The sequence below is a fragment of the Eptesicus fuscus genome, chromosome 1 (assembly GCF_027574615.1).
Source record: "Eptesicus fuscus isolate TK198812 chromosome 1, DD_ASM_mEF_20220401, whole genome shotgun sequence".
Lineage (NCBI taxonomy): Eukaryota > Metazoa > Chordata > Mammalia > Chiroptera > Vespertilionidae > Eptesicus > Eptesicus fuscus.
The window spans coordinates 113,073,953-113,136,120 of record NC_072473.1 but is presented as its reverse complement, the minus strand read 5'-3'; the positions used below and the strand labels follow the sequence as shown (position 1 = coordinate 113,136,120).

General features: G+C 39.9%; 2 protein-coding genes and 1 pseudogene across 4 annotated transcripts; 1 reads left to right on the top strand and 2 right to left on the bottom strand.

Annotated features, from left to right (window-relative positions):
• Positions 1-9,688: 9,688 nt before the first annotated feature.
• SLC25A14 (solute carrier family 25 member 14) lies at positions 9,689-40,003 on the top strand. 3 transcript variants are annotated; one of them, XM_008153892.3, is made up of 10 exons: positions 9,689-9,778; positions 15,052-15,145; positions 18,378-18,525; positions 19,899-19,993; positions 22,315-22,400; positions 26,138-26,233; positions 30,530-30,654; positions 31,372-31,507; positions 38,549-38,629; positions 39,570-40,003. In XM_008153892.3, exons 2-10 carry the CDS (start codon positions 15,082-15,084, stop codon positions 39,609-39,611), a joined length of 873 nt encoding a protein of 290 aa, XP_008152114.3. In that variant the 5' UTR covers positions 9,689-9,778; positions 15,052-15,081; the 3' UTR covers positions 39,612-40,003. The 3 variants fall into 3 exon arrangements, with proteins under 3 accessions (XP_008152114.3, XP_054564279.1, XP_027984655.1); XM_028128854.2 differs by lacking the exon at positions 9,689-9,778 and adding an exon at positions 10,182-10,331; XM_054708304.1 differs by lacking the exons at positions 9,689-9,778; positions 38,549-38,629; positions 39,570-40,003 and adding exons at positions 10,135-10,155; positions 35,478-35,537.
• Positions 15,814-16,218, bottom strand: LOC114227182 (ubiquinol-cytochrome-c reductase complex assembly factor 4-like; annotated as a pseudogene).
• A 20,846-nt stretch (positions 40,004-60,849) lies between the features above and the next one.
• Positions 60,850-61,857, bottom strand: GPR119 (G protein-coupled receptor 119). Its single transcript, XM_008153889.3, has one exon. It carries the CDS (start codon positions 61,855-61,857, stop codon positions 60,850-60,852), a length of 1,008 nt encoding a protein of 335 aa, XP_008152111.1.
• Positions 61,858-62,168: the final 311 nt, after the last annotated feature.

Below are 62,168 nucleotides of genomic sequence, written 5' to 3'. Positions count from 1 at the left end.
CTGCAGGCCGACACTCTATCCACTGAGCCAAACTGGCTAGGGCTGGCTTCTTTTTCTTAACATAATGTTTTCAAGGTTCATCCATGTGATAGCACTTGCAGTACTTTATTCTCTTTTTTGGCTTTATGTGTGGGCATACTGCATTTTGTTTAGCTATTTATCAGTTGTTGGATATTTGGGTGTTTCCATTTTGGGTTATTGTGAATAATATTGTTATGAATATTAGTGTATGAACATATCCTATCTAATAAAGAGGGAATGTGCTAATTGACCATCACACCCTCACAAAGATGGTGGTGCCCACAGCCAATAAGGAGGGAATATGCTAATTGACTGACACACCCTCAAAGATGGTGGCACCCATAGCCACAAGATGGCGGTGCTCAGTCCCCTCAGCTCCACTGGGGTGGCAGGTATGCAGCACGGCCTGGCCCATCGCCAGGTGGGTCTGGCAGCTTTGCCTGCCTGTCTCTGGAGTCCCCTAGTCCCCTCAGTCCCCCAGCCACCCAGGGCTGGCCCAAGGCACAGGCAAGCCTTGGATGGTGGCTGCCCAACCGCCCAGGGCCGCCTGAGGCTCAGGTAACCAGGGCTGGCTGAGGCTTGCACTGCTGGCAGTGGCAGCAGCAGAGGTGTGATGAGGGCGTCGCCTTTCCCTGATCGCCGGGTCACCTCCCGGCCTTGAGGGCTCCCGGAATGTGAGAGGGGGCAGGCCAGGCTGAGGAACTCCCCCTCCAGTGCATGAATTTTCATGACCAGGCCTCTAGTATATATATATTATTTTTCTGGGTGAATTTATTTATTTATTTAATTTATATTTATTGTTGGAAATATTACAGGTGTCCCCCACTTTTTCCTCCATTGAACCTATCCACCCCACTCATCCTCCCCCTCCCCCGCAAGCCTTCACTGCACTATTGTCTGTGTCCATGGGCTATGCATATATGCACGCAAGTTCTTTGGTTACTTCCCCTTCACCCCAGCCCTCTGAGATTTGTCATTATGTTCTATGCTTCCATGTCGCTGGATCTATTTTGTTCTTCAGTTTATTTTGTCCATTAGATTCCACATATAAGTGAGATCATGTGATATTTGCCTTTTTCTGACTGGCTTATTTCGCTTAGCACAATACTCTCCAGGTATATATATGAAATATATTTTTTTAATTTAAATTCTTTTTGTTTAAAGTATTACATGAGTCTCATTTTCCCCCATTGACCTCTCCCCACCCACTCCCAGCACATGCCCTTACCTCCCTACTGTCTGTGTTCATTGGTTATGCTCATATGCATGCATACAAGTCCTTTGGTTGGTCTCTTACCCCCTCATAGCCTGAAATGAGTTTTTATTGATTTCAGAGAGAGGAAGGGAGGAGAGAGAGATAGAAACATCAATGATGAGAGAGAATCATGGATCGATGCCCCCTGCACGCCTCCTACTGGGGATGGAGCCCACAACCCGAGCATGTGCCTTGAACAGGAATTGAACTGTGACCTCCTGGTTCATGGATCAATGGTAAACTATTGAACCACATCAGCCAGACATATCTCTCTCTCTCTCCTCTCTCTCTCTCTCTCTCTCTCTCTATATATATATATATATATATATATTTTTATTTTTTTTTTTTTTCTTTCTTAATTTTCACCTGAGGATATGTTTTCCATTGATTTGTCTTTTTTAGAGAATGGAAGGGAGCGGGAGAGACACACAGAGAGAAACATTGATGTGAGAGAGACACATAAATTGGTTGCCTCACACACATGCCCTGACCAGGCTGGGGACTGAGCCTGCAACTGAGGTATGTGTCCTTGACCAGAATTGAGCCTGCAACCCTTCAGTCCACAGGTCGACACTCTAACCACTAAGCAAAACCAGCTAGGGATGGATATATATATATATATGCATAATATGCTATTTAGACCAGATGTCCTTCTGGACAAAGCTGGGGCTGCAAGGGAAACCCAGGCCCCAGATGCCAGAGGGAAGCCAGTGCTGGCAGCCGGGGGATGGAAGGCCTACTCTTGCATGAATTTCATGCATTGGGCCTCTAGTATATATATATATCCCGAGGATATTTTTCCATTGATTTTTAGAGAGAGTGAAAGAGAGAAGGAATGACAGAGAGAAATATTGATGTGAGAGGAACACATTGATTGGTTGCCTCCTGCACCAGCCCTGACCAGGACCCAGGCCAAGGAGGAGCCTGCAACCACAGTACGTGCTCTTGACCAGAATCAAACCCAGGACCCTTCAGTCCACAGGCCGATGCTCTGTCCACTGAGCCAAACTGGCTAGGACTGATCTTAGATTTCAATTCAATGATGATTGGCATGCCATGAACGAAAAGGTTTGATTATTATTAAACTAAATTTTCTGTATTATATTGTTCCCTTTAGTTTCAAGTAGACAGAGCTATTACAGAAAATCCACTGGTATGAATAATAAAATGTTTAAAATCATTAAAAGTGACACATGCAAAGACTGCATTATAGCATACAATTTTTTTCTGTTGTAATGTCAAGTGGTTGATAGATTTTATTCCTGTCCCCATTGTTTGAATGCCTACTTTGTTAGTTGTATGTTGTAGAAAGATGCCTGGGAGCCTCAATCTTCTGATGAGGAGAAGAAAGTATAAAATAAAACATTACAGGCTGTAATCAATAAGAGTAATTCCACCAGTCAGTTCCCCATAGGAGTCACCATGACTCAGGATTTGGGCAGATGGCTATTTCTTCCACTGATTGTTATAAGAAAGGTGAAAAGTTGGCTCTCCATTACTCTTGAAAACAGACATGAATCCCTCAGATCAGATTACATACTTCCTCTTTTCCTAGGATTTTCCTCTAGCTCTACCACTGAGGTGAGGTAGAATATTTGTGTGTGTGTGTGTGTGTGTGTGTGTGTGTGTGTGTGTGTGTGTTAGGTAGAATCTTAGCACTGGTATGAGGCCTTAAAATTTTCTAATTACTTAAAAATAATCTGCCCTGATACCTGGGTCTTTGCTACTGAAAATGACCATTGGGCAATATCAGTCAGAAACACTAGATTACAAGTAACAGAAAACTCAAATCTCATGGGCCTAATCGATTAAATTAGACCAGGACTCAGAAACTGTTTCATTTGATTCAAAGGCTCAAAAATGGTACCAAAGTCAGATTTTTGTCTATGCTTTCTTTTTAAAAAAATATATTTTTCTTGATTTCAGAGAGGAAGGGAGAGGAAGAGAGAGATGGAAACATCAATGATGAGAGAGAATTATTGACTGGCTGCTCCTTGCATGTCCCCCACTGGGTATCGAGCCCACAACACGGGCATGTGCCCTGACCAGGAATTGAACCATGCCTCCTGGTTCATAGGTCGACGCTCAACCACTGAGTCACTCAGGCCTGGCTTTGCCTATTATTTCTTGATATGTGCTTTATTTTAACAGTAGAGGCCTGGTGCATGAAATTTGTGCACTCGGGGGGTTGGAGAGGGAGGGTCCTCAGCTTGGTCTATGCCCTCTGGCAGTCTGGGAGCCCTCAAGGGATATCCGACTGCCACGGAGGCAGGAGAGGCTCCCACCACCACTGCTGTGTTTGCCAGCCATGATCCTGGCTTCTGGCTGAGCAGCGCTCCCCCTATGGGAGTGCACTGACCACTAGGGGGCAGCTCCTGCATTGAGTGTCTGCCCCCTGGTGATCAGTGCATGTCATAGCAACTGGTCGTTCCACTGTTCAGTTGATTTGCATATTAGCCTTTTATTTTATAGGATGGCTCTTCTTTATGGCTGATGTATGGCTGCCCACAGTATCAGGGGACCCTTGGTTCTTTGAACACATGCAGAAGAAGGGCTGCCTCTGAAACTCCTCCAGAATATTAAAGAAAAACTTTTTCCCAGAAAACTGCTATTCTTGTTGGCACCAATTGGGTCATGACTATAGCCAACCAATGGCAAGCAATGGAACTATGCATGGTCTGTAGCTTTCCACTGGGTGCACTGGCTCTGGGGCCTCCTGGGAGGTGTAAAGTCAGCCACTGCCTGTGCCCTGCCTGGGGCCACCTGGCACCAGCTACAGTGCTACCTACAGATGGCTGCTACTTGTGTTGGGCTAGGAGGTGCCCAGAAGAGGCCAAGCTGTGAACTATGGCAAGCTGCTGCTAGTACTGAACCTGTGGCCACTTTTCAGGATGTATGGGGCACACTGAGTCCAGCTGCTGCTTGTTTGAGAGATTTTAGGAAAGTCTGAAGCCTGAGCCAGAACAGGCCATTCATATGGAAAAGACACTGCAAACAGCTTGGGTGGGGTGGGATCTCAGGGAATCACCAGGGCAGAGCATACATTGGCTAACTTGTCATATGTAGCTATGGAGCACTTGAAATGTGGCTAGTCTGAATTGAGATGGGCTGTGAGTGTAAAATACACAAAAATTTAGTATAAAAATAAAATGTAAAGCATGTTATATTGATCACCTTCTGAAATGATATTATTTTGGATCTATAGGGCTAAGTAAAATATTGTTAAACATTTTTAAAGGCTACGAATGGAAGGTAATTGGGCAGTAAATAGAGGGTGACAAGGGGTTAGAAAAGGATTTTCTTGTTTTGGTAACCTTGGAAGAACATGAAGCTAATAGGAAAGATAAATGGAGGAAGAGGTTGGCTCTCCAGGATCATTGAGAGGAAGTAAGGGAGTGTGGTCTGCAAGGAGGCAGGAGGTCCGGCAAAGTTTAATCAGCATGCATGTAGCTATATAAAAGACAGAAAGACTGGAAGAACAGACATAGAAATATTAACAGTGGTACTGGCTAATGGGGATGATGTTTACATTTTTTACTTCTTTTGTATTTTTATGTTCTTGTGAATGTTTTGTTTGTATTTTTCTTTTCCCTCCAAAAAGATGCATAACTTTTAAAACTGGGGAAATTCAGAGGACCATAAGTTAGAGGTATGGAGAACACTGACTTCAGCATACAAGGCCACCCTGTAGGAGCATGTGATAGGAACAGGTATATCAGGCATATCACAAAATTCCTATCTAATAAAAGAGAAACATGCAAATTGACTGTACCTCCACTATGCCCACAAGCCACGCCCATGAGCCAATCAAGAGCGAATATGCAAATTAACCTAACAAATATGGCGGTGACCACAGAGCTGGAATAAGCAGGAGGCTTGGGTTGCCCCCAGCAATGGAGGAAGCCAAGCTTCCTGCCCGCCCTGGCCAGCCCTGGCCTCCACTCAAGGCTACAAAGTTTTAATTATAGAAGATAAATAAATCCCAACAAAAATGGTGGCAGCCATGGAGCTGGAACAAGCAGGAGGCTTGACTTGCCCCCAGCAATGGAGGAAGCCAAGGTTCCTGGCCAGCCCTGGCCTGCCCTGGCCTCCGCTCAAGACTACAAAGTTTCAATTATAGAAGATAAATAAATCCCAGATATCAGGGCCTCCGCTTGGGTCGCCTGGAGGGGGTGTGGCCAGCCTGCAAACCACCACAGGCCCCTCACCTAGGCCGCCCCACACCCCAAGGGAACCCCCACCCTGATCCAGGACACCCTTCAGGGCAAACCAGCTGGCCTCCACCAGTGCACCAGGCCTTTATCCTATCTAATAAAAGAGTAATATGCAAATTGACCATGACACCAACACACAAGATGGCTGCCCCCATGTGGTAAAAGATGGCTGCCCCCATGTGGACACAAGATGGCCACCACAAGATGGCCAAAAGGGAGGGCAATTGGGAGGGACCAGGCCTGCAAGGGAAGGCAGTTGCGGGTGATCAAGCCTTCAGTGGAGGGCAGTTAGGGATGACCCGGCCGGCAGAGGAGGGAAGTTGGGGGCGACCGGGCCTGCAGGGAAGGGCAGTTGCGGGGGACCCAGGCCTGAAGGGGAGAGCAGTTGAGGGGGGGGGACCAGGCTTTCAGGGGAGGGCAGTTGGTGGTGTCCAGGCCTGCAGGGGAGGGCAGTTAGGGGCAATCAGGCTGGCAGGGGAGAAGTTAGGCATCAATCAGGCTGGCAGGGAGTGGTTAGGAGGTGATCAGGCTGACAGGCAGAAGCTGTTAGGGGCAATCAGGAAGGCAGGCAGGAGAGCAGTTGGGAGCCAGCAGTCCTGGATTGTGAGGGGGATGTCTAACTGCCCGTTTAGGCCTGATCCTACCGGAATTGGGACTAAATGGGCAGTCGGACATCCCTAGAGGGGTCCCAGATTGGAGAGGGTGCAGGCTGGGCTGAGGGACACCGCCCTCCCCCCCCACCCGTGCACAAATTTCATGCACCGGGCCTTTAGTGATAATATAACTATGTATGTGTGCATTGAGAGAGGACTAGAAGGAGGCTCTCAACACTGTTAAGAGTAGTACTCTGAATGTTTGAATTTTGGGTAATTTTTACTTCTTTACACTTTTGTGTATAGTTTAAATGGTTTATAATGACTATATACTTTTTAAAATAAGAAAAATAAGCTATTTGTAATTTTGAAAAATATGTATAGTCTTTATCACAGAAACAAAGTCCCAAATATTCTGTGCTGATAAAACTATATCTGAGGCATTCTTTCTCTCCTGCTAGGCTGGAAGAAACAAGGGAACTGCCTATGGAGAGGACCATGTTGCAGGAAACTGCGAACAGCCTCAGGAGCTGAGAGTGGCCTCTGGCCAACAGCCAGCAAGAAACTGAAGCTCTCCATGCTGCAGCTGCAAGGAAGTGAATTCTGCAAAAACAGAGTGAATTTGGAAGTGAATTATTTCCCAGTCCAGTTCCAAGAAAAAACAGTCTGGCTGACACTTTGAATGCATCCTTCTGAGACCTACTTAAGTCATGCTTGGATTCCTGACCTGCAGAAACTGGAGGCAGTAAATGCCTGGTGTTTTAAGCTGCTAAATTTGTAGCAATGATTTTTACACAGCAATAGAAAACTAATATACCCACCCAGTGTATGAGATGCTACCAAACCCTTTGTATTGTCAGTGCTTTTAACTTTGGCCATGCTGGTGGGTGTGTATTACTGTTTTAAGTTGAATTTTCTAGATGATTCATAATGCTTTGCACTTTTTCATATGCTTATTGATCATTTAGATATACTCTTTTAAATGAAATACTTTTCAGGTATTTTTCCCATTAAAAAATTGAATTGCCTGTCTTTTTATTGTTGTTAGGAGTTCAGTTCTTTATTTATACTGGATATGTGGTTCTGTAGGATGCATGGACTAAAAATCTCTTCTCCCTATCTGGATCTTGCCTTTTTATTCTCTTAATAGTGTTTTCTTTTTAAAATATGTATTGATTTTAGAGAGGAAAGGAGAGGGAGAGATTATAGAAACATCAATGATGAGAGAGAATCATTAGTCAACTGCCTCCTGCACACCCCACACTGGGGATCAAGTCTGTAACCTGAACATGTGCCCTGACTGGGAAATGAACTGTGACCTCCTGGTTCGTAGGTCAATGCTCAACCACTGAGCCATGCCAGCCGGCAATACTGTCTTTCAGTAAAAATAAAAATGTTCTAAATTTTATATTATTTTTGTTTGTTGTTCCCTCCCAGTTTTATTGATATACACTGAGTGGCCAGATTATTATGATCTCTGAACGCAAAAGGTTTTCTGGCTCCAAATATAATGCTCTTTTCATATTTTAAGACCAGGTGTTTCTTTTGGAAGAGTAGAAGAGGAAGGCACATTTTGGCTTTTTAACAGAGTTATCCAATAGTGAAATGCGCTGACTTGTGATACATACTTACACTGGAAGTATTCTAGCAGAGACTGGACAACTGTCTATAATAAATATTATAGAAGGGACCTCTAAATATCTTTCCCATTTGAAGATTCCAGGATTCTATAGAGATCAGAATTCAAGCATAACAGTATAATCAAATACTGGCCTATGTGGTAAAGACTACAAATAGAGGTGATTAAAAAGGAAAATGGCCAACATTGATAATGAAGACTAGATTTTTTAATGTTGTAGTTTTAGAAAAATGTTTAGAACAAACTAAGCAATCAAACTGTAAATGTTTTCAATATATGTGTTTATTATGTTGTTTCTACAAATGTTACTTAAAATTTTATCTATTCTTGTGCTTTTAAAATAAGTAATTGAAACAAATCTCCCTTAAACAAAGTTTATTTCTGTGGTCAGTTGGATCAACTTGTGGTGGCAGGGGCTGAAGAAGCAAAAGTACAATTTTGTAGAAAAGCTGGTAGTGTTTTGCTCAGAGAGCACTATAATTCTAAAAGGTTCAGAGACCTGGATATGAGAGATAGCCCAGGCCAGAGGTGGACATACAATTCATGTCACTGGTGAGAGTATAGTCCCTCCAAGTAAGGATTCGAAGCTGCAATCTCCTTTGGCTCACTGAAATGTAGTGCTTTACTGAGATGTAAATTGAAGGGAATTCACATTTTGGAATGCATGCACATGTTTCTTATATTATCTCTATTTTTAATAAATTTCTGAAAGTAACAAGGGTATTAAAATTGAGAAGTGTATAGTATAGTGGTTATGATCTTGGTCTCTGAATTCAGACCAGAATTTGAATCCTCAGCTCTGCCACTTACTAAGTTACTTTCTTAACTTCTTACTACATCAGTTTTATCATCTGCCAAAACGGGAATGTAATAGTACCTATCTCATAGGTTAGTTGTGTGCACATGAAGCTCTTGGCGTCATCTTCAGTATAGCATTCCCTAATGTCAGCTAACATGTATGCTGCCTTAAGACATTTTTAAATGGGGAGAACAAAGGTATTCTGAACATGTATTCATTCAACAAACAATCACTTTAGGGTCGTGTGCCTTGCACCAACTAAACTGTTATATGGAGAAACCCTATTATTGTGTAATCTCGAGAGATTACGGGGGCGGGTAGGGGGAGTCTTCACGCGAGAGGCTTAGAAGTCAGACGAAGCCTATTGGGTAACGGAATAACCCAGAATGCTTTGCACATATTCCTTCCATCTTGGAGGTGCTAGAGGCAGTCAGCAGGCCCTCACTTAGTTTTCTAGCTGATTGTGAGTTGCAGATGAATTTGTACTCCCCTGTTTGTATTTCTACTTTTCAGATTCTTTAACTTTTTCTGATAATTCTCTTCTGTTTCCAACTTGCTCTTTCTCAACCGTATCGTTTAAGTACAGGGCCTGAGTCTAATTCTTCAGTCCTGAATGCCTGGGCCCTAGTGGGTGTTGAGGTTTATTTACTTGATCTTTTTTTCCGAGTTTAGGCATTTTGCGAAATACCACTAATCCCCTTTGCCTCATTTTCCCACTGGTTTTAAGCCCTTTGTCCCGCTCCCTCACTTTCCCTCCTTTTTTGTGATCTTTGCGCAGGCGCCCCGCCCTTTCACTCCGCTTGCCCCGCCTTCCCGTTTGCCCTGCCCTTCTAGGGCTGGGGTTTTTTTTCCAACCCCCTCCTTCCCTGGGCCTAGTTTGCTGGAAGTGGGTAGTAACGTGATGAAGAGGAAATACCTCCTGCTGTCATGGAAAAGCGTGCTGACTGCAGAAGCTGCTGATTTCTCAGGCCTTACTACCCTTTCCCGACCCCTCCCGAAAGTCAGGTTGCCCTTTTGGGCCTTTACACTAGTAGCCTGCCGACTCGCCTCCCCCATTAAGACCCCTGTTGTTTTCGCCTCTTATTTTGCACCTTCTTTTTAAGGATTGAAGGAGGCGGAGTTGGGATGCCAGCGCCACCGTTACCAGGGCAACAACTTGGTTACTTCCGTTGGTTTCAATGCTTCCGGGTTGGCGCTGCAGTGGCGTTTCCGACTGTGGGAGCCTCGGCTTCCCAGTCGTCAGATGAACCCGAGCAGGTGAGGGGGAGCTCCTGGGTTTCCAGGCTGGGGAGCGGGGCTGGGCCGCGCCAGACCGCGCGGGGCCGGGCTGGCCTGGTTCCCGGCCTGGGAGGGGCTTAACGGTCCTTTGGTCTCTCTCTCCCCTCAGCTGAGTCCCTTCCCTGTCTTTCACTCTTCTGGCATCGTTGGTTTTACTTCTTCGATTGAACCCTGCTTCCTCGACCCCCCTGGGAGGCCGCCTCCTTCAGGCGCCTCCCTTCTCTTCACGAACTCGCTCTGACAGCTGAGGAACTGGCAAGATCCTGCTACCCAGAGGGTGAATGGGTATCTTTCCTGGAATAATCCTAATTTTTCTAAGGGTGAAGTTTGCAACGGCGGCCGTGATTGTAAGCGGAGTAAGCAAACACCTCCATTGTATTAGTGTGAGGGGTGCTGTTGAAAGTTGCTCCCCTTCAGTTTATACCCCTTCCACTCCTTGAGGTCAAGGCATTGAAGGCATCTATTAAAATGCAGTTCAGATAACTAATTGTGATGACAGCCTTTATCAACACGAATTAATTTCTCAGACAAGGTAATAGCAGGGACATTTGTAATTTTCTATTAGTATTTTCTTGGTTTTTCCAGGCTAGGAATGCTTAGAGTTACCATGTACTCCTCTCTCATCTTCATTCCCTATATCATCAAGTCCCTTTGTGTCTCCATTTTAGGAATTTATCTCTAACCTCACTGCCAACAAATACCTTGTCTCCTTTACTTCATACCACCTTAAGCTAGTTTCCCTGGCTCTCCCATTTGTAATCACTTTGCTGCAGCCCTTGTATGCTAACTAAAATGTGGATTTCCTCAAATTACTTCCCTGTTTAAAATGTTACAGTGTCCCTCATACCCTACCACATACTTTGATTTCAAGTCTTTCAACATGACCTGTTCCTTGTAATTCTTGATTAATATTATTTCAATGACCTAAGGGACTTTTCTGTTCCATTTAGGTTGCACTCTTCTCGGAGCAAACCATGCTGATGCCTGCCTCCACGTGCTGTGCTTTTCCCCACATTTGTGTCTCTGTTCATCCTGCTCTCCTCCCCCGCCTTCTTCCTTACCGATACCTATCCTGCTTTGTGTCAAGGCCCATTTTAAATTCTCTCACTTCCACCAGCCTTTTCAAATTATGTAGGCCCATGCTGATTGTCTTCTTTTCCATGCTTTTCTTGCTCTTATAGTTTGCATTATATAGTTTAGCACTTAACTTTTCTTTAATGAACTACTATGATTTCTTCTACCAGATTATAAATTATTGAAAGGCAAGCACTGTATTTTATAGAACTTTTATCACCACCTTATTCTCCTTGATTATCCAGGAAATATAGGCTAAATGATAAATATTGTCATGGTGTTAAAACATTTGTTCTGTGTTTTTTTTTTAAACACCAAATTTAGACCAGAGCACATTGCAGGTTTGGCATTTAATGTCCCTTCAATAAATATTTGCTTGACTCTCCATTATTACCTCTTGAAGCTAAGAATCTGATGCCTACTCTTTCTTAAAAGAGAAAGCAAGAAAGGCACCCAGATTTTTCTCATCAGATCTTTGGAGTAGTGCAGGGCTATGTAACTTGTATTTTAGGACATTCTTTTCACTCTTTAGTATATCAGATTTTCCTTAGTCAAACTTCAGAATACGTGTGTGCATTTTTTTTCATGTGTGCATTTTGAAGACATTTTTCATTGGCTTCTTTATACAATAAAAATATATAAGGTACTCTATTTTTATTTTAACTCAGATATGACTTTTCTCCTTTTACCCATATCTGGGGATAGCCCCCACAAGCCAAAGGCATTGTTAGATGCTGGGGGTATTTTACACAAGTAATTCTCTGCAACAAAAGCAAGGGAAGAGAATTAATAGGCAGAGAATCTCTGAGGATCAGCAAAGTGTCGTGTACCCAGTAGGTAGTATTGGTCAGGCCCAGCAACTTAATTTTCATGATTTTTCCTGTAATCTTTTATATATAGGCTGTATATATAGATAAAGCACATCACACTGGAGCCAGCCATGTATTTAATGGATGTGTACCCAATTCTGTGCAAGCTATTGTAGGGGTTATATAAAGTGCTGTGAGACATGATTTCTGCCTTCAGGAATCTTACCTAGTTAAGAGAGAAAAATAACATGGGCAACTAGAAGAAAAGCCTCATCCTAGCCATTATTTGTATACTTGAGATTAAGATATAGAAGGGAAAAATGAAGATTCAGAAAAGATTGCACAACTGTAGAATAGGTATGACATAGCATGCATGCTTGTTAATAGCCTTAAAAGAATCGGAAGCTTGAGCTGACATTTTAATGGTTCATTAGTGTGATGTGGCCCCCACAAAAGCAACTGCAATTTTCAGCTATAATAATTAAAGTATAATAATGAAAATAGTTGTGGTTATGTAGCCTGAAAGAGATAAGATGTAGGAGAGAGAACATGACATCTGTCTTTAAATATTGGAAGGACTTCCCTAGGGAAAAAGACTAAATTTGTCCAATATTACCTCCCAAAATGGTAAAAACTACAGGAAGACAGACTTTTGGCTCAGTAGGAGGAAGGAATATCTAAAATAAGACCTAATTAAACATAATACAGGACTTCTTCATAGCAAGATTCTTTTCTAACATTAGAAGGAAAGGGATTTTACTATCAGATGGGAGTGGGGAGGTAGGAGTGGTAGCATTGTTAATTTGGCCAGTGGTTCCCAGACTTTTGGATTTCATAGACCAATAAAATTTAAGTGAAAGTGTGAGGAGGAGGCACAAATTAGGGTTGCCAGGCTTATTTTGTTACGATATTAAGCAAAATTAACTACCAACTACTGTTATTATCTCATACAAGAGAAGTGATGTTAAAAAATGTTCCAGGTACTGGAAGAACATGATTTCCTAATAATCCTTTACATTAAATATATTGGACTGACAGAAAGCACTAGTTACCCTTGTTTTGTTCATTTCACCTCAGAATTGTGAAAACTTCATTAAGGAACTACTGAGCAACTGACCTAAGATTCAGTGACTGGTCTTTTTGCTCTGCTTTGGTTCTGCCCCCTGCCTTTAACTGAATTATTATTGAACCCTGAACCCTAAACATATCTTCCTTATTAAAAGGCTAGATAGCAGGTAACAAAATTCTGATAGAGGCTTTATCTTATAATGAGAAGATTCAAAGAATCTGTAAAGATAAAGCTTTGGAGAGAAGCATAGCAGCCATTTGAAATGTTTGGCTGTATTAGGGATCTATAAATTGGTCAATGGAGAGGGCATTCCCCCCCCCCCCACACACACACACACAGACTCAGAGAGGGGATATACCATGGTTCTTGCTTTTCCGTGCCTACCCTCTCACTGTATGTGTCATGCTTTGCTATCAATTGTAATATTAAAATGTAGGCAAAGCTGAAAATATTGATGAGATAGCATTTAGTACTCAAGACTCTAATTTTACGCTGCAGCTTTGTGAAGTACTTATTCCTTCTTTGTGTTTTAGAATTCTTTCCAACAACTTTCCTCCAAAAGAGCTATCTATTTGAGACTCTATGTCAGATGAACTGGCTGATCACACTATGCTTGAAAGAAAATTTCCATAATTACTTTTGTGACCTCTAACTAAAACATTTGTCTGCAGTTTACTATCCTCTCTGGAAAATTGTTCTGTGCTTAGTTACAGAGAATTCCTTATGTGGAAACAAAGCAAAACCTTGCCTCCACTTAAAAAGAGACTGCAAATCAATGGTGCTAACCCCAGATTGGAAAATGGGGGAAGCAGACAGCAAGTAATATCTGTGAAAATGTATATTGGAGTACTTAACTTTTCAAAATGTAATAATGATAAAAGCTAATAGTTGTTGAACTAGGTACCAAGTGCTTTTCTAGGTGTTTTACGTTATATTATTTAAGTTTCACAAAACCGTATAATATAGTATTTATTATTAGCCCCATTTTATAGTTCAGAAAACGCAAGCATAGAGTGGTTAAATAACTTGCCCAAGATCATAGAACTAGTACGTGGTGTTGTCAGGATTTGAAACTAGGCAGTCTGATTTCAGAGTCTTCATTCCTGACCATAAACTACTTGAAGTTGCTTTTGAAATTCAATAATATACATCTGTGAAGTTCTGAAAAAGTATTATTTAAAGAAACCTGAGAGTCCAACTTAAGAAAAGAGATTATTTTCAGCTGGTCTAGGATTTAGTAGGTGATGCCAAGAGCAGTAGTTCTTAACGTGTGGAAGGATCAGCATTATCAGCAGTATTTGGAAGCTTGCCAATAGTCCAGACCCAGACCATCAATCAGAAACCCTGAGGGTGAGACCCAACAATCTATTTTTTAATCCACCTTCTAGATGCTTTTGGTGCACATTAAAATTTGAAAATCACTGATCTAGAGGGCAGAACTATAAAGAAAAGATTCAAGAGAGATAGCTGAGAGTGGCAGGGAAAAAAAAACTTGAAATGATTGAAGATGACAAGTCTACTGGGGGTGGGATGAGAAAGGAAGAAAAGGAGATGAAGAGTAGAATACCTTGTTAAAGAACCTGAACTCAAAGAAAAACAACATTTGAATGCATGTGCTTTAAAAGGCCAGGGAAAAGAAGATTCACTGGATGTTAAATGTCACAGAGAAGAGAGATACGATATTGCTGTCATTCATTTGGGAACCAGAAGAAAGGTGAAAAGGTGTTTAACTCAGCCTGGGCCTAGTGTGTGTGTGTGCCGGGGGGAAGAGTTGTGGAGAGCTAGAACGAGCTAATGAACTAAAACCCTAAAGTTTAGTGGTGAGATGTGTGGGCTAAGTATACTAGTATGCGAGGGTAGTGGTGTCAGCTGTGCTTTGCACATGAATAAATGTGACTGAATACCATGAACTGCTTTTATGAGATGCCTCAGCCTATATAATTTGTTCTTCAGGTTCCTTCACTAGTAATTGTCTAGTTGAATGGCTAAGTTGGGTGTGCTGGATGGCCTGGAACCTCTTTTTTGGGGTGGGGACGGGAATAAAATTAAAGAAATTAGAGAATGAAAGGCACAGGTTGATCTTTGAGTGATTCTCACCCCTGCCCCTATTTGGCAGTAAACACATTCATGATCATCTACCACATAAAACGGGATCCCCCATTTTTTTGGTCATTCCATTTGGTAGGGTTTTTCCTCTATGTCTGTTTTATTTGTCAAATTTGTTGATGTGTGTTATGTGATCAGACACTGATAGATGCTCCTTACTCTTGTGCCTTGTTCTGATTTATGTTTATTTTTAGTATCAGAAAAGTGACACTGGAAGCCATGAGATGTCTGGTCTGAATTGGAAACCCTTTGTATATGGCGGCCTTGCCTCTATTGTTGCGGAATTTGGTAAGAATGTGAAAACTGACAAATCTGCTTCTTATGGTATAAATGTCAGCTTTTGGTGAATGGTAGAGAAAGAGAAAAAAGAAAGGCCCTATTTGTTTTAAAAACTATTGTCTCAAAGCCATCAATTAACATTTTCTGGGAAAGTACTACTAATGGTATGGAAAGTGAAGTTAATAAAAGTCAAACTTAGAAAGCTTTTTTTCCATGTTAGCTAATTAGAATGTATTATAAATTTGTTAGTTTGTAAAACTAGCATCAATTTATACATACCACAGTACATTATAAAATAAAAAAACTTAACTATTCTGAGTTATTCTGTCTCAGAAAGCAAAAGACCCGCAAACTAGATTACACTGGATTACAAGTGTCACCAGAATTGCTTTGGAACCATAATGTTGAACAAAATCACAAATCCAAAATCTTTTATATGAATCTAAAAAAAGTCTTTTGTGCATATTTGTTGGGCATCAAAGTGTCAGGCAAAGAACTGGGTCCCGTCTGCTGACATTCTGCTCTCTCCTTCCCCGAGGGTCAGTGTGGCCAGGTCCTCCTCCATCCAAATCCTTCAGTCTGGGGACGCACATAACCATGACAGAAACTATCAAACGCGATGTCAAACCTAAGGGCCACTGCCTGGTCCCTCGCTGTCTGTCCCCGCAGGCGCCCCTTTAAGTTCTCGCTCCATAGGCAGCTGGAGTTCCAGGCTCCTCCAAAGCATCGCTGGGCTCCGGCACCTCTTCTTCCAGTACCTGTTTGAACCAGTGGTCTGTGCTGGTCTCCTCCCTAACGAAGCACCAAATGAGCAGAATCATGAGGGACAGGCTTAAGGGCAACACCCTCCACTAGGGTCGTTGCTGTTCCTTTCCCAAGGAACGCCCCACCGTCCAACGGGACTGGACAGGTTGCCTTTGCTGGTGGAAAACTGAATGGGGCAGTTAGGATCTTCCTCTTCCTTGCCCTTGGCTGCGGACTGGGCCTGATCCGGGCTGCGTAAGCAGGCTTCGGGAAGCCCAGCGTGCAAGCCTCAGCGCCTGGACAGCCCCAGCCGCCTGCGCACACAGGACACTGCTCATTAAGACCTCAGCTCTGCACCTAGAAAGCTTTTTGGATAGTTTAATGATTTGTTAATTTGCTAGGCTTAAGTAATATACATGAAAATACAAAGGGAGTTAGATAAGATAGGGGTTTCTGCTATATTCCTGTAAGAATGGTCTTTTATGATGTTATTTATAACTTTCTTAGTATAAGTATCCAAACTTCTTTTCAAACCTCTGTCCCATTTTATTTATTTATTTTTAAAAATGTTTTTATTGATTTCAGAGAGGAAGGGAGAGGGAGAGACAGAAACATCAATGATGAGAGAGAGCCACTGATTGGCTGCCTCCTGCAGGCCCCCAACTGGGGATTGAGCCCGAAACCTGGGCATGTGCCCCTGACCTGAATCAAACCTGGGACCCTTCAGTCTGCAGTCCAATGCTCTATCCACTGAGCCAAACCAGCCAGGGCACCTCTGTCCCATTTTAGAAGGAAATTGACTAACAAGATCAAACAGATTCTTTTTTTAAAATATATTTTATTAATTTTTTACAGAGAGGAAAGGAGAGGGATAGAGAGTTAGAAACATCTGGGATGTGTCTGCAACCAAGGTACATGCCCTTGACCGGAATTGAACCTGGGACCCTTGAGTCCGCAGGCTGACGCTCTATCCACTGAGCCAAACCAGCCAGGGCACCTCTGTCCCATTTTAGATGGAAATTGACTAACAAGATCAGATTCTTCTCTGTTTGTTTTGTTAATACTCATTGGAGGATACTTTTTCCATTGATTTTTTTTTTAGAGAGTGGAAGAGGGGGAGGAAGGAAGGAGGGAGGAAGGGAGAGAGAGAGAGAGAGAGAGAAACATCGATGTGAGAGAGACACATCAATTGGTTGTCTCTTGCACACACTCCAACGGGATTGAGCCTGTAACTGAGGTACATGCCCTTGACTGGAATCAAACCTGTGGCCCTCAGTCCACTGAGCAAAACTAGCTAGGGCAGATTCTTCTTTATTTGATCTTAATTTTGAAATATATTTTAGATTTTGTTTTTTTATCTTCCAGATTTTCTCTTCCTAAACAAAATAAGTGATTCCAATCCACTGATATTTGTTGACTTTCTTGGCATATGCTCTGGTATTGTCATATCAAGGTCATCAGTGACCAGAGTTATATAATCACCTTGTTAGTTTTAGACCTTGAAATATTCTGTGAAACGTATTTCGTCAATGTAATGACCACTTCTATGTGTTAATATAATAAGAGAAAGAAGTTTGGTTAAAGAAAACTTTCTTGAAGAAAATTCAAGACTGGCATTAGTCTTGAATTACCTAAGGAACCAGGATGAGTAGACTAAATAGGACTTTGTCATTATAATACTAGGGAACTGTTTGTTTCTTGTAAACATATAAAAAGAAAAACACAAAACCTTGTTATAGTATATAAGACTATCTGGAGCAACAATCTCACACTTTCCTATCTTCTTTGTAAAAATTTAGGGAAATTTTAAGAGGGAGAAGTGGGGAGACTTTGAAGTGGGCAGAAGGAAGAGACAGAGATAAGTGCCAGATTGTATGTAATACATGAAATTAAAACATTTAAATTGTTTTGCCTTCACTATATATAAGGACAGTCTTAAAAGCACTTTATTATATTACAATTTCAGTTATACTATGGGTAAAATCCTGTTGACCAGATAGAATACAGTGCATTTCACTTTACCACATACAAGACATGACTTATGATAGTGGTATTCCAGTGTTCTTCTATGTGTTATAAAAATAACTTTTTCTTATGTTTAAAAAAATATAATTGGTTAATTGTGTTGTGACTTCATGGTGGGGAGGAGGATTGGTGGAGGTGGAAGAGGGTATATGGGGAATAAATGGTGATTGGAAAAAAAATCCTATATAATAAAAGGGTAATATGCAGATCGACCAAATGGAAGAACTACCGGTTTCTATGACAGGCACGGGTGGGGAGCAGGCCTATGCCATCAGTCGGACATCCCCTGAGGGCTCCTGGACTGTGAAAGGGCACAGGCAGGGCTGAGGTACCTGCCCGCCCTCCAGTGCACGTGCACTGGGCCTTTGGTAATAAAATAAATGGAAAAAATGTCATTTGCATACATTCAGCCAACAGTTAACTGTGATTCCTTGAGAAAAAAACAACTTATAAATGAGTGTGTTCTTTATAGGAACTTTTCCTGTGGACCTAACTAAAACTCGACTGCAGGTTCAAGGCCAAAGCATTGATGCCCGCTTCAAAGAGATAAAATACCGAGGAATGTTTCATGCCTTGTTCCGAATTTATAAAGAAGAAGGTATATTGGCTTTGTATTCAGGGTAAGACTGAATTCTTACCTTCCATCATGAATAGAAATAGTTTTTAAAGAAGTCATGTATTTTAGCTGTCTGATAGTTTATGCTGTTCATATTCACCATTTCAACTTGTAATTGAATATTGATGTGCCAGTTTATATTTCACTTGCTTAAAGCCTTGAGCTTTGGATTTTGTGTTCATTTATAAGTGTGTGAAGCTATTAGGGGTCAACTTTTGATTAGCCATATCTTTGTGGTTTATTGTCCAGTTTGTTATCTGCTGCCAGTTTCCTAGGCTGCTCCTGCATCTAGGGTACCAGTTTATTGTTCAGAGAATAGACATCAATTTTATTATTAATCTATGTTAGGCTGAATTTCAAAGAATTTTCTTGGGGGAAAATCAAGTAATACATCCATATTCTTTCATCAGCATGGATAATTACAAGATTTTTTTTTCTGATAGCAAACAAATAAAGTCAGAAATATGCATATTTATCCATAATTTTGTCCCTAACTGGCTGAGCTTCTGATGTCTTTCTATTTATAATTACTAACATATAGTTCTGTAATTTGGAAGAATCTCAAAGGACTCAAGAGTGAGAATGTCTCAAGTTTATAACTTAAATAGGGTGAAATCTTGGCCCTGGTACCTCCTTGAAAGGATGAAAGATGTATCTGCAACTGTTAGGAAGTAAGGTTGATTTTTTAAAATGTATCTATGATGTGAGTAATGGTGTATACTTCTTTTCGTACATTGCTGGATTCAAATTGCTAATTTTGACTTTTTGAGCTGACTTTTTGTTTCATTGATTTTTCTCAATTTTCCTGTTTCAATTTTATTAAGTTATGCTCTTTATTATTTCCTTCTGCTTGCTTTGGGTTTATTTTGCTCTTTTTCTAGTTTCTTGAGGAAGGAATTTAGATGATTGATTTGAGGCTGTCCCTCTTTCCTAGCCTAAGTGTTTTGTGTTATAAATTTCTCTTTCAGCACTGCTTTGGCTGCATCGCACATATTTTAAAGGGTGACGTTTTCATTTTAATTCAGTTCTATGTATTTTTAAAATTTCCTTTGAGACTTCCTATGATCCATGGATTGTTTAGAAGTGTGCTGTTTAATTTCTAAATGTTGAAGGATATTCCTTCTTGATTTCTAGTTTAATTCCATCATGGCCAGAGAACATAACCTATATGATTTCAATTTTTAAAAATTTGTTGAGGTTTATTTTAGTACCCTAATATGCTCTCTTGGTGAAATGTTCCATGGGTGCTTGAAAATATATATATTTTGCTGTTGAGTGGAATGAGATAGCTAATGGAAATGAGTAGGCTGTCTAGACATGTATAATTTGCAAGCTCATGTTGAGTATAATTGACTTTTTTCTCCCTTTTTTTGGCAGAATTGCTCCTGCTTTACTAAGACAGGCATCATATGGCACCATTAAAATTGGCATTTATCAAAGCTTGAAGAAATTATTTGTAGAACGTTTAGAAGGTCAGTGTAGACTCCTCATTTTCTTTGGGGGTAATACTCAAGGGGATCATTGAAATCATGCTTAGTAAGAAAGTGTTCATTTTGGGTGAGAATGGGTGACGGTCATTGCAAGGACAAAGTGAGCTTGTACTGATTTGGGATTAATCCTTACAGAGGTGATAATGTGTTAGAGGGATCTGCTCTTCAAGTCTGTCCCTTTTCCTATCAAAGGAAAAAAAAGGCTTCTGGCCATCACAGAGGGAACATGGAATAAGCTTGTCCAGAAAATTAATGCTGTTCTTGTCAACAAGAGGACTTCCACTATAAAGGACTTCTCTAGCTGCTGAGTTTGACAAACGTTTCTTAGGTGGAGTAATTTTAGGCTATTCTAGATTCTGATGTACCTAGGGCCACCTTATCCACATTCAGTAGTATTATATGTCCCTGTATTTGCTGCTGTAACATTTCCAGCCTGATGCTGTACTAAATGGTTATTTTACCACAGGCCTGGAACTGTTGCATGGTTGGAGACAGCTGGAGGGCATTTTGGTTAGCAATGGCTTTTGAATCACTTTACTAAATCAACTCATTCTGGAGCTTCTTTGAGGATCCTGAAGGATTCTCTTCCTAAAGTAATTTCATTTCACAGATTGTTCACTTGGATTTACCTAGTTTCTGTTTGTGGTCTCTTCATGGTGAAGATTAAATTTTAACTTCAGAAAAATATGCTCTGTGTTTTTTTTTTATTAAATCCTTATCTGAGGATATGTTTTTATTGGTTTTATTGATTTATTTATCTTCTAAACATATTTTTATTGATTTCAGAGAGGAAGGGAGAGAGGGAAAAGGAACATCAATGATGACAATCATTGATCAGCTGCCTCCTGCATGCCCCCTACTGGGGATTGAGCCCACAAGCCGGGCACTTGCCCTTGACTGGAATCAAACCTGGGACCCTTCAGTCTGCAGGCCGAATCTCTATCCACTGAGCCAAACTAACTAGGGCTGTTTTTATTGATTTTAGAGAGAGAGAGAGAGCGAGAAAGAAACATCTATGTGAGAGAGAAACATAAATAGGTTGCCTCCTGTATGCGCCCTGACCGGGGATCAAACTTGCAACCTAGGTATGTGCCCTGACCAGGAATCAAACCTGCAACCTTTTGATGCATGGGATGATGCTCCAGCCAACTGAGCCATCCCACCAGGGGCTCTGTGGGTTTTTTCTCTTTTGTTTTATTTTTGGTAGCTGAGGGGATTTAGTTCCAAATGACTAGTTTTTCACATTTGATTATAGAAACCTCCTGTAAATAAATAGAGGCTAGTAGATATTGAGGCTAGTAGATATTAAGGCAAATCACAATTATTATTTAGATAATATTTTTCTATTAGACAAAGGTTTTATCTTTTTTTTCTTAATCCTCACCTGAGGATATTTTTCCATTGATTTTTAGAGAGAGTGGAAGAGAGAGGGAAAGACAGAAATATCTATGTGAGAGAAACATCAATTGGTTGCCTCCTGCACGCGCCCTGACCAGGTTCGGGCCAGGGAGGAGCCTGCAATCGAGGTACGTGCCCTTGACCGGAATGGAACCCAGGACCCTTTGGTCCACAGGCAGACGCTCTATCCACTGAGCCAAACTGGCTAGGGCAAAGATTTTATCTTTTAAAAATTTTTTTATTGTTGACAGTATTACAGATGTCCCCCATTTCCCCACCCTTTGCCCCCCTCTACCCAGCCCCACCCCACCCCAGGCCTTCCCCACACTATTGTCTGTGTCCATGGTTTATTTATATGTGCATGTGTTCTTTGGTTAATCTTTTCCCATCCCCTCCACCCCCTCCACACTGAGATCTGTCATTCTGTTCTATGCATCCATGCCTCTGGACCTATTTTGGTCGTCAGTTTATTTTGTTCATTAGATTCCATATAATAAGTATCATTTATCTTTTAACATTCAGTCCTGAGTCTTTTGAGTTAATGATTCTCCAGAAAAAGACTTAAAATAGTTTTCTTTAGATGTTTGAAATGATTGAAGGGTAAAATACCACATTTGAATTTGTGTGTGTAATTAGCAGTTACATATAATAATAGAACATGTCCCAGTGTCCTTTAGAAATAGTTTAAAAAATGATTTATGTATTATAATTTTTATACATTTCAGTACTGATTTGAGATCTAGAAATATGTGTTCATTTTCATAAGCTTTGTAGTTCATTTCTACAGTCATTTCTCTGACTAAGTTTCCCTTCCTCTGATAGCTCAGTACTCTGTTCTCAGAAACTGGTACCTAATACAAGCAGACATTTCGTTCTTTCTTTCTTTCCCCCCCTCCTTTTTACAGATGAAACTCTTCTAATTAATATGATCTGTGGGGTAGTGTCAGGAGTGATATCTTCCACTATAGCCAATCCCACCGATGTACTAAAGGTAAGAGAGGTCTGGTAGCATTGGGTGTGCAGTGTGATGTGAAAAGAGCATGAGTTTTGAATCAGATTTGGGTTTAGATTCCCCACTCTGTCACTTGTCTGCTGTAAAACTTTGGGTAAATCACTTAATTGCTTCATTTGTAAAATGAAGATAATTCAGTACTTAATCACATATGGTTGTTAAGGATTATAGATAATACATATATACTAGTATAAAGTGCTTGTCATTGTACTTGTTCGTAGCAGATGCTCAATAAATAGTAGTCAATTTGTTAAGGTATGCATTAATCCATTGGTCTTCAAACTAGAATATTGAAACCTTTTATAGGTTCTTTCCAAGGGCTGTGCAATTTTAAGGAAATTAATTTCAAGATCCCCTACTTCCATTTGTACTCTTTTCTAAAAGTGATCTGAGGGAGAACTTGTATTTATAATAGTCCTTTCCCCACTTTACAAAAGAAAGGCATATCCCTTACCCCTTCCAGAGCTTAGTATGATATATTGACCTGTGGTGTAACCTGGGGCACCGATCAAAGGAATAAATCGAAATGTAGTTTTTGGAAAAGCCTCTTCTAGTACCTAATTGAGGTACCTTAAGTCTATAATGCTTCTGTCTTTTCCATATTTCTATTAAGAGTGAGATTTGGCTTTGAAATGGTATGCATATTTTGGCTTGTGTTGGGATATTCTGAATTCAGAATCAGAACAATATAGGTTAGTGGTGCTGAGTTTTCAAAATATGGATTGCTTTCAGATTTTATCAAAACACAGAATGAAATGTTTATTTTAATATAAATCTTCACCTTATTTTATCTCATTAAAAGGCAAACATTTTATATTTAACTTATTTAAATGTATGATGAATCAGATTATGATTAATTAAAAGCACTAAATATATGATAAAATGTATGTGAGAATCCCAGATCACAAACTTAGACTGTGACGGTAACAATATAAGATTTATAATCACAGTTGGGCTGTTCAATCCTTTTATCCTTGGATAGCTCTTTCTCTGATTTACTATGTGTTGCTTCTTCGCCTCTGTTTCTGCCTCAATTGCTTTCCCCCCTTTCCTTATGAATTTATCCTTCAAGACTTCTTAGGAACAGGGTCAGGACTAGGATGAGACAAGTAAGGTAATCTCTTTGGTTGCAAAATGTAAGGAGGTACCAAAAACTCAGTAATCAAGAGATAATGTTTTTATGCAATATTTTTCAGAAATTAAGATGAATGCAAAAAATTAATGGTGAATAGAATATCAATATTTTGTACAATTAATCATCTTTGCCTCACCTTAATCCCACCATGTTGGATCCTAATTTAGTTGCAATTTTGATATTTGGTTTATTGTTGGTTTTTGTGCATTAATTTTGATTTTTTAAAAAAATGTTTCATTAAGATGTTATTTATCTGGATTACTGAAGTTTTTTGTGTTTTCTTCCTACATTTTGTGCCTGAGGGAAGTGCCCTGCTTGTTGCTCCACCCTAGTCCCAGACCTGCTCAGGAATCATCTCCTTAAAGAAATCTTGTACTTATCCTATATAATAAGAGAGGAATATGCTAATTATCTGTTACACTGTAATGTCACGACCAATCTACAAGTGGTGGAGAGCTACAGGAGGGCGAGGCAGCGAGCTACTTATGCACAGATTCCTGTGCAGGGTTACTAGTCATACGATATTTGTGGTTTCAGCTTGTATTTGTGGTGATTTCTATTCTGATATAATTTGTTTTAGGCTTTTATTTCAACTCTTAGTAGTAACAGTTGATTTTCTACATAGAAACATGTTGCTATTACATGATATGTATGGAAACCTAGAATTTTGCTTAATGAAAATCAGGGCTACATTTGGGCCACTAGTATTTAGTGATGACTCCTGTGATTCTTTTTTTGTGTATTGTTAATCCTCACCCGAGGATATTTTTCCATTGATTTTTAGAGAGAGTGGGAGGGAGAGGGAGAGACACAGAGAGAGAAACATTAATGTGAGAGAGACACATTGATTGGTTGCCTCCCACACGCTCCCCGATCAGGGCTGGGATTGAGCCTGCAACTAAGGTACATGCCCTTGATCTGAATCAAACCGGGACAGGTCAGTCTATGGGCTGACACTCTATCCACTGAAACAAACTGGCTAGGGCACAACTCCTGTGATTCTGTGTGTGCAGAGTGCTCTATCTCCTTTCTTGTGCTCTTCTCATAATAATAGCAGGCTGATTTTTCTTCGTTTGCAGGATGTAGTATCATGCTTTTTACAAATAAAATTCAGTTTAGTGTCTTGTAGCATAAAATTACATTAAAACATTTTTGCTTTTTATAATTACATAAGCAGTGCATGTTAAATGTAGAAAAAAGTGGGAGGCAGAAAAAGCAAAAAGGGGAAAAATGCTCACGGATAGCCTCATCTCTCAGACTTAAACCATGGTCAACATTTGCGTGTATGTTCATCCACTCTCTTTGTTGTGCATATGGCTTATTTTAAGAGCACATGTTTTTAATAAAAATTATATAGGCCAAAACCAGTTTGGCTCAGTGGATAGAGCGTCGGTCTGCGGACTGGAGGGTCCCAGGTTCGATTCCGTCAAGGGCATGTACATTGGTTGCGGGCACATCCCCCGGTGGGGAGTGTGCAGGAGGCAGCTGATCGATGTCTCTCTCTCATCGATGTTTCTAGCTCTCTATCCCTCTCCCTTCCTCTCTGTGAAAAATCAATAAAATATATTAAAAAAGAAAAATTATATAGCATACATACTGCTTTGCAGCCTGTTTTTTCTATTTAACAATAACTTGTTGACATTTTTTCAGTGTCAAATATTATTCTTCAACATAATTTTATGGCTGCACAGTATTCCATTAAATGGATGCACCATAAATTTATGCAGCCAATCCTTTGTGGTTTTTGAACATGTAGACTGTTTTAATTTTTCACTAAATCACTCATATTTTAAATGAATTGTTTTTTACCTACACTGAGTACTTGTTCTTTCTTTTCCTCAAGTTTTCTTTCAATTCCAGAAATGATAGACCTACATATGATGAATGTGAGGCTGATAAAATCATCTTTACAAGATACTAGAGGCCCAATGCATGAAATTCGTGCAAGAGTAGGCCTTCCTTCCCTTGGCTACCAGCACCGGCTTCCCTCTGGCACCTGGGACCCGGGCTTCTTTCCAGCCACCGGCACCCAGGACTCAGGGTTCCCTCCGGCCGCAGGCAGGCACCTGGGACCCGGGCTTCCCTCTGGCCCCCGGCAGGCACCCAGGACCTGGGCTTCCCTCGCAGCCTCGGCTTTACCCAGAAGGTCATCCAGAAGGACGTCCGGTCTAATTAGCATATTACGCTTTTATTATTATGGACACTTTCTATATATAGTTTAAGTCATTAACTTCATAATAATAGCAGGTTCATTTTTCTTTTTAAAAATTTTTTTTATTGATTTCAGAGAGAAAGGGAAAGGAAGAGAGAAATAGAAACATCAATGATGAGAGAGAATCATTGATGGACTGCCTCCTGCATGCCCCACATAGGAGATCAAGCCATAATCAGGCATGTGCCCTGACTGGGAATTGAACTGTAACCTCCTGGTTCATAGGTTGACGCTCAACCACTGAGCCATGCCGGCTGGGCCTGATTTTTCTTTAATTCCCCAAAACTATTTTCTTAAATTTTAAATGAGTAAAGTATCTCATTTTTGTTCTCTCAGTCAAAACAAAATGTTCACCTCTTCTTATTTTAGATTCGAATGCAGGCTCAGGGAAGCTTGTTCCAAGGCAGCATGATTGGCAGCTTCATTGATATATATCAGCAAGAAGGTACCAAGGGCCTGTGGAGGGTGAGTACTCTTTTCCTGATATTGTTGTATACTCATTTCCTAGAATTTACAAAGAATACCTTTTATATATAAAGCCATACAATTGTGAACTGTCATCTTGTACTGTGTAAGATTCTTGGTAACCCAAAAAATAAGGTAAGAAGCTCCTTATCACCTATGAAAGGACCAGAATTTATCAGTTGTCTTTATTTCTACTTAATGTTTGGGCGTTATGTATATGAGATAAGATATTACATTATTTGAGATAGCATTTTGATTTGTTCAAATTCACAGTGAATTAGTTCTTCAATATCTATTTTTGCCAGTTTTGTACTGACACAGCAATGTCTGTTCATAATACCTCTGTAATGCTTATGTTCTAAAGTTGTTGCCTAAAACAACCTTTTTAAATCTTTTAAAAGGTAAAAGATGTACTATAAAATATTGAGAAAATATATAAATGAGAAAAAATCCACCAAGTCCCACTAGCTAGAGATAATCACTTTTAACATTTTGTCTTATTATTTTTCAGTCTTCTATCCATACTTCTTTTTTTGTTGTTTTCCTGTAATGATTTATCCTATTTTAACCACTTAATATTAAGTAAGACTACTAATAGAATATGCAGAGAGTAGAAGGGAAATTCTATTAATAGACTCTTAAAAAAGAGAACTTTGTTTTTTTTTTCTTCCTTTATAATTTTCCCCAACTTCTTCTTACAGAAATTTCAAACATACAGAAAAGTGGAAAGAATAGAACAATGAATACCTATATACCTGGATTAAATGAGGTTTGCTTTTTAATAATAGCAGGGTGCCGTTTCTTGATTAGAATTTAAAGCGAGAAAATTTAAATTTAAAGCCAGAAAATGGAACTAGCTAGAATTTTTTTTACAAAGTAAGGCTAAAGGAAAGAATTGAATTCTTAATAAATAGAATTAAAGATTTGGTCAGGGGAACATAGCTACTTTATTTTTAATTAAAAATTTTAGTTGTAGTAAAATACACTTTAAAAAATTTACCATCTTAATGATTTCAAGTTCAGTTGTGTAGAGTACATTTACATTTTTATACAACCAGTCTCCAGAATTCTTTTCATCTTGCAAAACTGGAACTCTGTACTCATTAAGCAATTCCCTATTCTCCCCTTCCCCACAACCTTATACCTTCTGTATGAATTTGACTATACTGGGTACCTTATATAAGTGAAATCATACTTTTGTCATTTTGGAACTGGCTTATTTCACTTAGCATAGTGCCCCTCCAGGTTCATTCATGTTGTCACATGTGTCGGAATTTCCTTTTTAAGGCTGAATAATAGTCTATTGTGTATGTTTATCTGCTCATCTGTTAATAGACATTTAGGTTGTTTCTACACCTTGGCTCTTATGAATAATAGTGCTATGGGCATGGGTGAGTGAAGACTGTGACTTCAGTTCTTTTATGTATATACCCAAAAGTGGGATTGCTGGATTGTATGGTAATTCCATGTTTAATTTTTTGAGGAACTGAACATAGCTACTTTTATGATCCAGGCTACTTACATCATCCAAGCATGTACATTGTGTTATGTATTCTTTTGACACAGACATGTTATTTGCATATTAAAATACAGAATTATATTTTTCATTTCAAAGGGAAATATGTTTGTTTGCATGTTTCTTCAAACACATGCTCCTCTTTCTTTATGCTTTATTTCCCTGCTTTGATTACAATATGGATACTGGAAACATTTCACTTTCTTCCCTACTCCATTGGGAGAAATAACCACATGAATACAACAATAAAGCGAAACTGGCACTAATGTCAGATTTGGAGAGACAATAGAGTGGTGGGGACTTTGGTAACTGGAAAGCACCTGCCCCGCTCATTGTTGCCATGTGTGATGTGAATTCAGTGTGGCCAAGTTTTCTGGACTTTCAAAAGAAGCTGGAAATCTGCATTTCTATGTGAAGTGTCCTGGTTTTTTACATGTTGACAGCTTATTCAGCCTTCTAGAAACACCGTTTGGTGAAACAAAACATGTCTGAATTCAGCCCATGGACTCCAGTTTGGGACATTAGTGTTCACCAAAGTAGTCTTCTGTAAAGGTCATCTTCTAACAGAGTTGAGCAGATGGATGGGTCAGAGAGGAAAGCATTTTTGGGCCAGTCAGCCGATCAGCAGAATAAAACATGGTGACAGCACAGATATATTACTTCCACTGTATACATTGAGTTAGGAATTTTTAAAAATATTTTTATTGATTTTAGAGAGGAAGGGAGAGGGAGAGAGAGATAGAAACACCAATGATGAGAATCATCCATTGGCTGCCTCCTGCATGCCCCTGACTGGGGACCGAGCCTGCAACCTGAGCATGTGCCCTTGACCGGAATCGAACCTGGGACCCTTCAGTCCGCAGGCTAATGCTCTTTCCACTGAGCCAAACCAGCTAGGGCGAGTTAGGAAATTTAGAGATGATTGAATAATATAACAGGTCTTCCAGAAAGCAGTTGTCCCCACAGTATGTTATGTTTAATTTTTAATGACATTTGAACACAATCTATAATAATAAAAGCATAATATGCTAATTAGACTGGACAGCCGAACAACTTTTTTTTAAAACATATTTTATTGATTTTTCACAGAAAGGGAGAGGGATAGAGAGTTAGAAACATTGATGAGAGAGAAACATCTATCAACTGCCTCCTGCACCCCCCCCCACTGGGGATGTGTCTGCAACCAAGGTACATGCCCTTGACCGGAATCGAACCTTGGACCCATCAGTCCGCAGGCCAATGCTCTATCCACTGAGCCAAACCAGTTAGTGCCCGAACGACCTTCTGGGTGTCATTCCGGACATCCTTCCGGACGACCTTCCACATGTCATTCCAGACGACCTGGATGAAGCTGTGGTGGCGGCGGCCAAGGCAGAGGTGGTTAGGGGTGATCAGGCAGGCAGGCAAGCAGTTAGGGGCGATCAGGCAGGCAGGCAGAGTGGTTAGGGGCAATCAGGCAGGCAGGCGAGCAGTCAGCGGTGATCAGGCAGGCAGGCAGAGTGGTTAGGGGTGATCAGGAAGGCAGGCAAGTGGTTAGGGGTGATCAGGCAGGCAGGCGAGTGGTTAGGGGCGATCAGGCAGGCAGGTGAGCAGTTAGGGGCGATCAGGAAGGCAGGCAGAGTGGTTAGGGGCAATCAGGAAGGCAGGCAAGTGGTTAGGGGTGATCTGGCAGACAGGCAGAGGCAGTTAGGGGCGATCAGGCAGGCAGGCGAGCAGTTAGGAGCCAGCGGTCCTAGATTGCGAGAGGGATGTCTGACTGCCGGTTTAGAGCCTATCCTGCTGAGGGACTGGGCCTAAACCATCAGTCGGACATCTCCTGAGCGGGTCCCAGATTGCGAGAGGGTGCAGACCGTGATGAGGGCCCTACCCCCCTGCATGAATTTCATGCACTGGGGCTCTAGTTTACTTATAAAAGTAAAACATTTGTGGTGAAGGCCTGGGGTGGGGTGGGGTGGGGTGGGAACCAGATGGAGAAGGAAAGTGGGGGGATAATGGGGACATTTATAATACCCTCAACAATAAAGATTAATTTTAAAAAATAAAAGTAAAACATTCACTGTGATTTTTAAATATAGATATAAAAATGAAAATTAACTGGTCTGTTATCCTAATCCCAGATGAAGAAAAATATTTTGGTGTATTTCCCTCTAATCTTTTACAAAAATTTGGCATGTGTGCATACCTTTTTGCCTAAGTTAGAATAGTACTATGTGTAATTTTATGTCTTGCCTTCTTTAAGGTTATATCATAAGTATTTTCTTGTGTCAGTATTCTTCAAAATATGACTTTTAATGCTCTAGCAGCCCTGCACTATAACATGAGCTGTAATATGTTGTTGAGTGAAACTCTGGTAGTATTACCCCGGGAGGACTTATAAGGAAGTATTGCTTTTGCTTTGGCCTTCTCCCTAGCTGCAGCATACCTTTGCTGGCATCCTAGTGTGTTTTTTCTGCATATCCTAAAATTCTGTGAATTAAACTTGGAAGCGCTTCTCTCCCCACTGACTTCTGCTTCATGGCTTTATTTGATTTTTTATAACATCTTTATTGAGATAATTCACATACCATTAAATTCACCATCTTAAAGTGTACAATAAAATGGTTTTTAGTAATTCACAGACTTGTTCCAGTAGTAGGCATTGATTTGAAAGAGTGATGTCTGTACTCCAGACTTGGATTTTTCTGTCACTTTTTAATTCACAATTTATTTTGTTCACTTTTGGACTTATGCCACACTACCTGTGTATTTTCTTGGTGTCTAATGTCACTTACGTCTCATAGGGTGTCGTTCCAACTGCTCAGCGGGCTGCTATCGTTGTGGGAGTAGAGCTACCAGTCTATGATATTACGAAGAAGCACTTAATATTGTCAGGGGTGATGGGAGACACAATTTTAACTCACTTTGTGTAAGTATGATAGGTTGTGCTCATGCCATATTACCAACATACAAAAAATCTCACTGAAATCCTCATAGAATTGATACCTTTATTCTACATCCCAGATGCTATGGGCTCTTTGGTACTTGGAGGCAGTATCTAATACAGCAGCCTGTCAGATTTTTGTCAGTGTTCGCATTTGTTCATACACAGCCTCTATATCTAATAAGCTCATCTGTTATTTGCTTTTTTTTATTTTAGAATAGAAAGCAAACTTTTCTCAATGAGAATCAAAAAAGTCAAATTGTATAGGGCCTGTGAAACAAAACCATAATTTTGGGCTGAAGACCGTTGCCAGTCACATCCTACATTTTCTTCATCTTGCAACTTTTATGGTATTTTACTACTGAAATGCATTTGGCATATGATCCTATGTTTTGAAAAACCTACATAACTAATACATGATGTATGATACTTCCTGTTTAGGAATCTTGCTAGACTTTTAAATTGTCCCCCTTTAAGAAAAAAAAAGCTGTGTAAGTTTCAGATTGAAAAATGAAAAGGACAACTTTTAAATGATGTCTCTTTAGAACATATTTTCTTTCTTTTTAGATTATAATGAAAGGACAAGTGCCAGGTTTTATCTGATGAGTCTGACTCATTGTACATTTAAGTTTGCCCTCATTTCTGTTTAGGGGGCATGAGTGGAAGAAGGACAGTCTATCTACTTGAACTTTTCATTTTTAGTTCCAGTTTTACATGTGGCTTGGCTGGGGCTCTGGCTTCTAATCCAGTTGATGTGGTTCGAACTCGCATGATGAACCAGAGGGCAATCGTGGGACATGTGGACCTCTACAAGGGTACTTTGGATGGTATTTTAAAGGTATGCACACTGTGGGCTTGCATTGCATTTTTAATTTTCTTTGATGTCTTAGACCTTCTTTCAAGCCTTATTCTTAATTGCTACATATAATTCTGAAGATGGAAGAGTTATCATTGTATATGTTAATAGGCTGTCAGAGTAATTTCCAGGTAGAAAAGCTGTGTCCTTGGCCATCTGCTGATGCTTAGTGGCCCTTAATATTATTATTCCAATTTGAATGCTTGTGACTGTAGGATACTTTTATCAATAGCACCATGTACAATTGATATAAAAGACTTAACGTATCCCACATTTGCCCATTTCAAACAAGACAGAGATCCTGTGATAGAAAATCTGGTATTCAGTTTCAGTTCAGCATTGTGCTGTTGTTCACACTTTTGCTTTGAAAGTTTCCACTATGTTATTCTTGTAGATAGTTGAATATCGTAAATGAATTTTGTATGATATAATCACTGGTGATAATACTTCTACAAAAACAAATTTGAGGCTAAAATATGATATTGCCGTATAGTTTCTCTGTGGTTCAGCTTAGTTTAACAACTTTCTATTATAGATCAGGCACATTTTAATAGGCACAGAGAAATTATAGTATACTGTAGGTGTACAAACATAATTAACACAGCTTGGTAAGTGAAAAACTCAGGGATCTATGGGAGGAAATTTTAATCCAATTTGGAAGTTTGGGATGGGTTCCCTGTAGATGGTGGCATCATGAATAATAATAACTCATATGTTGAGTGCTTTACTATATATTTGGAACTATCCTAATGAGACCTTACATATTATTTTAGTGGTGACCATGTGGTGGCATTTATTGACAGAGGCATCACAAGAAGAGGAACAGGTTTTGTGGGAGACATCATAGTTTTGGGCACTTAGTTTGAAGTTCCTGAGGAACACACAGTGGATATCTTTGGATATATTAGTCTTCACTCAGAGGAGAGTTCGTGGGTGTAGCTAAGAGCCTTGGGAATCAGTAGTGTACAGGTGTTACATAACTGTGGAGGGGGAGACCAAGGAGAGCAGGTAAAGGAGTTCACAACATTTTTGTCTTCCTAGCAGACTGGAGTGTTAAAAAATTCCTTCTGTTAATAGTGATTCAGAGGCAGTGATTCTCTGGGGAGTAGAGTTTGACAAAAGCCCCCCTTGCTGTTTCTCACATGCTCACCCTTCCACTTGACAATCACTGATGTAGAGAGAAGAGTAGGGCTAAGGAAAGAAATGCCAATTATTAATACCTTGGCAGATGAGGAACTCAGGGAAGACATAAAAAGGTAACAGTTCAAAAGATATGAGGAAACTTAGAAGAGAATACCAGTAGATATCATGGAAGCAAAGGGAGTAATGAGTTTCAAGAAGGGGTAATTATTTAATGTCAAATGGAATAAAGAGATCCAGTATGGGACTGCAAAGTATCTACTGGATTTAATATTTTCTAGAAGAGGTTTGCTAGATTAGTGTTTGCAAAAGCCAGATTGATGTGCATTGAGTGTGTTTAATCATTCATTCATTCATTTGATACAAAAATGTTTGTGTTTTATGTGCCAGGTACTGTTCTAGGTTGGTGAACAGAAAAGTCCTGCCTTTAATGACACTGTAATTTTAATTGAAAGAGACAGATAAACACATAGGAAGTGAGGATAAGTAGAGAATGTTGGGTAAGAGGAGATAGAAGGTACAATAATATAGTAATAGCTAGCATTTATTGAATGTTTATTATGTATCACACTGTAATATATCCTTTAACTCACTTCAACACTATGGAGTAGATAATTATCTTTCCCATTTTATAAAATTGATTTTAGTTTCAGAGTAGCTAAGTATTTATCCAAGATTACACACCTAATATGTGTCAGCTCTGGGATTTAAACTAGGACCTGTCTTGATTCCAAAGTTTGTACTTGTAACCACTCTCCTGTGTTATATAGGAGGAAACATTTTCATGTTGGCAGTAACCTTTAATTACTTATATCTACTCACTGATTCACTTATTTGCTATTAAAATTCTTTAAAAACAATTTAACTCTATATGATCAAGATATATAATAGCATCATACTTTGTTATTTTATCTCTAAGAGTCCCTAAACACTTTGGCGAATGGAATAATGCATTCATCTCTGACATAGAAATGAGCAACTGCAAACCTCATACTGTCACCTCCATCTTAAAACCATTGGGTGGATTTTCATTGATTCAAGGCTCTATATGATTTGACCTCTTTTTACTTCCACAGTCTTATCTTTCCTACCTTTATTCTGCATTCCAGATATACTGAGCAATTTCTAGTACTTGACTTTCTTTCATCCCAAGTTTTCTTCCAAGCCATATACTCCCCACTCCACCTTAAGTCCCTTGGCTAGCTCCTGCTCATTTTTAGATCTCATTACTTTTTCATAAAGGCCATCCCTGATTGTTAAACTAGGTTATGTGTACATAGTTTAGTGCACTTGCTCTATCATAGCATTTATTATATTTTTTTAAATCTTTATTGAGCACTAATTCACATATCATAAAATTAACCTATTCAAAGTAGCTTTTGGTATATTCACAGATATGTGCAACCATCATCACCACATTTTCATTACCTCAGAAAGAAACCTCATTCCCTCTATCTCCCCCAGATCTAAGAAAATACTAATCTACTTTCTATTACTGCAGATTTGCCTATTCTGAATATCTCATATAAATGGAATTATAGAAAATGTGACCCTTTTGACTGGCTGGTTTCATTTTACCATAATGTTTTAAGGTTCATCCATGTTATAGCATGTATCAGTACTTTGTTCCTTTTTTTTAAATTAGATCTTTTTTTTTTTTACTTTGTTCCTTTTTATAATTGGATAATATCCCATTATATGGCTATATCACATTCACATTCATTTCATTTTATTGTAATGACTTTTACATTTTAATTCTTTTTAAATTTAATTTATTAGGGTGACAATGGTTAATGAAACCATACAGGTTTCAAATGTACAACTCAATAAAACATCATCTGCCCTAGTTTCCCATCATCATCACTGAGTCACTATCTCATACATTCTGTTAGTTTATTCACAGCATTTACTTCTATCTGAAATTATACTCTTTATTATTTGTGTGTTTATTGACTAAATCTGTGGTTCTAGGTTATCTGTAACTGGGCTTTACTTTTGCATCATGCACTCATTACCCAAAGTAAAGTCTCTTTCCGTCCCAGTTTATCCCCCTTTTGCCCTCTTCTACATTCCCCCACCCTCTTTCCCTCTGGCTGTCACCATACTGCATGGGAAAAGTAGGTTTATAGTTATTTGTATGGAAAGTAATACAATAATTAATAAACTATAATACAAGAATAAACTATGTTTCGTATACTCATAACTGTAAACTTACTTTTGCCACCCTTTATATTTTTATGCTTAATCTTTTCATCTTTTTTCACCCAGCCCCCAAACCCCTCCCCTCTGTAATTACATTTAATATCTGTCATCCAGTAGACTGTAAGTTCCTTGAAGGCAGGACAGTGTGCATCTTGTTTATTATTTTATCTACAGCAAATTATTGTTGAAGGAATGCATAACTTCATGAAGTAGCCTGTTGTCTCTGTTTATCTATAAAAGTTCTTGTTTGTTTTCACACAACTGCCTCAAGCCAAAAAATGTGCCTCCTAGTACTAATGTTCTAAAGAAGTTAGTCAATATTTTGGACCTCTATAAGGAGCCAGATGGCATGGAAGTGTTAGAGACCCTCACTGTATTTGTATGTCCATTCACTCAACAAATGCATGGCATCCCTCCAAAAATTGTACACACTTTAGCAGTTGATAACTCAATTTTGAAAATGAAATGTATGGGTCTCAAAAGAACTGTTGGCCCAGAAAGAAACTCACTACAGACCGATTCATTTTCCTGTCACCATAACCATTATTGCTTGTCTTATTTTCGGTTCTTATAAGTGTATTTCTAAGAGCACATGATCTCACTCATCTAGGGGAAATAATGAACAACATAGACTGATGAACAAGAACAGACCCAGAAACAAGGAGGCATGGATCAGACTGTCAGGCCTCGGGGGGAGGGTAGGGAAGGGTGGGGATAAAGGGAGAGATCAACCAAAGGACTTGTGTGCAGACATATGAGCCCAACCAGTGGTTAAGGACAACAAGGGGGTGGGGGCATGTGTGGGGAGGGGGGTGGGATGGAAATGGGGGGACGAGGACAAATATGTGATACCTTAATCAATAAAGAAATTAAAAAAAAAAGAAAAAAAAGAAAATGAAATGTATTTTAATAAACACTGCCTTTATAATTATTCCAAGTGTTTGTATACATTATTTTGGGCACACTATATTTACTTAGATATTTATTGGAAACTGTGCCAGACAGTGTTAGCTGGTGAGGATATAATGGTGAATGAGACAAATATAGTCCATGCTTTCCTGGAGATTTTGTTCTAGTTGAGGGGACAGACAATAAATACATAATAATAAACAGTATAATTTCAGATAGAAGTAAATGCTGTGAAGAAACTAACAGAATGTATGAGCTAGTGACTCAGTGATAATGATGGGAACTAGTTCAGCTAGGGTAGCCAGGAAAAGGCTGTGAGGAGTTGACATTTGAGCAGAGGTCTGATGGTGAGAAGGTGGCCACGTGAAGCTTGGAGAGAAAAGTATTTCATAAAGAAGGAACAGGTACAAAGGTCCTGAGTTAGGAATGAGCTGGACATGTTCAAGGGTTAAAAATAAGGCTGGTGTGCCTGAGTGTGGTAAATGAAGGACAAAGTAGTAGGAAATGAAACTGGAGAGAGAGGGAAGGGCTAAATTATGTAGGATCCTAAATGTCATCACAGAAAACTTGCAGTTAGAATGAATTCCACTGGGAAGTCATTGGGGAGCTTTGAGCAGGAAAGTGACACTGTCTCATTTAAAAATTTAAAAGATTTTTTTGGCTTCCAGGTGGAGATTGTAGACCAATTCGGAGGTTTATTGTGATAGTCTAGGTGAGAGGTGATGGGGTTGGATTGTATTTCTAAGGTCCCTTGTAATTTTAGCAATCTATGGTTCTAGGTTATCTGCATCTGGGCTTTACTCTTGCTGATTTTCACAATTTTTCAACATTTGTTTTGTGATACCTTTGACATTTGCTCATAATCCATTGGGGGAAGCATATTATCACTGTGCTTTCATAAATAATGCCCTAGTTATGTTGCTATTTGCTCCAAAAAATGCTTAGTAAGGATAATTATCTTGAGTGCTCATTTTTTCCAATTTAAGTATAGTTGGTATACAATATGTTAGTTTCAGGTGTACAATATAATGATTTGACATTTATATACCTTATGATATGATTACCACCATATAACATAGCAATACCACTTTTGGGAATTTATCTAAAGAAATCAAGCATAGGATAAGGGATATTTATAAGTGTGGATTCTCAAAATATTATCTAGTCCAGATATATTTACTTCTTAGTATGGTGGTGGGTTTCACTTCACCAGTGGAAAGGCAAAATAACATTTTTTGTTGTTGTTAATCCTCACCTGAGTATATTCTTCCATTGATTTTTAGAGAGAGTGGAAGGAAGGCAGGGAGAGAGAGAAAAAGAAACATTGATGTGAGAGAGACACATCAATTGGTTGCCTCCCAAATGGGCCCCGATCAGGGCTGGGGATCTAGCCTGCAACTGAGGTACATGCCCTTGACTGGAATTGAACCCAGGCAGGCTGATGCTCTAGCCACTGAGTCAAACTGACTAGAGCAGAATAACATTTTTTTTTCAATGTCTTAACACAATGCCTAAATTACAGGAGTCACTTAAGAGATAATCTGTCTGTTAAATAGGAACTGTTTCTAAAGGTTGGCTTCATTATACACCACTGGTTTATGACCTTTGATATACATCATTTTTACTTTAATTCACAATAACCATTAAGCTGGTATGTGTAGACCACCTTTGAAACAGGAAACCCAAACTCAAAGGAATTCACAATTTTCCTGATGTGATCCTCAGAGCATTGATATAAGGTAGGCCCTGGCATTACACAGAACTTACAGTGATGAACCAGTGATGAAATGTTACTTTATGGCTTGACTGGAGCTGGGATATCTGCTTCAAAAATCATTCATGTGGCTGTTAGCAGGAAGCCTCTCTTCCTCTCTGGCTGTTGGCAGGAGGCTTTAGTTTCTCACTGTGGGCCTCTTCATGACATGGAAGCTGGCCTCCTCCAGAGTGAATGATCTAAAAGAGAACAGAGCAGAAGCTTTATATATAAAGCATCCTATATAATAAAAGGCTGATATGCAAATTGACCGAACAGGGGAACATCCGTTCACTATGGCATGCACTGACCACCAGGGGGTAGATGCTCAACACAGGAGTTGCCCCCTGGTGGTCAGTGTGCCAGAAGCTGGGCTCATGGCTGGTGAGCACAACGGTGATGGCGGGAGCCTCTCCCGTGTCCATGGCAGTGCTAAGGATGTCCGACTGACGGCTTAGGCCCACTCCTTGTGGGGAGCGGGCCTAAGCCATCAGTTGGACATCCCCCAAGGGCTCCCAGACTGTGAGAGGGTGCAGGCCAGGCTGAGGGACCCCCCCATGAGTGCACGAATTTCATGCACTGGGCCTCTAGTCTTTTATAACAAAGCATTGGAGGTGACATGTTCACTACTGCTTTATTCTATTGGAGACACAGACCAATCCTGATATGTGTGGGTGAGCCTACACAAGGGTGTGAAAAACTGGAGGTGGCTTTCTTTGGGGACCATCTTGGAAGCTGTCTACCACAGATACTTAGTTTCTCTTGTTTACTAGTATTACTGTTATCTCAGCATCAAGAATACATTTGCATATGGTAGGTGCTCAATAAATATTTGTTGAATGAATTGGTAGATTTATTTAGGTTACCTTTGAATTCAAATGTGTGTTTTTAGAAAAAAAAGGACTTCATGGAGCCAAGAGTTGTTGGGGAGGGAGTTGGAAGATGAATATTAAAATACAAGTAATTGTCAGATGTAAAGAGTAAGGGGAATTCACTCTGTTTTATATTACATCTTTCAGATGTGGAAACACGAGGGCTTTTTTGCACTCTATAAAGGATTTTGGCCAAACTGGCTTCGACTTGGACCCTGGAACATCATTGTATCCTTTTAGAACATGAGAATGAAAGCAAATACTTTAAGCTCCCAGGTAATTCTATGCTATGGGAAGGAAAATTTGATCCTTGAAGCTTTTAGGCAAGTGAGAAACCTAATCATTCTAATGGTGACCATTGAGGATGGAATTAAGAAATCACTTTCAGTTGGAGTCTAATACAAACTGAAAGGACTAGAAAAGACATAGCAAAGTGTCCCTTTAAAAAAAAAAGCACTAAAAATAACAGCCAAATCTGGAAGGGACTATGAAGTTTTTGGAAACCCTGCTGGGAAATGCCCACAGAAAAGTCCATGCTAAGGAGGCCCATATTTCCTATCCCGTAACTATAGGACTAAAACAGCTGGGGAAATAATAAGACAGAAAACATTGATAGGGTGAAAGAATCTAGGGCCAAGTAGGGCTATTTCCTCAGGGGTGAATCTCCTTCCTTTAACTGTGTTTGAATGCCTTCTACATGCAGAGTCATGAATTGGATGCTGTGGGTGGTGGTGTGTGTAGAGTGGTGAGCATTGCATAGTTGAAAAGTAATTTCCTGCCCTTGTGGAGTCTATAGGTTGAGGGAGGTAGTATTTCTCACCCTCCTTGGGATTGCTCTGATTACTTAATGTCTGCAAATGATTATTCTAGAACTGAATTACATGTTACCATTGATGTTCTTGGTTGTGTGTTATTTGCCCCTGAAGACTCCAGTTATGTTAGAATTTTAATCTGTTTATATTGCTAAATGCAATGAAGATAATGGGAACATGGTGGGCATTCAGTACATGCTTGATTTGCCAGGTATTGTTTTTAAAAAGACTTTTAAGCAAGTGCAACTTAGAATAGCACAAACTAAGTACCTTAATTTAAGAATGCAATGCACAATTTTCAAACTGGGTTTGGCTTTCTGTTTTAATCCAGTGATCTTCCATGACTTACTCTTCAGTTTTTTATCACATATGAGCAGCTTAAGAGACTTCAGATCTAAGGACTGAATTACATGTGAGCCAAGCCCTGCCAACCTTTCTACTCTTTTCCCCTTTAAATGTATTTTGACAAAGTTGTGAGTGTTTACTGAACCATTGGTCTCCCAACAGCCTCCTGATGGAAGAACAATAGATAGGATTGTTCAAAATTGTTCATTTGTTTGTGTTACCATGTTAACTTCCTTGAGAGGAAGTGTTAACATTGAGATTCTGGCACCAGATTGGTATCTTCTATGAAGATGGATACTGATGGGTGACATTCAAAATGGCCTTCTTTTCAAATGTGGGTTAAATGTAGTTCGATAGCCTCAGACTTGGGTGAGAGCAGAAGGCATAGGCCAGGGCAGTTATTGCTATGTATGTTACAGACCTCGGTTCTCATTAAAGTATTTATTGGAAGAATTACTTTGGTTTTGTCTTCATTTACTATTTTCTCCTTTGCCAACTCTTTATAACTTACATTCTCCAGAGACTTATAAAGAGAAGGTGTCTATGAAATGGAGTCTGGACTCTTACAGCATAGTTATGAGCACAGACTAAGTGCATTGTGCTTTCCCACTGTCATTCATTGTCATAATGCCACTCACTTGTAAACATTAGGCAAGTGGTCCTTTTCTAATCATGAATAAAAAAACAAGTAGCTAATTTAGAAGTTTGTACAAATAAAATGCTAAAAGAGGCTTAAAATAGAACTCTGTGTCTAGGCTTCGAATTGTCTTACAAGCAAAATGTTCTGCCTACTTTCTTGTACTAGAATAGTGCCTAGCACACTGTAGGCACGCAAATATTTGTGGAATAAGTAGTTTAGTTCTACTTATCCTTATCCATTCATTATTTGTTCAAACAACATTATGTGTCTCTTATGGTTCTCAACCTTTCTAATGCTGCGACCCTTTAATACAGTTCCTCATGTTGTGGTGACCCCCAACCATAAAATTATTTTCGTTGCTACTTCATAACTGTAATTTTGCTACTGTTAATGAATCATAATGTAAATATTTGTGTTTTCCAATGGTCTTAGGCTCTATAGCAGTGGTTCTCAACCTGTGGGTCACAACAGGAATCTTCCTGCAACGGGCCTCTAGTTATGAATAAAGCTGCTATAAATATTCACGTGCAAATTTTTTGTGTGAACACAAGCTTTCAGTTCATTTGAGTAAATACCAAGGAGTGCAATTGCTGGAGAGTATGGTAAGAGTATGTTTAGTTTTATAAGAAAACTAGTGGCCCAGTGCACAAAATTCATGCACTTGGTGGGGGGGATCCCCCAGCCTGGCCTGTGCCCTGTCACAGTGTGGGAGCCCTGTGCCCCACCCACCCATCCGGGGCTCCTCAATGGATTGCCCCAAAGAGATAGGCCGGAGCCAGGGAAGACCTGCGGATCCTGGGCCTGGCCACTGTGGAGGCCTGCAGACCCCCAGAGGTGGTGGTCTCCCTCTGCACACACCTGCCTAACCCCCAGTGTGGCCCCACCCCCATCCCCAATGCTGCAAGGCCCCGCCCACTTGCGCCTGCTGTGCATGCCACTTGCTGCGGTCGTGATGTTATGGCATCCCAGACAATTTGCATATTCCTTTATTATATAGGATTCCAAAATGTCTTCCAAAGTAACTGTACCATTTTGCATTCCCACCAACAATGAATAAGTTTCTATTTCTCCACATTCTTGCTAGATTTTGGTATTGTCAGTGTTTTGCATTTTGGCTATTCATATAGGTGTGCAGTGGTATCTCATTGTTTATATTTATTTGAAGACTACTATACCAGTAAAATAATATTTACTGTAAACTGTAATTTAAAAATAAAATAAGAATTAATGCACCAAGCAGATACCAGACTCATTCCCAAATAGATGAGCAAAAAGGAAGCCATATTTTTGCAATGGTATAGACTGAAAGATAGTTTCTTAAAGGGTTTATATATATTGTAAAATGGATTTAATTAACCTCAAGTTAAATGCTATTTCTTCAGAAAAATTTTCCAATCTTAGTAACTTCTCTTGTTATCATTTCTTATATTATGTATTTATAACAATATATTTGTGTGATTATTTGATTAACACCTCTATCACCCATCAGTCTTTAAGTTCCATAAAAATAGAGATTCTGTTGATGTTGTTTACTGCTGTGTTCTCAGAACCTAGCACAGTTATATTACTTAGTAAATATAGGTTAAATGAATAAATTAATTGATCTGTATGCAAAAATCTGATAAAATGTCTAAAATATAGCAAAGGTTCAGCAAATACTGTGAGATTTAAATGGAATGAAATTAAATTTTGAATTACTGATAATGATGGATTGGTAGATAAAGAATAGGTTATTGCCCTAACTGGTTTGGCTCAGTGGATAGAGCGTCGGCCTGAGGACTGAAAGGTCCCAGGTTCAATTCCGGTCAAGGGCATGTACCTTGGTTGCGGGCACATCCCCAGTAGGAGGTGTGCAGGAAGCAACTGATTGATGTTTCTCTCTCATCGATGTTTCTAACTATCCCTCTCCCTCTCTGTAAAAAAATCAATAAAATATATTAAAAAAGAGAATAGGTTTTTAAGGGAAAATTGAGGGGCTTGGGGAGATATACCTAATCTTATTAACTATTGATTCAACAACTATCTCTGCCTCGTGTAGCTTACTGTCTATAAAAGATTAATGAATAAATATATAATACATTGGAGGTTGATATATGCTTTGTAGAAAAAGCAGGGAAGAGGCACAAGGAATATTCGGTTAAGGTCGTACACTGAGCAAGACAAATTTGTTTGGAATCTATAGGAGGTAAGATAAAAAGCCAATATAGGTTTAAAGCAAATGCAAAGGCCCTGAGGTGAGCATGTACCCAGAGTCTAATGTGATGGTATAAGTTATGGTGGTTTGGATGAGGGTAATCACAGGAGAGGCTCCGAGAAGGGGTTGAAATACCTATATTTTGAAGAGTAAATAATGACTTGCTAAGGGATAGGATGTGGGTTGTAAGAGAAAAAGAGCCAAGATCCTCTAAGGCCTGAGCTACTAGAAGGGCATTATTTCCATAGGGATGGAGAGGACTCAGGAAGTATAGGGATTTTTTTTGTTTGTTTTGTACGTTGTTTGAAATGCCTATTATACTTTAATAGAGATGTGTAGTAGGCAGTGAGACATATAAGTGTGGAGTTCAGGGGAGAGGGCTGGAGAGTGTACATTTGGAAATCATCAGCATATATATGATATTTAAAGCCATAACACTGAATGGGATCACCAAGGGAGTAAGTGTCAGATGAGCAAAAGTCCAAGTACTGAGCCTGGGGAAGTCCAACATAAAATAGGGCAGAAAAACACAGAGGACACTAGTGATGACTATATACTCAGACAACTTCAGTTGTCTTAATGAGACTAATATTCTGATGAATGATAAAGAGTAAAGGAGGCAAGAGAGTAAATTATTGTTAATATGGAATTTGGAGAAAAATAGTGTGAAGTTGATGAGGTCTTTAGCCAAATTACTAAAGCTTTAAGGACTGCTGTCTTTATAGTAGCCAAAATCATGGGAAGATAGTTCAAATTAAAGCATTTGATTTGCTCTTTTGGTATAGTTTCTTATTCTATTTTTAGTCATGGATTAATATATTATCCTCCTCACCCCCTCCCTCCCTTAACTTATTGATGGATAGAGTATTTTGATTGAACACTCAGGATTAACCAATTTCTATAGTGAAATACTCTGCAGTAAGGGTGCCTTAGGGAATACATAAAGATCTGCTTCTTGCCACATAACATTTGTATGGGATTATTTACATGTATGAAGAATTTAGTGTTTCATAAAGATTATTCACCATAGAGTCCCCTTAAGTAATAACTCTCCGTTGTATGTTTGAATTATAAATTTTGATTGAAAAATATCTTTTTAGGGGCATGTCAAATATGAAATAGATCCACAGTGTCTTTTGAAGGTATACTAAGAAGGGAACTCTTTCAGTCAGTGAATACAAGGAAACAATATTTAAAGGGACTAAGGACAGTGATTGAAATCTTGTTTGTCTCAAAACAAGACAACTCTCTTTACTGTCTACTCAATTTATCTGTAAATCAAAAACTTTTCTAAAAAATAAAGTCTGTAAATTTAAAAAATGCTTAGAATGAAAGGGTAACACAAAGGTAAGCAGGCACTGCTGGTTTGGAAGAGAAGTAATTATTTTCCCAAGTAAAAAGCCCAGTATATAAAAAAGATAATAGCAAGAGTTGGTGAAGAAATTAAAACTCTCATACACTGCTGGAGAGGTTGTAAAATGGTGTGGCTCCTTTGGAAGATAGTTGGACAGTTCCTCAAAAGCAAAACAGAATTGCCATATCATCCTCGCAGCATTATTCACAATAATGAAAAGGCAGAAACAACCCAGATGCCCATCAACTGAATAATGGATAAACGAATAGTAGTATATCCATGCAATAGAGTATTATTCAGCCATAAAGAGATATGAAATGCTGATATATGCTACAATGTGGACTGAACTTGAAAACATTATAAATGCAAGAAGTCAGGCACAAAAGGCCACATATATGATCCCAGTTAAATACCCAGAATAGGAAAATCCATAAAGATAGAAAATAAATTAGTGGTTTCCTATGGCTGGGTGGAGGGGGTGAGATGGGGAAGGACTGATAATGGGTATAAAATTTAATTTTGGAATGAAAATATTCTAAAATTAGATTATGGTGATGGTTGCACAACTCTATACTAAGGAACATTAAATTATATGCTTTAAACAGGTGCTCTTTATGGTATGTAAATTATCTCAATCAAGTATTTATAAAAGCCCAGCATGAATGTGGTTTAGCTTGATTGGGATAGCTAGTGAGGGATTTCAATGAAGCTACTCAATAACAAAATACAGATTGATTAATATTAACTCCAGATGATTACATGGATTTTTTTTTTGAATAAGCAAATCCCTCATGTGACCAGCAATCTGAAGATCCAATAACTGATGTTTCTGACCAGGAAACACTAGGTTTGAAGGGATAAAATAGTGATCAAGGTCTGTAGGCTATATGATGAAAAAACTTTCAATTTTTTGAAATTTGAAATGCTGCAGCATTAGAAAAAAAATAATAATAACACTTATATGGCTTTATTATGTGTCAGATACTGTTATAAGTATATTGTGTTTCTAAACCTCTGTTTACAGTGCCCGGTTCAGTGGTTCAGTGGTTTAGTGTCAACCTGTGAACCAGGAGATCGAGGGACATGCTAGGTGTGCAGGAGGCAGCTGATCAATGATTCTCTCTCATCATTAATGTTTCTATCTCTCTCTCCCTCTCCCTTCCTCTCTGAAATCAACAAAAAAATATAAAAAAAAAAACAGTTTACATTCTTCCAATCACCCTATAAAGTAGGTACTATTCTCATTTTTCTGATGAGAAACAGGTACAGAATGGTAAAATACTTTTGTTCCTAGGAAATGGCAGAACTAGGATTCTAACCTAGGCAGTCTGGCTTATGAGCCCATGCTTGTAATGACTATGCTAGAGGTGTACTGACACAGTCTCATCCAGGGTTACTTAAAGTTTATTGCAGGTGAGCAGTAAAGAATATTGATTTCATTAATTCCCCTATCTTTATAGCACCCTGGGAGAAAGAAGTTCAATAGCTGTGGTTGGTCACTCTTTGACACTTAACCATAATACTGGACTGCAATTATTTTCCTAGAGACATGCAACTAAATATATTTTTTTCCTCTTATTCTCCACTTTGTACTGCTTTCCCTCTCTTCCTTTTTTTGGTCTTCTCAACGACCTCCTTCATCACTAGCCCATCACACACAGATGAACTTGTTCTTGTCGTGTGTTAAACCATTTATTGAAGAACTTGGAATTATTGATACAGATGCCACTAGTTTGAAATTTAATAATGTGGACATGGGGCTAGCCTTCCCACTGTCTCTCATCCAGTGCAAAGAAGTGGGTTAGGCTTATAAATAAATTTATGGGAGGAGTGATTAAACTACTATGAACCTGATTATAAGTACTTTTTCATTCACTAAAGTATATCATATAAGGGACAACAGTTTTGATAGCCTAGCCCAGTCAGGATATTACATGTAAATTAGAGTAATGATATTGCTTTTTAAAAAACAAATGTCTTCATATCTTCTCAGAATGGCCACTCCGCATAAATCTCAATTCCTAAGGTTTCACTAAAGGATATTTCTTTTATTTATTCAGTGTTATAGCATCACTATTCAGTTTTATTTTGGGCTGTGCCTAACTCATTATAAACATTCATTGTGCATCCTTGTCTATCCCATTTATTTAGTAAATAAGATAAACAATTTAACACATCATTGTATAAAACCGCCAAGGGACCTGGTAATCTTAAAGTAGTAGTTGAAATTTGGATTATGCATCACATTTGAAATAACCTCTAGCCATTCAGCTATAATTGCCTGGTTTAGTTTTCTCACTTTTTAACCCATCTCTTGAGATGACATGACACCAGTTTGCTTTTATGTGGGAAGTGTTTTAGTATTTGTTGAATGGCCCAGTGGGCAAATCTGCAAAAATATTATGAGTGATAAAAGCACAATGAACAGTTTTGTAAGACAGTGAGGCATTTCACTGGGCCAATAACGGTGTTATCTCAGTGTGTTTATCAGCTTTTTAGTGCCTAATGTCAACACAATTGAGACAGAACTGGAACTGATGTAGATTTATTATAGTAAATGGGAAATATGACTCAATCACAAACCTAAAGAAATAAGAGACCCCCCTCAAGCTCTTGGTCTTACATGATTTTAGTCCCCGCCCCCCAGTCCTCTGGAGCAAATGAATCCTGCCTGACTCATTGTATAGAGGTGTTTTGGGGAAAAAAAACTCAACAATAACAACAACAGGAACTGCTTTGTGCGTTGAAACAGACTCTGAGACCCTAAGCAGCTGCACTGGTCGTTTCTAGGACTCCTCATGAGAGGGCTCTTTGAGCTCAGTGGCTGATTATGGTCCCAACAGCTTGTAAATCCAGTGGACATATGGTTGGGTAGTAGCATGTTAAGCTCTTATGAACTTTACCCTGCCATAGGTGATCCATTAGGTGGAGCACACCTTTCCTTTTCAGCAAGGCTGTGAGACTATGGCTTCAAGGCTTAACTGAATCAAAACTTGTCTCCTGGCTCCATGTGATCATATTTTTATATTCTCATGCCTTAGCATTTGACAGTATTGTGCAAAACAACTACCTCAGAAAGTTTTAAGAGTGAAAACACATTGAAATCAATACTTGGATATTATACAAAGCTATATTGATGATCTAGTTGTACTGTGAGGGCTGTTCTTAAGTGCTGTGTCCCATTAGTTCAGATTTCTAAATTTGCAGATTAACTCTAGCAGCAAGACATATCAATAGGTTTCCTTTTGTAAATACCAACTAGGTAATCCCCCTCAGTATGGTTTATACTTTCAGGAAGCCATGTACTTTTTTTTGAGATATTCATATCAGGGTGGTTGGTTCATTTATAACTCACTTTTCATTTTTGTTAGCAAATATCCTAGGGAAACATTACACTTCAAGAAATTCCAGCAAGAATATAAATCAGAATTCTTATGTTTAATGCTCCTTGAACTAGTAATATTGCTTTGGAGAATTTATCCAAAGGCATTAAACAGACATGTCAAATATTTATACAAAAGGATATTTATAGTGATATTATAACAGTGAGAAATTGGAAATAACATAAATGTACAACTATAGGGAAATGGTTAAAATATATACTTATGTTGAAAAAACATGCAACCTTTACAAGTCATATTTTTGAAGAAAACTTAATGACAGAAGAATACACAATATAAAGCTAAGTGAAGAAAACAGTTAAAAGAGAATAACAGTGATCATCTCTGGATGATACAATTATGGATAGCTTTATGTATTTTCAGAATTTTCTGAAATGAATAAAAATTGCTATTATAATCAGAAAAGAATCATGAAAATCATATGTAGATCAATATATATATATATATATATATATAACAAATCCAAGCAAAGCTTGATACCTAGGCAGTTTTAATACCTAGCTCTGAATAATGAATGCTTGTGGGGTAGGTAAACAGATGAATAGACAGATAAATGAATGAATGACAGTTGACACTTGTAGGTACCATAATTGGGTTTATGTGACTGCAGAAATAACGAATAAATATTTTTTAATTAAAATGAGAAGATTTCAGTTCAGCCAATGGTTTGAAGGATGACATGGAGGGTAGTGAGGAGTCACAAAATAAGTGCGTGGCTGACAGCAGCCAAGGAGTTGTGGTCAAACCTTATGTCCATTGCTGTTCTTGCTGCCCAGCTATCAACACTATTTTTTCCTCTTGAAATTTCTCTCATGCCTGCTGATTTCACTGGTCTCTATTCAGTTTGGCCAGTTACTGAGAGAATGAAGTCAAAGTCACGAGTTCATTTCCCGTTTGAACCATGTACACGTCTTCATATAGAAAAAGATATCCCAAGGCTAACTCCAGCTGGCCAACTCTCAGAGATGGGCTTATTGGTCATGTGGACAAACAGGTGAGTGTGGGTGGATTAGGGAAACCTGCCTCTAACACTTCTGGGATCACCCAAAATGCCCCTGCAAGGAGTGCTTTGTGTTCTTATGTTCTTGAAAGTAGTCTTCTGCAACTGGTATGCTCTGTATAATGTTAGCTACCTGAGAAGTCAGTATAAAACTTAGTCATGTCACAATTTTTATAACAAATTCACAATAAGCTGTTCATGGAAATTATACATGGGACTGATTGACCTATATTTTTTCATATAAGGTCTTAATATCCTTTGGCTATTTTGATCAAATTGCTAAACAGAATCTGGCTTTTTTGCACGTCCATCCAGAGACAACACTGGATGAATGAAATCTAAATGTTTCTTCTCCAGTGCATTCCCTTATCTGTGAAGGGGCCTGCGTCAAAGAAAGCCATTAGACTTTCACATAGCATTCTGTATCTTTGCTCTTGGTGGCTTTTTAAATGCAGTGTTTTTCATTGTTAAACCCAAGTGGATGATTATAGTGCCTTGCTTGTATCTGCTCTGCCTTGATCCTGCTAAGATATTAGATTTACTGTTTGTGTTTTTCAACCTGAGTCTCCTCTCATCATTCATTTTTAAAAAACCTTATTTAGGGATTGAGGAATTCACAGCTCTGAACTGTGAATTTATGTATTTTCAAAATTGTTCTTGTCCTGGAGGTCATAATATCTACAGATATGATGGGCTCCCTTAAATTGGCCAGCTGGATGTTTTATTCTTCAGGATTTTTAAGGAAGAGGGAGAGAACATTTTCTAAGCACTAACAATGTGCTGTAGTTTATTAGGCATTTTTTACATACATTATCAGAGTTAGTCCTCACTATGACCAAATAAAGTAGGCATTATTACCACATTTTTACAAATGAGGAGACTGCAGCTTTGAAAATTTAAATGGCTGGTCATAATTTGAACGCTGGTCTATGGGACTTCAAAGTCTGTGATTTTTTCCACTGCGCATACTGACTCCCAGGGATAGCAGGTTTCTTAAACGGAACTTAATAACACCATAATCACTAGCTTCTCCTCAGCTCCTGGCTTTCTCCTGTAACTGATTCCCATTATACTTTGCTTGTGTTACCTTGACAAGATCAGTCCTTTGCAGCAAGGCCAAGAAATTAAGCTTTGAACCACTAATAAGTCATTTGAGCTGGCTTTCAATTTTGTCCAAAAACTCAGTTACTGTTTGTGTTTTACCTAGTTCCCAATAACTCATAATCCAATCCAAGGGTATTCCTTATTGCTGGCATAACTGGTCCTTGCTGGGTGCTTAGTACTTCAATGCATATTGGCTTCCATCATCCCTTCGAGAGCCAAAACGTTCTTCAGTTGTAGGAATATAAAACCCATTATGGTGGGAGAGGAGGAAGATGGCGACCGGCAGGTAGGTAGGGAGGGTGACTGTGTGATTGAGTGAAGGAGTGACAGAGGTGTGTGTGGACGTGTGTGGGTGTGTGTGTGAATGAAATAGGGACAGTTGGACCCTGCAGTTCTTCCAGGGGGCATCCAATCCAGGCAGTCTTGGTTGGCAAAACCCCGCGGCCTCTGCAAACACTCCAGGGAGGACACCAGTGGCACAGAGACCCCGCCATCTTTAAGAACGGAACTGCTAGAGACTAGAATCCTAACCTTACCACCACCCAGTCTGGTCTCGGAAGCAAACCTGGTCACTACAGCCACTCTGGTAGAAGACCTGCCACCCCAGCTGCAGATGCACGAACCCTGAGACCTCCTTCTCCAAAAGTGCGCCGCTGAAAGCAGTAAGTACAACCTCCCCCTCCCCAGCGACGGAACTCGGGACTCTCCCTGTCCCCAGCCCATAGGCACCCGGGCACTCCACTGCCCAGGCAGTGCTGGGGAACCACTGAGAGCCCCTGAGGGGGTGATTCTGCACAGTCAAGGGTGCGCGGCCCTACAGTAGAATCTCTGAACTGCCTCTTCCTAAATAACTGCCCACGGACACCCCTGCAGTGCAACTTCAGTGCCAGGGTGCGTCAGAGCTTTGCGCTGGCAGGTGCGCCACCAATTTGCACACACTCCAGAGCGGGCAAACTCATAGCCACAGCAAGGGAAGGTGCCCTGAGCCCATATATCCACAGGGTCCTCTGGGGAGCTGCTTGAGCCCCTGCTGGGTGTGATTCTGTACAGCCAAGGACGCGCTGCCCCACAGCAGAAACTCTGAACTCCTTTCTCCTGAATAACTTCCCACATACACCCTAGCTGTTTAACTTCAGTGCCAGAGTCTCTCAAATTCTGTCAGAGCTGTGCGCCAGTGGGTGCACCACCAGTTCGGGCACACTCCAGAGCAGGCAAACTCACAGCCACAGCAAGGGAAGGCGCCCTGAGCCCATATATCCACAGGGTCCTCTGGGGGGCTGCTTTGAGCCCCTGCTGGGTGTGATTCTGTACAGCCAAGGATGCGCTGCCCCACAGCAGAAACTCTGAACTCCTTTCTCCTGAATAACTTCCCACATACACCCTAGCTGTTTAACTTCAGTGCCAGAGTCCCTCAAAGTGTGTCAGAGCTGTCCGCCTGCAAACACACCTCCACAGAAGGGAATTTACAACAGGCAGGCACCCTGAGCCCATCTACACACAGGGTGCTAGTGGGAGCCACTGGGAGCTCTCCCAACAGATGGTTCCTGGGTGCCACTGTGAGTTCCCACTGGACACGCGCGATTTCAACTAAGGGTGCAAGACAGCAAAAACTGGGACACTCCACTCCATAGCTGCTGACTTTTAGACACCACAGTTGTGCCTCTCAAGCTTCCAGGCCTACATCAAGAGAACCCAAGTAGCTCAAGTAGGGAGCTACACTAGATTACCAAGCCCAGGAGAACTGAGAGATTACACCAGTAGCACCATCCCCAAAAGATCCTGGGTAGCAAAGCAAGCGGATCTACAATTAAAACATTACAGGAAAACATGGGGAGAAAAAAAGGAAATTCCCAAAGGGAGGAAAAAGAGGAATCACCAGAAAGGGAGTTAAATGAACTTGAAGCTAGCAGCTTAACAGAGAAAGAATTCAGAGTATTCGTTATAAGGATGTTTAAATGGATGGATGATAAATACACACAACTCAATGATAACTATAAGGAGCTGAATGAAAATGTCACCAACATGAAAAGAAACCAAGAGGAGATGAAGAACGACATAGCTGTAATAAAGAACACAATGGAAGGCTTAAAGAATAGAAGAGGCTGAGGACCGCATCAGCGAATTAGAAGACCAGGTAGGAAAAAACACACAAACACAGCAGCAACTGGAAAGAAGACTTAAAAAGCAAGAGGAGAGCCTAAGGGAGCTTCGGGACAACGCAAAACGAAACAACCTTCAAATAATAAGGATAAAAGAAGGAGAGGAAGAGAAGCAAGGAATAGAAAACCTGTTAGAAGAAATAATGACAGAAAACTTCCCTGATATTGGCAAGAAAAAAACTATCCAAGTCCAAGAAGTACACAGAGTCCCAAACAAGTTGAACCCCAAAAGACCGACACCAAGACACATCATAATTAAATTGACGAACACCAACGACAAAGCAAGAATCTTAAAGGCTGCCAGAGAGAAACAGAAAGTTACCTACAAGGGATCTCCTATCAGAATATCAACTGATTTCTCAACATAAACACACCAGGCCAGAAGGGAATGGAATGAAATATACAAAGTGATGCAAAACAAGGGACTGAATCTAAGAATACTATACCCAGCAAGGCTATCATTCAAAATTGAAGGTGGAATCAGAAGCTTCACAGACAAAAAAGGGCTAAGAGAGTTCATCACTACCAAACCAGCATGCAAGAAATGCTAAAGGGGCTGCTGTAAAAAGAAGAAAGAGAAAGGCAAGAAGAAACACAAACACTAAGGAAAAATATGTCAACAAACAGGTACTTATCAATAATAACAGTAAACGTAAGTGGATTAAATGCACCAATCAAAAGACATAGGGTAGCTGAATGGATAAGAAAACATGACCCATATATTTGTTGTCTACATGAGACCCACCTTAGAGCAAAAGACACACACAGACTGAGAGTGAAGGGATGGAAAAACATTTTTCAGGCAAATGAAAATGAGAAAAAAGCTGGGGTTGCGATACTTATATCAGATAAAATAGACCTCAAAGTAAAGGCTTTAATAAGAAATACGGAAGGCCACTACATAATACTAAAGGGAGCAATCCAGCAAGAAGATATAACTCTGGTAAATGTATATGCACCCAACGCAGGAGCACCCAAATACATAAAAAATCTGCTGGAATATATCAAGGGAGAGATCGACATCAATACAATCATAGTAGGGGACTTTAATACACCACTGACATCAATGGATAAATCCTCTGGACAAAAAATCAGCAAAAAAACAGCAATTCTAAATGACACACTAGATCAGATGGACCTAATTGACATCTTCAGAGTATTTCACCCCAAAGCCATGGAATATACGTTCTTCTCAAGTGCACATGGGACATTCTCAAAAATAGACCATATATTGGTTAACAAGCAAAGTCTCCCCAAATTCAAAAAGATTGAAATCATATCAAGCATTTTCTCAGACCACAATGGCATAATATTAGAAATAAACTATAATAAAAACATTCCAAAAAATTCAAACACTTGGAAACTGAATAGCATGCTACTAAACAATGATTGGGTTATCAATGAGATCAAAGAAGAAATTAAAAACATCCTGGACACTAATGACAATAAAAACACAACATTGCAAATCCTATGGGACACAATGAAAGCAGTCCTGAGAGGGAAATGTATAGCTCTACAGGCCTACCTCAAAAAACAAGAAAAAATGGTAATAGATCATCTATCTCAACAACTCAAAGAATTAGAAAGGGAGCAACAAGAAAAGCCCACAGTGAGCAGAAGAAAGGAAATAATAAAGATCAGAGCAGAAATGAATGACATAGAGACTAAAAAAACAATACACAAGATCAACAAAACCAAGAGCTTGTTCTTTGAAAGGATAAACAAGATTGATGAACCTCTAGCCAGGCTCACCAAGAAACAAAGAGAGAGGACCCAAATAAACAAAATCAGAAATGAAAGAGGTGAAATAACAACAAACCCCACAGAAATACAAAGGATTGTCAAAAAATACTATGAACAACTCTACTCCAACAAACTAGACAACCTGGAGGAAATGGACACATTCCTAGAAAAACACAACCTTCCAAAACTTACTCAGGAAGAAACTAAAAATCTCAATAGGGTGATAACTATGGAAGAAATTGAAGCAGTTATCAAAAAGCTTCCAGCAAACAAAAGCCCGGGGCCAGATGGCTTCACAGGGGAGTTTTATAAAACATTCAAGGAAGAGCTAAAACCTATCCTCCTCAGACTATTCCAGAAAATTCAAGAAGGAGGAACACTTCCAAGCTCCTTCTATGAAGCCAGCAAAACCCTAATACCAAAACCAGATAAAGATAACACAATGAAGGAGAATTACAGGCCAATATCCCTCATGAACATAGATGCCAAAATCCTCAACAAAATTCTAGCAAATCAAATCCAGCAATACATCAGAAAGATCATACACCACGACCAAGTAGGATTCATCCCTGGGATGCAAGGATGGTACAATATTCGCAAATCAATAAACATGATACATCACATAAATAAATTGAGAGATAAAAACCATATAGTCATATCAATTGATGCAGAAAAAGCATTTGACAAAATCCAACACCCTTTCTTGATAAAAACTCTCAACAAGCTGGGAATAGAAGGATCATACCTCAACATAATAAAAGCCATATATGACAAACCCACAGCCAACATCATACTCAATGGATAAAAACTAAAACCATTTCCCCTAAGAACAGGAACAAGACAGGGATGCCCACTCTCACCACACCTGTTCAACATAGTGTTGGAAATACTAGCCATTGCAATCAGACAAGAAGAAGAAATAAAAGGCATCCAAATTGGAAAAGAAGAAGTAAAACTGTCCTTATTTGCAGATGACATGATACTGTACATAGAAAACCCTAAAGACTCCATCAAAAAATTACTAGACTTAATAAATGAATTCGGCAGAGTAGCAGGATACAAAATAAATGCTAAGAAATCTATGGCATTTCTATACACCAATAATGAACTTACAGAAAGAGAGACTAAAAAAGCAATCCCATTTACCATTACACCAAAAAAATTAAGATACCTAGGAATAAACTTAACTAAGGAGGTAAAAGACCTATGCGCAGAAAACTACACAGCACTGAAAAAAGAGATAGAGGAAGACATAAACAGATGGAAGAACATACCATGTTCATGGATTGGTAGAATCAACATCATCAAAATGTCCATACTACCCAAAGCAATCTATAATTTCAATGCACTTCCCATTAAAATACCAACAGCATACTTCACAGACTTAGAACGAACTTTCCAAAAAATTCATCTGGAATAAAAAAAGACCCTGAATAGCCACAGCAATCCTGAGAAAGAAGAATAAAGTAGGAGGGATCTCAATACCAGATTTCAAGCTGTATTACAAAGCCACTGTTCTCAAAACTGCCTGGTATTGGCACAAGAACAGACATATAGATCAATGGAATAGAATAGAGAACCCAGAACTTGATCCAAATCACTACGCTCAATTAATATTTGACAAAGGAGGCATGAACATACAATGGAGTCAAGACAGTTTCTTCAACAAATGGTGTTGGGAAAATTGGACAGATACATGCAAAAAATGAAACTAGACCACCAACTTACACCATACACAAAAATAAACTCAAAATGGATCAAGGACTTGAACATAAGACAGGAAACCATAAAAATACTAGAGGAATCTACCGGCAGAAAAATCTCTGACATATGCCAAAAGAACTTCTTCGCTGATTCTGCTCCTAGGGCAATGGAAGCTAAAGAGAAAATAAACAAATGGGACTACATCAAAATAAAAAGCTTTTGCACAGCAAAGGAAACCATCAATAAAACAACAAGTAAGCCCACTACATGTGAGAACATATTTGCCAATGATATCAACAATAAGGGTTTAATCTCCAACATTTACAGGGAACTCATGCAGCTTAACAAAAAGAAGATAAACAACCCAATCAAAAAATGGGCAACTGATCTAAATAGACACTTTTCGAAAGAAGACAGAAGGAAGGCCAAGAGACATATGAAAACCTGCTCTAAATCACTAATCATTAGAGAGATGCAAATCAAAACAACAATGCGGTACCATCTCACACCTGTCAGAATGGCCATTATCAACAAGTCAACAAATGACAAGTGCTGGCGAGGATGTGGAGAAAAAGGAACCCTCGTGCACTGCTGGTGGGAATGCAGACTGGTGCAGCCACTGTGGAGAACAGTGTGGAGTTTCCTTAAAAAACTAAAAATAGAACTCTCATTTGACCCAGTGATCCCACTTGTAGGAATATATCCCAAGAAACTGGAAACATCAATCAGAAAGGATATATTCACCCCTATGTTCATAGCAGCACAATTCACCATAGCTAATATTTGGAAACAGCCTAAGTGCCCATCAGCAGATGAGTGGATTACAAAACTGTGGTATATCTATACAATGGAATACTACGCTGCGGTAAAAAAGAAAGAGCTCTTACCATTTGCAACAATATGGATGGAGATGGACAACATTATGCTTAGTGAAATAAGCCAGGCAGAGAAAGATAAATATCACATGATCTCACTCATTTGTGGAATATAATGAACAACATAAACTGATGGGGGGGAAAAATAGATCCAGAAACAGAGAAACATCAATCAGAACGTCAAACCTCAGGGAAGAAATTGTGAGGTAACCAGAAACCTAAGAATGTCTGAGAACGCCTTTCTAGCCACACTGGCAATTATCAGATGTATGGTAATTTTACCTGGGACAAGAGGGTAAGTATTTTGGTCTTATGCTCCTGACCCTTCATGGGTAGGACCCCTTACTTGGGCTGATACCCTGACTAATGTAGTTACCAATAATACCAAACACCCTGGACATCTAGGAGGTCCATGGGTGGGGCAAGAAAGTATAAATACACAGGGGTCTCCACCCAGCTTCCCTTTTGTATGACACGAAATCAAAACAATGCCCCTTCGTGTGTACAATTAAAGAGAGGTTTCTGGCTTGTGTGGACACCAAAGAAAGGGTGTCACTACTATTACTACGTGCCCCCAGTAGAGGTGCAAAAAATGTAACTAAGACCTTGTCTACATAAAAAGAAATGGACAGCCAGTTTGAAAGGGAATTGCCATGGACTAGAACAAAGAATATCCTCATATGATATTATTCTACACTGTCATTAAAATTTTTCCCAGATTTGGATCACCCCCAGTACTTATAATAGTTCCTCGCACCCTTGGGGATAAAAAAAAAAAAGTCATCTGTTTGGTGCTTGGAGACAAACTTAACACATCTCTTGATACTTTAGAATTACTACAGCATAATATACAATTATCCCAAGCAAACGTACAAACTAATTCTTTGAATGTCTGGCAGCAATTTAAAAAGGACATGTAAGGATTTAATCCTTTTCATTGTATAGAGGGCCTCCTGGGAGGGCACCTGAGCATTCTATATTGGTCCCTCTAACCCTTTAGGCCAAGAGAGACCCTCTTCTCACAATTCAATTGCTCACAGCTGTTGCATGAGCTCTCTGTTCATGTCGAGGTTGAAGTCTCGTGATGACTGGTGCCATGGATCTGTCTCTCACCCAGTGGGGCGAACTGAGCCCTCCCTGGAGAAGAAACCCGGGTTCCAAAAGATATGTGATCAGTGCTGGGGCACTGCCAGCAGGCGAGGGGATCCCAAGGCAGGTGCTGGGCATGGAGGCCACGGGGACATAGGCTACCAAGGAGACAAAACTGAACCTCATGTCACCCTGCTTGGCCTTGGAGGATGGCTGGTTAGCCAGAGACGGGTAAGATTCCTCAAGGAAGGAACAACCTAAGACAGGCACAGTGGCAGAGGGGCCATCAGGAGAGAATTTGGGGATCAACAGAGGTGGGGCACAGACCCTCACCCCCCAACATTGCAGGGGCCTGAATCCTAGCCCCTTCTGAGGGAGGTCTCCTGCCCCCATGGCTGCTTCGTGCTTCCCATGCCCAGCTCAGATCAGGACCCAGGTGACCGACAGAGACTTGGCCGACAGCAGCTGCCCTCTCACTCCAACAAGAATTGTTTGAGTTGTCTTATACCCATGGTGTGGGGAAGTGGGTTTACGATATCTAAATCCAGCCTACCACCAGGAATGCTCAGGACCTACTCAAGAAGGCAAATAATCCCTTCCACCAATATTTACAGGGTAAAATAAGATTATTGTTAGAGTAATAAATTTGACAGTAAAATAGTAGTCAAGTTTTCAGGCAAATTTAAATTGGCTAGTTGAAACAAGCGAATACTCTAGAAAAATTAATTGTACTGGACAAAAAGGTGTTCCTAAAGTGTTAACTAAAATTTTTATTGGTACTTCATCTCATGATAAAATTGTGCACCATATAATGAACCTAAAACAGTAATATTATAGAGCAAAAAATTAAAATTTAAAAGCCATCAAGACTACATTATAAAATTTTCAAAAGCCTCCTAACATTTAAATCAAAAAAGGAGGGGATAGTAGAGGAATATCATGTAACGAAAAATATCCTGTAAGTAAATTACATCTAGAAAATTAATACTTTAGAAAATTAATTGTAAGGCTAAAAGCAAGACACCCATGAAAAACACACAAGGTGACAAAACAAGCCAGAGGAAAATCATTTGGGCAAAAAATGAAAAAGGATTCCCAGTCAAATTTATAGAAAATATTCCTTTATTAACTTTTGGTTGAGAATATGTTTGTATATTTTCAGAAAACAACTCTGAGACCATGTGGATTCCAGCAACAGAGAGGAATCGACAGGACTACTCCAGCCATGAAGACAGAAGAGAAGCAGTCCAGAGATGGAAGACGCTGATGTGGCCTTCCCATACTAGCAGTTAGCAGCTGTGCATCACTGCAGGTTGCCCAGGAACAAACCAGAGAGAGTCGGACCTGCATTACCACCATTTGTCCACCATCCAGAACTGAAATGTCAGTGCTGACATGTACACATAAGGAACTGTTGGACATTGAAATTGGGTCTCAAAAGAACTGTTGGCCCAGAAAGAAACTCACTACACACTGATTCATTTGCCTGTCACCATAACCATTATTGCTTGTCCCATTTTCGGTTCTTATAAGTGTATTTGTAATAGCACATGATCTCACTCATCTAGGGAAAATAATGAACAACATAGACTGATGAACAAGAACAGACCCAGAAACAAGGAGGCATGGATCAGACTGTCGGGCCTCAGGGGGAGGGTAGGGAAGGGTGGGAGTAAAGGGGGAGATCAACCAAAGGACTTGTGTGCAAGCATATGAGCCTAACCAGCGGTTAAGGACAACAGGGGGGTGGGGGCATGTGTGGGGAGGGGTGTGGGATGGGAATGGGCGGATGAGGACAAATATGTGATACCTTAATCAATAAAGAAATTAAAAAAAAAGAGAGAGTGCTTGCTTATGTGAAAAAATTCCAACCTAAAATGGAACTAGAGGATATGGAATGGAATGGAAATTTTCACTTATGCACCCATAGGAAAATAAAATGAAAGAACTAATAATAATAATAATAATAATATTATTATTATTAATAATAATAATATAAAACCTATTATGGTGAAGGCAAGCACAGTCTTCTCCTAGTCCAAAGTGGTAAGCAAAGCAACTGAAAAAAGATCTCACAAAGGAGGGTTTATGTATTAGAATAAATTAGTGAGAAACTGGCCATTTGTGCTGAAAGTAAAGGTTGAAGACAGGGAGAAAGGAATTTTTGAGAGTATGGAAATGGAAAGGGATGGTCATTAACCTCTGAACAACTTAGGGAAAGCAAGTTGGGAATTCGTCTAAGACTGAAGGGGAATTAAAACCCAAGTGCAAAGCATCCAAGTTCTTAGGCCATCATTTTAGAGATACAGAGAGGTTAACCTTCCAAGGCTGTTTTGGTACCAAATCCCAGACAAATTAATGCTGTTGAGGTTTCTTCTTCCCACCTTTTGTCTATTCAGCTTTCTAGGGAGATAATCTAGTTTAGGCCTTAAGTGACAAACTTTCTAGGAATCCACTGTAGAGACCAGGAGGTTGAGGAGAGGGTTACATGGAAGCTCAGGAAGGCTGAGTATAGTTCCCGGGTTTCTTCCCCACTTTGTTCTTGAATTTTTGCTGCTAGAGTTGCCAAGAGGAAACCTGAGCATAATTCCCAGATTCCAATAATTATTTTCTGTACCCACAGAAAGCAGAAAGAGGCACCTGCTCCTCAGCTGGTCTCCTGAGCCATTGTGGAGATATCCTTTTATGCAACTGGGTTTCTTAAGAAAATGAAAGTTTGGGAATAAATGGAAGAAAGTCAAGGTCTAGGGAGCAAAGTGGGTCCAGTGTAAAGAGTTTGGTAGTGCCTTTCTTGATACCGACCCCTTTTCCCTCTTTCTCCCCTTTCTGTGTCTCAGAATTTGTGGTTCAGCATTGTCATCAGCAAGTAGCTACAAATTAAGTAAGAGGCCAACTGAGGGGAAGGGGCACCAAAGAGTTCGAAAGGTGGTGGATTGGGAGAGTTAATAGAAATAATCACAAGTAGGCTATTGCCCAGAGAAACACTGTCTTGAACACCATGATGTGTGGGAAAAGACACATTTTAGAACCTAATACAGGTTTTTGTGCAAACTCAGTACTTAAAATGTCTGATTTATATCAGGGGGACAGGATTCCTCACTTTACCAAAGCAATCACTATAGTAAAGTTAGAAAGAATAGAATCTCAAACATACCAAAAAAGAACAGGATCTCATTTTTTCTAGTGCTGTGCTGTCCAATATGGTAGCCACTAGACACACGTGACTATTGAGCATTTGAAATATTGCTAGTTTGGATTGAGATGTTCTGTAAAGGTAAAATACACACCAAACTTCAAAGATTTAGTGTGCAAAAAACAATGCAACAGTTTTTTAAAATATTGATTACATTGAAATAATGTTTTGGCTATATTGGATTAAATAAAACAATATTAATTTCACCTATTTCTTATTTTTTAAACCTGTTTAATGTAACTAATAGAACATTTAAAACTATGTATGTGGCTTGCATTATATTTCTATTGGATTTGACTTTTAAGCATCTTTACAGTAGTACATTTCTTTTTAAAAATATATATATTTTTATTGATTTCAGAGAGAGGAAGGGAAAGAGAGAGAGATAGATAGAAACATGAATGATGAGAGAGAATCATTGATTGGCTGCCTCCTGCACACCCCCTACTGGGGATCGAGCCCACAACCCAGGCATCTGCCCTGATGGGGAATCGAACCGTGACCTCCTGGTTCATGGGTTGATGCTGAATGACTGAGCCATACCAGCTGGGCACAGTAGTACATTTCTTGCTTTAAGTAAATATACCTATACAGGAGAAATAGACTTATTGCAAGAGAAGGACACAGGAATGGAGATTTGCAAGTGGGGAAACTGATTATAGAAGAAAGTCAGCAACATGCCTCAGTTACCTCTCAGTCTGGGGTGAGGGGGAGTGGGGTGATGATCAATTGCCTGAAATAAGTGCTTTCATTCCCCTAGCTCCATCTGATCTTCTGGTTGGGACCAAGAGAGAGGAGGGAAAGGGCATTTTGAAACTTCTTTCCCCTTACCGTCTTAGCCATCGAGCTGTGGGTGGGAGATAGTGGCAATGTGACAGGAACTTTCCCTCGACATGTCTGGGCCACCATCCCTAGCCAAGAGAAGGAGGAGGAATGAAGCGAGCCCCTTCTTCACTCCCAGGGCCATTTGGTAGAGTTGCTGCCGCACCTCCTTCTGCCAATAGGCATAGATGAGTGGGTTGAGCAGGGAGTTGCCCACACCAAGCAGCCACAGGTACCGTTCCAGTACTAAATAGAGGTGACACTCTTGGCAGGCCACCTGCACAATGCCAGTGATAAGGAATGGGGTCCAGGACAGAGTGAAGCTCCCAATGAGAACAGCCACAGTGCGGACAGCCTTGAAGTCGCTGGGAGTCCGTGGGGGCCGGTAAGCGCCAGCCGTGGCTCCTGCATGTTCCATCTTCCGGATCTGTTGGCTGTGCGTAGAGGCAATCTTGAGCATGTCGCAGTAGAAGAAGACAAAAAGGAGCAGGGCTGGGAAGAAGCCAGCGCAGGAGAGTGTCAGCACAAAGCGTGGGTGAAACACAGCAAAGAAGCTGCAGGGCCCCTGGTAGGTGGTCTGCTGGAATATGGGGACTCCAAGTGGGAGGAAGCCAATGATGTAAGACATCAACCACAGCCCAGCAATGCAGGCTCCAGCCACAAACCCATTCATGATCTGGAAGTAGCGGAGAGGCTGCTTGATGGCAAGGTACCTGTCAGAGGCAATCAGCATGACTGTGAGGACAGAGGCAGCTGCGGAGGAAGTGACAAATGCCATCCGAAGACTACACAGGGTCTTCTGTGTGGGCCGAGCTGGGTTGGAGAGCTGGTCAGTGACTAGGCCAGAAATCGCCACGCCAAGCAAGGTGTCAGCCACAGCCAGATTCAAGGTGAAGCAGAGACTGACACCATCATTTCTGTGGATCAACAACAGCTCAGCCACGGCCACTAGTGCATTAGCAGCAATGATGAGGGAGGCCAGGACAGCAAGGATCACTCCAAATGGGAAAGATGACTCCATGTCTGGAAGTGGCAGGATTTCCACTTACCAAGGCATGCTGGCTCTCTAGATCAATTTTTCATGGGCTGGAGAAGAAGCTGTGGATTCAGAGCTGCAGCACCATTCTGGCCATCACTGGCAGTCCAGGCTGGCAGCTTGTCATCTTTGGGATCCTGCTGGTTATTAAGAATCACTCACCCTTCCCTTTTCGGTCCTCAGCCTCTTGCTTCTCCAGCTCTCTGAAGGCAGCAATCCCTGTGCAGACCTCCCCTGGGCCCTGAGCTAGTCCCTCCCCCTCCAACAACCAAGTTACTAGACAACTTGAAAGTACC

Excerpts from the sequence above, each read along its gene's own strand:
- SLC25A14 (XM_008153892.3), top strand. The coding sequence starts at position 15,082 with ATGTCTGGTCTGAATTGGAAACCCTTTGTATATGGCGGCCTTGCCTCT. Across the intron at positions 18,526-19,898 it reads ATATTGGCTTTGTATTCAGG|AATTGCTCCTGCTTTACTAA; the intron begins GTAAGACTGAAT and ends TTTTTTTGGCAG. Across the intron at positions 38,630-39,569 it reads TTGGACCCTGGAACATCATT|TTTTTTATCACATATGAGCA; the intron begins GTATCCTTTTAG and ends CTTACTCTTCAG.
- GPR119 (XM_008153889.3), bottom strand. The coding sequence starts at position 61,857 with ATGGAGTCATCTTTCCCATTTGGAGTGATCCTTGCTGTCCTGGCCTCC.